This window comes from Gadus morhua, chromosome 19, assembly GCF_902167405.1.
Source record: "Gadus morhua chromosome 19, gadMor3.0, whole genome shotgun sequence".
Lineage (NCBI taxonomy): Eukaryota > Metazoa > Chordata > Actinopteri > Gadiformes > Gadidae > Gadus > Gadus morhua.
In genome coordinates, this window is record NC_044066.1 from 14,626,470 (window position 1) to 14,687,417 (window position 60,948).

Consider the following 60,948-nt stretch of genomic DNA (forward strand, 5'->3'; position numbering starts at 1 on the left):
TCGTTCACCAAGAGACGTCGATTTGACCATGAACTTGAAGGGGAGGAGAATGGAGTCATCATGGGGGACCTGGTTAATGGTGACACGGCGGGCGGAGAGAGAATTGAGGGGAGCGTTTTAATTTCGGCACCGAAAGGAAAAAAAAACGATTGATATTATCTTTATTTTTTCCCGCCTCCGTATGAGTGAGTCTGGCAGCGAAGGCCAAACAAACCTAGCACACATTCAAAGCTGTGTGTGTGTGTGTGTGTGTGTGTGTGTGTGTGTGTGTGTGTGTGTGTGTGTGTGTGTGTGTGTGTGTGTGTGTGTGTGTGTGTGTGTGTGTGTGTGTGTGTGTGTGTGTGTGTTTCCTGTCCTGACCCTCGTTTTGTTGTTTGTTTCAGGCTGACTGAGAACATGAGGCGACTCAGTGAGTACACACACACACACACTTGTTTTTTAATGAACTGAACTATAGTATACATTAACTTCTACATTGCAAATAGTTATATTCCCATTGGCATTTATAAAGTTAATCTTATATTTTATCATGAATAATAAAAACGTCATGTGAATCTACTATGAATTCATTATGGTTAATTGATCCGTCATTAAAACAGCGGTTGGCTGTTGCTCGTGCGCTCCTATTCTGAAATGTCCCCTAAAATGTCCCTCTCAGAGCGCGGGGCGAGGCCGGTCACCAACTTCATGAGGAACCTGTCGGCGCTCTCCAACTGGCACTCCGTCTACACCTCGGGCATCGCCTTCATCGTGAGTGTGTGTGTGTGCGGGTGTGTGCGGGTGCGTTTGCATGTGTGTGTGTGAAAGAAAGTAAAACGCCACGTTCACCAAGATTTGAGCCAGTCTGGGTTCAGACTTTAAATTATTGACCAAAAGTCTGTCTGGAACGGTTTTATAAGGCGTCTGCAGGCGTCTTAACCTGAAGACCCCCTCTAGTGAGGCTAACCAGCTGTGTTGTTGTTGTCGTGTCCAGATCTACATGAACGCAGCGTGGCACGGCTGGGCCATGCCCATGTTCCTCTTCCTGGCCATCCTCCGCCTCTCCTTAAATTACCTCATCGCCAGGTAACGCACCCACACATACTGGACTCACACAGAAACCGGGCTCACGCAAAGCCTCTCTCACCAGCGCACGACGTGGCATTACTTCGTGGCATATGCTACGTAGCGTACGGCACGTAGCATACTGCACATAGCGTACAGCAGGTAGCCTTCGACAGGTAGCCTACACCGCGTAGCGTACGGCAACTAGCCTAAGGTAGGTAACCGTAGGCACATGCTACACGGCGCACGCTATTTGTCGTAGGCTACGTGCCGTAAAGGGGTAAGGGGAAGGGGTAAGGGGTAGAAATGGGATTGGGCCTTAGTGTCCTGGTGGCTCCTATGAAGGTTAGAAAAGAGGACAGAGTCTGTGTTCAGCAGAAAGTCATCAGGGTCTCAAATCAGGGCGGTTTCAGGGAAACGAGGGCAAGTGGAGCGATGTGTGGGATAGAGGTTGGTTTCATTGGGCTCTCTAGCTGTTTCGAGTTGTAGAGAGGGAACATTAAAGAGTAGAAGAGAGACGATTTTGAAAGTAAGGAGTGTTACACACACCTGTTAGTGGATGATGAGCTATGATACATTTTTGTTGCATGCATGTTTCTGACAGGAAAGAGGGATTCCTGGGCCAGGGAAGAGAGGCCTCGATTGGCCAGAATTTAGAATTTATCTACCATCAAAAATCTCACTTAGTCTCATTCAGAGGCACGTGCAGTTGACAAGAACAGATATCATCACAGACCATTTCACTCACTAATAGCTAGATGGCTAAGGCCTTTAGAACACATTCCACTCAAACAACGGCTATTAAGTCAAGCTCTCTAAGAAAACAAACAATGTGTGTTCTCTCTGCCCACAGAGGTTGGAGGATCCAGTGGAGCATTGTGCCTGAGGTCTCAGAATCTGTGGTAAGACTTCCTGTTTCCTGTTTGTTACTTCCTGTTTTACATGGGGTCGATGTCTGTCTTGCTGAACATGTCACAGTAAGCAGGCTAATGTGGGTCACCCAGCATTATACATTTACATTCAGGGCATTTAGCAGACGCTTTTATCCAAAGCAAAGTACATTCGTCCGAAGTGAGAGAAACAATCAGAGGTCATAGTGAGGGGACAATGATGGCATGACGATGAAGTCATAATGAGGGGACGATGATGTCATGATGATGTTATAATGAGGGGACGATGATGTCATGATGATGTTATAATGAGGGGACGATGATGTCATAATGAGGGGACGATGATGTCATAATGAGGGGACGATGATGTCATGATGATGATGTCATAATGAGGGGACGATGATGTCATGGCGTTCAAATGTGTCGGTGACGTCATAATGCTTTCATTATTTGTGGATTGCAGGATCCTCCAAAAGAAGACTTGACTGTTTCTGAGAAATTCCAGCTAGTTCTCGATGTTGCTCAGAAAGCACAGGTACACCCACGCAAGCACACACTGGCACGTACACACAGGCAGGCACGCACACACTCACATACACACGGGCATACACGCACGCATTCACGCATACGACAGCACAAAGGCACTCAAACACTCAGACACAGGAACACACGCACGCACACACACCGACAAAGGCCCACACACACACACAGAAAGACACGCACGCATGCACACACACATCGTGCACAGTATGTTTTTTTATATTTTGTGTTTCAACAGTAATGTGTCTTAACTGACATCAAAACAACATGTACACCAGACGACGCTGATCCAGCTTAAACTAGATCTCTCTCTCTCTCTCTCTCTCTCTCTCTCTCTCTCTCTCTCTCTCTCTCTCTCTCTCTCTCTCTCTCTCTCTCTCTCTCTCTCTCTCTCTCTCTTTCACTCTTCTTCTCTCTCCCTCTTTCTCTCCCTCCCTCTCTCCTTCCAGAACCTCTTTGGAAAAATGTCAGATGTTTTGGAGAAAATAAAAAAGTAAGTCAAATACAATGTCGGATTTAAATGATCAGTGTGTTGTTTTTCTGTATATATATATGTATACAAAAACACAGATGCATCTCAATTTATTAGAATATTTTTGAAAAGTTGATTAATTTCAATAATTAAATGAAGGAAGTGAAACTAATACATAAATTCATTGCACCAAAAGTGAAATATTTCAAGCCTTTATTTGATTGAATCTTGATGATTATGGCTTACAGCTCAAGAAAACCCAAAATTCAGTATCTCAGAAAATCTGAATATTACATAAGAACAGTGCAAATATGATTCTTTATATGGAAATGTTGGCCCTCTGAGAAGCACGTTCTTGTATATGAATCCAGTACTAGGTTTGGGGTCCGTCTGAATTACTGCATTAACTTGGCCAGGCACGGAGTTGATCAGTCGCCCGCTGGTCTCTGTATATATATATTTTCCTGTGTATATATGTGTTTATATATGTATAATCCTGTGTCTGTCCTGCAGTCTGTTCATGTGGGTGCAGCCTGAGAGCACCCAGAAGCTCTACGTGGGTCTGTGGGTGGCCTTCATCACCTCCTGCCTGCTGCCCTACAAACTGATGGGCTTCATGATGGGTGAGATGACGCACGCACACACACACACACACACACGCACATACACACGCACGCACGCACACACACGCACACCTCTTTTATTACTGGTATACCTTCTTCATTCGGTCATTCATTACCAACAAACACTTTCTTTGGAGAGGAAGACTGATCACTCACACACAGTCTCTCACACAGTCTCTCACTCTCATCATCTCCTGCTCCCTCCCTCCCCCTCTTTATCCCCCTCTCTGTCTCCCCCCCCCCCCCAGGCCTGTACGCTGGTATTAAGTTCTTCATCATTGACTTCATCTTCAAGAGCTGTCCCAAGCTGCGGGACAAATACGACACGCCCCGCATCATCTGGAACAGCCTGCCCACCGACCCCCAGCTCAAGGAGAGGACCAACGCCACCGTGTCTAGACGGGTACGCACACACACAAACAGGCAAACACACACACACTCACAAACCAACACAGGGACAGACGCATACACCCATGAAGGAACACATACACACACATGCTCACACGCGCATATACACGCACACACACACTTATTCACGGGCACACACACATATAATGTACACGTATACACACACATGCGCACACACACACGCCCGCACACACACAAGCATATACACACACAGATAAAATACACACACATTAATATACACACAAACATACTCACATTCAACCCTACACTAATTTTTCATGCACACAGACAGACAAGAAAAGCACAAACAGACACACACACATACACCTTGATCATTTGACCTTGTCCTGGCCAGGTCAAAGGTCAGCTCATCAGTGGTTTAATCCGATGGTGTATGTGTGTGTGTGCATGTATCGGTATGTGTGTGTATCTGCGTATTTGTATCTGTGTCTGCATCTTTGTGAATGTGTATAAACATATGTGTGTGTGTTATAGCTACATTGTGTGTCATTTCTTTTCCTCTCAGCTCTCTGGTACTGAGAAGGTAGGGCTTCTGACCACGCCCCCCCCCCCCCCCCCCCCAAGTCCTCACTAGTGCTGAGTGCCCCCACAAGTCGTGTGTGCGTGTGTGTGTGTGTGTGTGTGTGTCTGAGATGGATCAAAATGTCAGAATTGGCCTTGTTCCCGAACAACGAACTAATTCTCGAAGGGAGTATGGATGACATTTTGAATCCAGTGTTGCTAGAGCTAGAGCACCTGTGGTGATAGCTTTGTTTAAAGCCCACATATTCATGTAGTAGGAGAACCACTCATGTAGTTCCTAGTATCCCATTCTCGTATTTTTCTGTTATTATTTGAAACCCTTTTTCCTATTTCATAAGTTGACCTCCATTGAACAACAGACAATAAGACTCCCTTTTTTATTTTAAGTGTTTAAAACTTTATTTCAATCTTATAAGTGTCAGGTGCCTTCACTGACGATTTTATATATATATTTTTTTTAAAGAATTTTAATTGACAATTCAGAGCATATTTAGAGAGCTTCTATAGGCTGTTTTAAGTAAACAAAGGGATAACCTGAAAACTGTTCAGTTTTTATCAAACTTCTCAAACATGATAACGTGCTCAGTGGTAAATTAACGATCACAAATCAACACACATTCAGGGCTTGACTTGGACACCGCTATAAGGTTTTTGTTCTGAACTTGAAGTTTGTTTTGCCTGAGCATGGGCGTTGTGATGCTCGTCGGCATGGAAACGGACTCAACTACCAGCACTTCAGGCGATGCTAACATGCTAAACATTAGCCACCAAGTAAACGCATATTCCGGTCTCACGGTTGACCGTTTTAAACCCAACTCTGTTTTAAACAATGATGCAATTTTATCATGTTTGGAAGCCAATTTAATACTTAAATGTTTAAATGTTTAAAAAACAATGTGTGTAATGTAATAACTATCATATCAGGGCCGATGTGTTTGATAACAAACTTAAATATTATTCTTTACATTTGATTAATCACGTAAATGGCTTTGATCTAGCTTGATTTACATCTTCCCTCCAAGCGAGCACACAGTTTGCGAACACGTGGTAGCTAATATTCGCTATTTCAAGCAAAAGCTTGGACTCTGGCCTGGCTCTTGGCTTTGCACGAAGACCTCCCCCCTCCTGCATCAAAGCACTCGGCACGGACAGGAGACCTGTTGATCTGATTGAAGAGGTTGTGAGCGGCCGTCTGTTAGCTGTTAGCTCCCCTCGGCCCTGCTAGCCAGCTAGCTAGCTAGCGCGCTGGCCTGCTAGCTAGACGCAGCCTGATGATGTCACGCACATGGCTAGCAGTCACTGGTAGGATGTTTGCGTCGACGCCCTGTTAACATTGCTGTTCTCTCTCCCTTTCTTCCCCTTTCCATCCCTCCTATCTCTGCTCGACTCCGTATCCAAACGCATCTGTCTGCTGGTTTCTCTCTGCTCCTTCTGTCTTGGACCCTGCCCTCCCGCCTCCTTTTCCTGTCTCTCTTCTTTATCACCCCTCCATCTCCCTCCTTCCTGTACACCACACTTCCTTTTCTTCCCCTCCTCTCCCCCTTTGACCCTCCTCCTCCTCCTCCTCCCCCCCTCCTCCTCCCCCATGCTCCCCCCTCCCTCATCCTCCCCCCTCCCCCTCACCCCCTCCTCCTCCCCATGCTCTCCTCCTCCTCCTCCTCGTCCTTCTCCTCTTCCCCCTCCCCCATGCTCCCCCCCTCCTCCTCCTCCCCCCCTCCTCCTCCTCCCCTCCTCCTCCTCCTCCTTCCCCTCCTCCCCCATGCTCTCCCCCCCTCCTCCTCCTCCCCCTCCTCCTCCTCCTTCTCCTCCTCCCCCTCCTCCTCCTCCCCCCCCTCCTCCTCCTTCTCCTCCTCCCCTCCTCCTCCTCCCCCTCCTCCTCCTCCTTCCCCTCCTCCCCCATGCTCCCCCATGCTCTCCCCCCCTCCTCCTCCTCCCCCTCCTCCTCCTCCTTCTCCTCCTCCCCTTCCTCCTCCTCCTTCCCCTCCTCCCCTATGCTCCCCCATGCTCCCCCCCTCCTCCTCTCTCCTCCTCCTCCTCCTCCTCCTCCTCCTCCTCCTCCTCCTCCTCCTCCTCCTCCTCCTCTCCCTAGGTCCAGCCCGTGGTCTCTCGTGGCAGCATCGCCACCATCCCGTGCGGCGTGGCGCGGGACGAGGAGGCAGGCCGCTCCCACAGCACCAAGAAGGGCGCCTTCCACGAGATCTTCAACCTGGCGGAGCTGGAGCGCCCTCTAGCGGGTGAGAAGAGGCACTGCGGCATGAAAACAATTTTACATCACATTACATTTAGTGTTTTTTTTTATCCACAGCATGGATCCACACCCTAGCTTGGTGAAGCATAAAATCAAAGTAGAGCAGCTGAAACTTTAATTTTAAAAACATATAGGAATCAGGATAATGTATATTTATTTAAAGCCACACAACTAAAGAAAGGTTTAATACTATTTGCGATGCTTTGATTGGTCCTTTTATGTATCCATGCTTTTTGATTGGTCATTTTATACATCGAAGCTTTCAGATTTGTATGTTTCTGTATCATAAGGATTGGCCCTGGTCTTTTTCTAAGCTTTGTGATTGGTCCATGTATGTGACTAAGCTCTTTGATTGGTCCATGTATGTTTCTAAGCTTTGTGATTGGTCAATGTATGTTTCTAAGCTCTGTGATTGGTCCATGTATGTGTCTAAGCTCTGTGATTTGTTGCTCTGGCAGTGTGTGAGAACGGCTGGAGGTGCTGCCTGATCAACAGAGACCGCAAGATGCCGACGGACTACATCAGGAACGGAGTGCTGTACGTCACGGAGAAGTACGTGGACACCCCTCCTTTTTATACTGAAATATATAAATATCTCGCAATGCCTCAACTGGTCTCTCTCTCTCTCTCTCTCTCTCTCTCTCTCTCTCTCTCTCTCTCTCTCTCTCTCTCTCTCTCTCTCTCTCTCTCTCTCTCTCTCTCTCTCTCTCTCTCTCTCTCTCTCTCTCTCTCTCTCTCTCTCTCTCTCTCTCTCTCTCTCTCTCTCTCTCTCTCTCTCTCTCCCCCTCCGTGTTAGTTACCTATGCTTTGAGAGCTCCAGTTCCCGCTCAAGTTCCTCCAAGAAGAATAAAGTCATCAAGTTGGTCGACATCACAGACATCCAGAAGGTACCCTGACCTTTGACCTACTCCATGGTCAACCCTGACCTTTAACCTGTCATGCATTCTAGAGCAGGGGTTTTCAAAGTTTGAGAGAGTACCTTTTTTTTTCACGTGCGCCCCCCCCTGAAGAACTCTGGCGCCCCCTAGGGGAGGCGCACCTCACAGTTTGAAACTCCGTTCTCGAGGTTAGAGGTCAACCCTGATCCATAACCTCTCTTACCTTCCAGAGCTCAGAGGTGATCCCTGATCTTTAACCTCTCACCTTCTAGAGCTCAGAGGTCAACCCTGACCTTTAACTAGAGATGAGGTGATTCAACTTTTTCTCAGAAGCACAAGTCCTTACATTGGGTACTTGCTGATACTGAGTACCGATACGAGTACTTATTAATGCCGCTTTTCCACTGCATGGTACCAGCTTGACACGACTCGACTCGACTCAGCTCGCATTTTTTGCGTTTCCACCGCAAAATCATTGTATCTGGTACCTGAAGTGGCTGCTTTTTTTAGTACCGCCTCGCTCTAGGTACCAAGCGAGCTTAGCCGATGCTAAAAGGTGACGTCGGCAGACGGCCGGCCACTGATTGGCCAGAGAGTGTGACGAAGTCACAAGAGCGACATGGCAACCATGCTGGTAACAGCCATAGCAGCGCCGCAGCCAACATATTCCACTTCTTCAACTTCTTCAACATGCCAGCTAATAATAGTAATGTTATCGATGTCCTCCATTGTTGTTATGTGGGTTCTGTCCATGTGTGGGTTGCGTAGGTGTTGTTTGCGTCGCGTACAAAAATACGTCACGGCCCTTTCGCGCAGCCGACCCCGCCCACGTCCAGGAGGTACTATTTGCGGTGGAAAACGACCCGTGCTGCTACCGTGTCGAGTCGTGTCGAGTCGAGTCGAGCTACATGTGCGGTGGAAAAGCGGCATAATACCTTAATTAAAGAGCCAGTGAAATTAGCGATGTTGTGTATGACATGACAGTTGACCTCTAACCTCGAGACGGTACCACAGGTTACAGTTCAGGTCCCGTGTCTAATCTATATCACGACTTGGTTGGTTGCCCTCTCATTGGCTGTGGATAACGTGCAGGAGTGTGATTGGTCCAGCCTTGGTTGAACGCCAAAACAAATGATACACATTATACCCAAATAATTCATCCTAAGTTATCGGCCTGGCTGACCTGATGCGAATGCGCACAGAGGGAATATTTGTGGATAATGTGAAACATGATCAACAGTTCAACATTGTACGACGTGTCTGCCTTCTCCAGTACAAGGTCCTCTCCGTCCTACCAGGAAGTGGAATGGGCATCTCCATAGCAACCCCCGCCACTCAGAAGGTACAGTGCTACAGAGAGGGCGATCATGTTTCGTGTGTGATGCATCGTGTTTCCATGTTATCCACTAAACCAAACTAACCCGAGTCGCCCTTCTCGTCCGGTCCAGCCGCTGGTGTTTGGCGCCATGATCCACCGGGACGAGGCGTTCGAGGCCATCTTCACCCAGTACATGAAGATCATGACCACCCCCAAACCTCCAGGCAACCCCGAGCTCTAGCCCGGCACGGCCCCAGCCACAGAGCCCCTGGCTGGGCTCCACGGCGGGGCCCGGGGGGGGGGGTCCACTCTGGAAGAGGAGGAGGAGGAGACGCCCTGCAGAGGGGTCGGACGTCCGACGGTCACATGGTCCTGCTCAGAGGAGGAGGGGGCTGGGTGTAGGGTTTGGGGGAATGTTCAGACATGAATGGGATCGGTTTAACAATGGGGGGGTGGGGTGGGGTGGGGGGGGGGGGGAGAGCTATAAGACAGGTGAGACTGTGGTTCTGACTAATCAGGAAAGAGAGGGAGCTGGCTCTCCCGCTCTAGCGTCTGAATGGCCGAGCGGCGGAGTGGTGGACACGAGGATACACTGGACCAGCGTGTCGCTTGGCCATGTTTTTTTTTCTTCCTGTGCGATAGTGTGTGTCGGGTGATTTCTGATTGGTTCGCTTAAAATCTGCCGTTTTGTGTTTGACGCAGAATAATTGTGTTTGACGCAGTGGCCGTTGTTTCAAGAACCACTTTGCCCGACCACGTAACTCACAACTCTCCAGTTTAATGTGGAAAAATACAGTATTTCAGTTTAGATTCATATGGACGACAAAACATCATCTTCTGGCAGTTAAAAACGCGTCATTACGCGACTTTGAAATAGCTTGACGCTATTGTGGAAGTGTTGGTACTTTGAGCTGTGGTCGATTTCTTTTGTGTTTATTAAGCTTAGTGCTTGAACAGGATTCTCTTTCCGAGGGTTCCCTGTCGTCTCATGATTACTATTTCTTTCTTCATCACATGTGAAAACAGAGTTCGGTGGTGTGGTTGTCCGTGGAACTCAAAAGCTAAAACAAATGCTCCTTTATGCATCTCTATGGTGTTTGTTAATTTATGATGCTGAAATACGTCTGTTTTTCGAAATGCCTTTCTATTGTAAACTTTTTTTTTTGGGGGGGGGGGGGGGGGGGGGGGGGGGGTTCTAACAAGCTTTTGAGTTCGGCAGTCTTAACTTACTGCTGCCTCGTCTGTTTTCTGAAGTTCTTCCCAAGAACACGTGGAATGGATCACTGGAATACCGACGGCTCCGTCCACGAGTCGCACTCAAAGCTTTTCTTCTGTCCGATGCGTCTCGTCGAGATCTGGTTGTGAATAATTTCATGTGACTGTAAATCAAATGCATCCGCGTTCGTTTTTGATATCGTTTCGTAATTATTCACGACGGAGGACGGAGCGTTTGTGTGCAAAATTTGTAAGCGGTGTCAAAGTGACGTGTTGAACGAGTCTCTGTTGATCCTAAAGTATGGCCTAGCCTCCGTTCTTCAAAGCCCACCAAACTACGGAACATACCGGACATTTCAAAGGCACTTTACCATGAGCAGCCATTCAGGGGAGCAGAAGCTGGTCTTCTGGCTGACCGGAGAATGGTTTTCATATGCCAACCTGTACGACCACTGACTGGATCACTGGAAGTTCTGCTTCTATGTGTTCAGACCGTCACAAATCTATAACAGTATACTAGACCCGAGATGGAATCAGCTTTTCACATGTTTTGGTTTGTGTTTCGAGTTATTTCAGGCCGTCACCGCTTGTGGTTCTAGAGCAAATAGATAAATAGACAAAAAACTTTAAATGACACCCGTCAAGGTTGTGAACTGGGTATGAAGTTGCCTTCGCTGCAACAGACCGGTTTCCACGGGCCAAATAGATATTAATGTAACTCTGTAAAAAACCTATAACCAAGTTCTGGTAATACGGACCGTTCTCGTAATACAGAATGTGCGATTATGATGACGTAATACGTTTCACATAATCTCGGAATACGTTTTTCACCCTGGCCTGTGTCGAATGGGCTGCCTTGAAAACTGGAGGATCCACAAGTATTTTTTCGTTTAGGGAATAAATTAGAAACATTTATGGGAGCCCTGCTTGACAGGGGAAGGTTATCATATCTAGCTCACTGTGTGTTGACTGGGTGGCAGAATCAGAATGAATTCATAGCTCAAATCAAGGCTGAATTTGGAATCTGTTGAATCAATGTGTTTATTTATAGTCTCATTCAACAGCCAGAACCTATAGTTTGATTATTTAGTGTCATTCTATATAGGCTGAATTTATAGTTGGAATCTATAGACTGAATCTACAGGTTCAATCTAGTTTGAACTATAGGTTGAATGTATAGTCTCTGAATCAACGGGTTGAATCTATTGTCTTATTCTATAGACTTAAGCTATAGGTTGATTCTATAGGCGGAATCTATGGTTGGAACTGTCTCATTCTTCAGTCAGAATCTGTAGCTTAAATCTATAGGCTGAATCTATAGTTTAATTCTATAGTCTTAAAGCCTTCATCCGAAGCCTTTTCGTGTCTCTGAACTTATCTCTGAGTGGAGTAGAGTTTGGCTTTATGAAACTCCGAGGAAGCACAGAATGTAACATGTTACATATTAAATGTAATGCACCACATTACATGTAACCTGTAATGTTTGTGAATGTCTTTTTCTTCTTCTTGCCAAATCTTTAATTTCCTGTCATCGCCTGCCATGCTCTACCCGTGGTTACGGGAAGGAAGAGTTTGAACGTCGTAGCGTTTGAGCTGTCAAGCGGAACTCTCAGTTTGAACGTTGACGTCATGACAACTGGACCCCCGCTGGGCTCTTGCTCCTAGTCTCATTTAAGTCTGCGCTCTCACCGGCCTGTCAGGTGACTAGCTCTGCTACCGTTACACACACTCAGAAGCTAGCGTACATCAGCCGGTCACATCCTGTACTCCTCGCAGTACACATTTCTGAGATTAAAATCAGAATTACTTTAATCTCAGAATTCTAAATTTAATTTTAGATTTCTGACTTTAAACTCCAAAAAAATAAAAGTCCATTATGGCCCTTCTCCTCTTCCGTACAATGTTACCATCAGGTGTTTCAGAGTCGACTCTATGGTTACGTCACAGGGTCGGCTAGGGTGATTCAGACGTCATACAGCTGGGTGCCCACTACCACTTGTGGTCCATTTTGGAACATCTTGTAACGACCAACACCCCACCTGGTGGTAAAACAGGCCCTATAAAGAGACACAAAACTGTTTTTGACATGGATCATTTGGTACTCGACCACCAACAACTTGAGTTAAAATTTTGAATGAATCAATTTGGAGCTTGACAAATTAAAATAATCTTAAATGCTCAAAATAGTGTATGAGAATACTTGTATTTTATACATACTATATACATATTTGAAATAAAGATGAGGCCAGAAAATATAGTGTGGTGAATTTATTACCATAACTTATGATTAATTAATCAATCACAGCGCAAAGAGACTGGTCAATGGAGAATGATTATGATTCATATAATTGTTCATATGTGGATTATGGAGGGGATGTCCAAAAAGAGGTGTTTTCTTTTTTTAATGTTCCCAAAATGAAGGCCTGGGGAGCTTCTCAACGGTAGCTCTTTGTTTCAATGTGCAACAGTTGATGTTATTGTATGTGCTCACCCACAGACATACTATCCACACACGCTGGGCGAATCCTAGACTATTAGGTATTGGGGTCTTTTTCAAAAGAGTACAACTATAAGTAGAATATCAGTAAAAATAAAACGCTGCAGTTGTACTGGAAGTAATACTGCAGTACTCCAGAGTGAGTCAGAGTTATATGTTCGTTGAGATGATTTTTGGTTTGGTATTTCCCGCAGACTTTAAATTTGTATAGAAGATGATGTAATGTACAATGACGTTTCTTTTTTAAAGAAACATGCCTATTGTAAAAAAAATGTTTTTTTTATTTAAGTAAATGAATTTAAGATATGCACTGTTGTCATTGTGGTCTCTGCGAACTGACTCTGTTAACACACCTTCTCATACTTTGTTCGACATACTTTAAGGACATACACAACTACAGAGCTGGTACATCACAATGCATCATGGGAATACAGAGCTGGTACATCGCGATGCATCATGGGAACACAGAGCTGGTACATCACAATGCATCATGGGACCACAGAGCTGGTACATCACAATGCATCATGGGAACACAGAGCTGGTACATCACAATGCATCATGGGACCACAGAGCTGGTACATCACAATGCATCATGGGAACACAGAGCTGGTACATCACAATGCATCATGAATACAGAGCAAAAACCAGAGCTAATTAGGTTAGCTCTCTCTAAAAGGCTCTGCTAAAATCCTAAATAAACGTGTATATGCCGTAATCTAATCAAAATAATGTTCTGCCATGTCCCGCATGAGAGATGCTGTGGCCATTTTCAATCGTAACAACGTCTCCCCGTAATGAGACCATTTCAAGATTAATTACTGAACAATGACAAACACAATTAACGTTTCCTCCTACTTCCAAAATGGAGGCGGTCATTTTGATGTGATGCTTTACTCTTTCTAGCCCTATACTCTTATCTGAGGCTTCCTCAGGACAAACAGGTCTCATAACACTATGTATCAGTGCTCATTTAATGTCCAAAGGCACGGGTAATAGACTTACTCACAAAGTAGTTTAGTCTACTGACTACACTAGTTTAGTCTACTAAACTAGTGCAGCTGAAACAGGAGGTTCACCTGCACTTAATGGGCTTACTTGTTGGCTACGACCAATAGTTTTACAGAACAAATAGCTAAATGATCTATGAATTTTAGTGAGCGAGGGAGATAAAGGGAGGTTGAGCAAGAGTGAGAGACACACACACACACACAGTGGCCAGTTGCCGCTGTATTTATGCCCCTGGAACTCCCCCTCCGTCAGCATATCTGGGTGGGGGGGGGGGACTTCTTGTACACAGGGCCCAGAGGTTAACCCCACACACACACACACACACATCTCCTCAGGAGGAGGGGATGGGAAGTAATCAGAGATGCCGGACGTGTGACCTGTCTATAGCCTCTAGCCACGCCTGCTCGGACGTGTTAACACGCCGGAGCGGTGTCGCGTTTGTTCTCAGCAGTATGTAGCAGGAGATGTCTGTTCTGTGTCTCGCCCTCGGCCTTTGGGCTATTTGGACCTGCGTTGCGTTGACCTGTGAGTGTCATGTTAATTAAGCTAACCCGTCTCCTCCGCTCCGCCCCCCGCTCGGATGGGTCAGGAGGGACTGTCTCTTTTTCAGTATTTGAAAGTATTTTGCAGGCAGGGAATTCAACTAAAATACAAAGAGGTCCTTCAAGATTTCTTTAAGAAAAGGTCCGGAAGATCCTAATGTCCAACTGTTTAGTGTGATATATATTTCAGTAGCCTAGTATTTGTATCAACATCTGAATGTAATCAATACCGGACTGTCAAGTCAAATGAATTCAGTACGATATAGAAACTAAAATAATAATAATGCATGTTAAAATAAAGTACGGCACTCATTCTTTCATGAAAACACCTATTTGATAACTCCTCCATCAGGAAATGGCTTTTTGAGTACCTAAAATCCAAGCCACTAAGAGAGGGACTGAGTGGCAGAGAGAGGGACTGAGTGGCAGAGAGAGGGACTGAGTGACTGAGTGGCAGAGAGAGGGACTGAGTGGCAGAGAGAGGGACTGAGTGACTGAGTGGCAGAGAGAGGGACTGAGGGACTGAGTGGCAGAGAGAGGGACTGAGTGACTGAGTGGCAGAGAGAGGGACTGAGGGACTGGCAGAGAGAGGGACTGAGTGACTGAGTGGCAGAGAGAGGGACTGAGTGACTGAGTGGCAGAGAGAGGGACTGAGTGACTGAGTGGCAGAGAGAGGGACTGAGTGACTGAGGGACTGAGTGGCTGAGGGACTGAGTGGCAGAGAGAGGGACTGAGGGACTGAGTGGCAGAGAGAGGGACTGAGTGACTGAGTGGCAGAGAGAGGGACTGAGTGACTGAGGGACTGAGTGGCTGAGGGACTGAGGAACTGAGTGGCAGAGAAAGGGACTGAGGGACTGAGTGGCAGAGAGAGGGACTGAGGGACTGAGGGACTGAGTGGCTGAGGGACTGAGGAACTGAGTGGCAGAGAGAGGGACTGAGGGACTGAGTGGCAGAGAGAGGGACTAAGGGACTGAGTGGCAGAGAGAGGGACTGAGGGACTGAGTGGCAGAGAAAGGGACTGAGGGACTGAGGGACTGAGGGACTGAGGGACTGAGGGACTGAGGGACTGAGGGACTGAGTGTGTCACGCCCAGCTTTGCCGTGCTAGATGTGCCTCTCTACCTGCCTTGCTTGGCGTGTCATGATTATCCGTGTTCCGTGTCCGTGTTCCTTCTATCGCCACTAGGGGTAGCTGTCGGACAGGAAAAAGGACGAGGGAGCAGGAAAGGACAGAGAAAACTGAGAGGACTGAGGGAACTGTACTGTTTGAGGACGAGAAGGTTTGACGGATAAATACTTTATTATCACTTGAACGGAAGTAATAGCCAAACCTGAGTTGGTTTGACAAAGATTTGTTGCAAGCAACTTGGTCCCCCACACCCCATTTTCTACCGACTGATCACAGACCTGCGTGTAGCCACGCCAATACACGCTGCTGTGCTTTATAAGAGCTCTCTGGCAGAGCGCTGTCGGGTGCCCCTTTCTCAGCTGTAGTGTGTCGCTGGAGATGTCTGCGGCGTGTTTCCCCCTCGGCCTGTGTGCTCTGTTAACCTGGGTTTTGATCACCTGTGAGTATCATTTTAATAAGTTAACATCTAGTTTGCTCTATTAACCGCGTTTGTGTTGTGTATCCTCGGACGGGTCCGAACTGTCTCTTTTTTTAAGTAGGCCTAGTATTTCAAACCCTATCCAGTGTCTAATCTGTTATGGAATAGTCTGAATGAAAAACGGACCGATAGGCCTACTCTGTTGAAAGGCTGCAGAACAAACTTTTAAATTCACGTGTTCTGCCCTGCAAGTGGGAGGCAAACAACCGACGAGGTACCTGTGAGAGCCGACCAGTACAGTACTGGTCTGGAATGGGGAAAGCAACTGGCTTAAAGGCTGCAGGACTGCAACTTCTTGTCAGGAAAATGAGAAGATGTTCATATTGTCCATGATTTTTTTAGTTAATATAATTTGTGTTTGAAATTGTAAATAATTATACTTGAAGAAAATACTTTTGTTTTGAGTGGCAGAGAGCCACAGCCGACCTACAGTACAGGTGAGAGCCGACCAGTACAGTACAGGTGAGAGCCGACCTACTGTACTGGTTTGAGCCGAGTAGTCTGAATGAAAAACGGACAGGCTACTCATTAGAACTCGTGGAGCACTGTGGTAGGCTACAGTGTACATTGAGGTCTTACTGTTGTGACCCCGGGAAGAGAGGGACAAACCTCCCAAAGGTCTTTATTGGGATCTAAGATGCAGGGTGCTTCAACTTCTGTGGTCACGACATGGCCTGGTGATGTTGTGGATTAAACCCCACACTTTAACACGTAAACAAAATACGGTTGAAAGGTAAAGACTTTATTATCACTCACACAGTATTAACCAAACATGAGTTCGGTTTGACAAAGCCATTTTATCAGCAACTTGGTCTGCCACAGGGCGTTATGTTGTGTGCGCTATGTGCAACTTGTCCTCAGGTGGCAAGCCGCCCCTTCCTCCTGTTTAGTCCACTGTCTACCGCCGCCGGAGTCACTATTCAGAAAACTCGGTGGCCAAGCCCACTAGCGCACTATATAAATTAACCCCCAGAGTCGGGAGGGAAAACAGTCGACGCGTGCTTTAGAGCTGTATCACTGAAAGATGTCAGTTGCGTGTCTCGCCCTCGGACTGCTGTGTGCTATTTGGACCTGCGTTGTGTTGACCTGTGAGTATAATGTTTATTAAGTTAACATCTAGTTTGTGTTGCGTCTCCTCCGCTCCGACCGCCGCTCGGACGGGTCCGAACTGTCTCTTTTTAAGTCTTTCAAACCCTTTCCAGTGTCGATCTGTTATGGAATTGTCTGACAGACAGACAGACAGACAGACAGGGAGAGAGGGAGAGAGAGAGACAGAGAGAGAGAGAGACACACAAAGAGAGACAGAGACAGACAGAGAGACAGCGAGAGAGGGAGAGAGAGACACAGAGAGACAGCGAGAGAGGGAGAGAGAGAGAGACAGAGAGAGAGACAGACAGTGTGTCGCTGGAGATGTCTACGGCCTGTTTCCCCCTCGGCCTGTGTGCTCTGTTAACCTGGGTTTTGTTGATCTGTGAGTATATCAGACATAGCTGATAGCGGCTCCGCTCTGTCCGTCCCCCTCTCGGACGGGTCCGAACTGTCTTTCTTTTTAAGTATTTTAAAACCTTTCCAGTGTCGAATCTGTTATGGAATAGTCGGAATGAAAAACGGGCAAATACTCTGTTGAAAGGCTGCAAAACAAACTTTTAAATCCACTGGTGCTCTCTCTTCAGCGGATTCTCAAAGATTCAATGTGTTTTTCCATGCGGACTCGTGTGAGTATAAGCCTACAGTGAGTTCTTTATAAACCCGTTGCGATCCCGGAATGTGATAGACAAACCTCCACCCAAAGGTTTTTATTGGGATCACCGTCATGAATTAAGACGCATGATGGTTCTGTGGTCACGGACTGGTGGTGTTATGGATTTAAACAACACATTCTAACACTTTGTCAATATACGAGAGGTCGCGAAGGTTTGAAAGATAAAGACTTTATTATCATTTGCACGGAAGTAATAGCCAAACCTGAGTTGGTTTGATAAAGATTTGTTGTAAGCAACTTGGTCCCCCACACAGAGCATGTGCACTCTCTCCCGGGCTGCGTCTAGCCGCGCCCTCAGCAGTTCCCCGTCAGAGCGTTGTTGCGCCTCGTTCTCAGCTGTAGTGTGTGGCTGTATATGTCTGCGGCGCGGTATGTTTCCCTCTCGGCCTGTTTACTCTGTTAACCTGGGTTTTGTTGATCTGTGAGTATCATTTTAATAAGTTAACGCCTAGTTAACGGGGGACGGGGCCGAACTGTCTCTCTTTTTAAGTTACAAACCTGCTCCACCCAAAGTTTTTTATTTGGTTCGCTGTCGCTTTGTCCACTAAACTATGTTTTTCTTAAAACGAGGTTGATACCATGCCAACTTTGTCATGTACAGGGCCTTATATCAAGTCGTGTAAGTCTCCCTTGGATGGTGATGAAATTAGGGCTATAATGTTTTATGATGGCTATGCTATGGAGAAAACGAATGTTTTTTTTTACTTCCGGTTATGTAAATTATGTGATGACGTCATCTAGCGACTTCTAGCGCCGGGGAGCCAATAGCTACTTTTCTTACTAAAGAGTTGGAAACACTGAAAGGTAGACGAGGAGGCTAGGCTAACTGCACCGGAGCAAATGTGTATCAAGCTCAGGTTTATCAAGCTAACGTTTATCTGGGACGAGGAGAAGCTGAGATATTGTATATTCATGACATGATGGAAAGTTTAATCAGGCTGAACCCCGAGCGCAAGAACACTCGGGAGTATCAACTTCAGGTAAGACCACTTTTGAAATGCACATTAGCCTAGTAGCTGTTGGTTTAATGGTCATGCCCTTGCTTTGCCTTTGAATACGAACTCTGTCGGTGGTCGATGCTCTTATCATGAAGTTATTTAATACATCTGGCTTTCATAACTATGGGTGTATGGACACGCGCTATACAAGTGGATTCGAGTTCCGAGTTAATCAAGTGTGCAACTTGTTTTTTAAAGGCAACAATCATGGCAGAAAACAAACTAATCCAATGTACATTTTTCAGCATAATGTATACGTATCTTTTTCATATTGCTGGGGATGACGTAAAATGTTCAGATCTGCACATTTTGCGTGATTTCTCTCTCCCCCCTCCCCCCCCCCCCCCCACGCCGTGTGTGTGTGTGTGTGTGTGTGTGTGTGTGTGTGTGTGTGTGTGTGTGTGTGTGTGTGTGTGTGTGTGTGTGTGTGTGTGTGTGTGTGTGTGTGTGTGTGTGTGTGTGTGTGTGTGTGTGTGTGTGTGTGTGTGTGTGTGTGGTGGGTCTGGGTATGCGCGCGCGCGTTGAGTGAGTGTGCCGACTACGGTCTGAGTCAAAGAACAGGAAAGGTTAACGCTAATTTTTTTTTTACAAGAAAGTCCTCTTTTACTTCGTATAACCTGATTTATGCAAAAATAAAGACGGATGAGATTAAATAACAAACATGTAAAACAACAACAAAACAATGAGAAATCTCAAAAACAAAAGGGACACATAAAAGTTACCCCAGCTTCCAAGGAAACCCCAGACATGGGAACGCAGCTGTATACTGACACCTGCTGCCATAGATATGTATTTAACCAAGACCTCAGAATTTCTTCCAAGTCTGACCCAGAAAGAAGGAATTGAACAGAAGGTAATAGTGTGTCATACTCTTTAATTAGTTCAGTAATTTGGTTATTGGTTGATAGCCTAGGCTACATAAGACGCCTTGTAATTTTGTTTGAGGATGGCTTCCAAACCATGAGAAAACCTTTAGGGTCTATATCGCGGGAATAGCTTACTTGGACCCTGCTTAATGCCAAATGTGATTTTATTTGGCCTAATGACAGATATTAAAGTAACAACGATATTAACGACTCAGTAATGAAATACTTTAAACTGTAACATAGCCTATGGATTATGTAGCCTATAAGCCAAGAGATTCAGTAAATTGATATTGACTGGTTCTTGCCGTGCTTAGCTCGAAAGGCACTTGTAATATAAATCAAATATAGGTTAAGCAAAACCAAACTAACTAAGTTCTAGTTGGATTCCAACAAGGTCCACAGTCCACACAGAGAGGCAGAGAGACGGTAGACATGGAAGGAGGGAGAGAGACTAGAAGAGTTTCTGGAAAGGATCATGGAAGAGAGAAGTTCTCTGAAAAGCTCGTTGAGGTATCTTTCCGCCATCTTTCTCCTTGTTCAGATGTTGAAAATCCCATACAAATGCACATTAGATGTTCTCGTTCATTTTGATACCCTGGCCGTAATTTTAGGTTAAGTATTGAGCAGTCTAATAAGCCAATGAAACTAAATAGCGGAGTATCTGCATTAATTGCGTTAAAAAAACAGTAATAAAACAAACGTAACGTTATTTTAAAATGACAGCACTAGTTTGAGGTATTTATTTGCTTTGTCAGACCTTAACCAAAACTTTATTTTCCTAAATATTTATAGTTTTCTTTTATCACAGACACATATATTGGTAGATGTTATTTTATTTACCTTGACATTTTTCGACGCGTTCTTATCAGCTGATGTGAAGACGGAAATGTATCCGTCGAAACATGTCAAGGTTAGTTAGCTAGTTTTGATAGGGCAATATGTAAAGCGTCTTAGAGTACCATAATAAGCCCTATATAAATTTTATTTATTATTATTAAGGTAAAGAAAATAACATCTACCAATATATGTGTCTGTGATAAAAGAAAACTCTAAATATTTATCTCGTGTAGACACAAAGAATGCATTGCAACCACTTCATTTTCCTCTTCCCAAACACGTGCATTTCACTAAACTTTTCACGCCCAACTAAAAGACGCAAGGGAGCAGCGATCAACAGAGAACGGTGCACGGAGGATGTTGTTGATCATGCTGCACTACAGTCAATGCGGTTGGTCCGAATCGATAGATAGGGAGATAGATCTAACATGCATGTTTTCTGTATATTCTGTGGTTTAGTTGTGAGTGATTTGGCAAACAAAAGTTGATTAATATCATCTTTAAAAAGATGGGCTATTTGGCGTGATATTTCTACCATGAGAGTGTGAGATTGATGCTGAAAGCGTTAGTGTCACGCCAGATGAATGAGAGTTGGCAACCCTTGTTTGAGACCAATACTTAGACATGTGTCTCACTCTTACTGGTTTAAAGTCGTAGTGGATGATTTTTGAATACATTGTTGGGTTAACTCCATTTTCGTAGGTTCACCTGCTGCTGTTTTGACATACTTTCGTCTTGCTTATTTTTTGTTTGTGATTACAATATTTTGGGTTTATTGAACCAACTGGGGGTTAAATGTTTGATACTGTATTAGTTCCTTTGAGCTGGGCCAAACTGTAGGGGCTAGGAGAGAGAGAGAGAGAGAGAGAGAGAGAGAGAGAGAGAGAGAGAGAGAGAGAGAGAGAGAGAGAGAGAGAGAGAGAGAGAGAGAGAGAGAGAGAGAGAGAGAGAGAGAGAGAGAGAGAGAGAGAGAGAGAGAGAGAGAGAGAGAGAGAGAGAGAGAGAGAGAGAGAGAGAGAGAGAGAGAGAGAGAGAGAGAGAGAGAGAGAGAGAGAGAGAGAGAGAGAGAGAGGTGAGGGTGTGGTAGCAAAGAGTGTGGTATGTTTGTGTGAGTGAGGGCGCGGGAACTGGAGGACTGAGAGGGGAGTGTCCAGAGGGCATACATAAGCAGTAGTTCCTGTGGATTTCAACTAAAACCACGACAATGGTCTACTCTACTAAACTCACTCTTGTCCTTTTGGCTTTTCGTTCCTCTGTTATGCTGACCTGCGAGTATCATATTAATCAAGTTTACAGCATGCTCTATATCAGGGGTATTCAACTAAAATAGAAAGAGGTCCTTCAAAATTTCTTTAAAGGGTAATTCCGGTGTGAAATGGTTTTGGGATATGTTTTGTATGATAAAGAGATGAAATGTTGTTGTCGTCCATTATGTGGAGAAGCTATTCATAACTGTTATTAGCTTGAAACATGTCATCAGATGTAGCATAGACTAAAATAATTTACATCACTGCCTTCCATCTCTGCCTACTCAGAGATGGAAGTCAACTTTTTTTGCCCACCAGCCACTCATCTTTTTTACCAGCCACTTTTTATGCGCTATATTTTTTTTATTAATATATGCGTACATTTTAAACAATATAATAGTAACAATAGATAAGAAAAGTGTTTTTTATACACATAACTTTTTCCATCAGAAGTGAATCTTACTGTAAGGAGGTGCTACCAAGGAACTGAGTTGAAAATGTTACACTCTTACCGCATATGATAAACAATACACAGGTATCTGCCATGTTAATGTCAAAGGTGTTACGATGACAAGTTTGGGGATAATGCATCTATACAAAGTATTTTCAATAAAAAACAAATTTACATATTAACAATAAAACAACATGCATGGCTACACCCTCATAAGTCGATCTAATTAGTGCCTGAATACAAATGTGTCCACAGACATGGTAACTAACGTATGATAGTAAGCATTATTGGCCCTTAACACTAATATTCAGAAAAAACACTGCCTCAAAAGGCTATTGGCTTAAGCAATACAAGTAGAGGCATATACTTGAACTTTATACCCTGAACTTTTAAACGCTTCAAACGTGCAAAAACATAATTATATATTTATGTGGCATTCAGTCCATGCTGGAAATATATCTGTGGCATTCAGTAGGCCAATGCTGTGGTTAAATGTGTAAAGTATGACCAAGTGTTTCTTTCTGTTCAATAGATAGAAAGTTATCAATCCCCTGTGGGAGAAATTTGTTAATGTTTGTCCCTAGAAAACAATAATGGTAAAAAAATAAATACACAACGCTAACTGCGTAAGTCAAACCGTCCAATCTGAAGGCTCTACTTAACCACGACCCCTACTCACTTACACCAATGCAAATCGAACAGAACTGAGTAGGGGAGGACGTAGCCTAACTAGTTTGCGAACGACCCAAAGAAACGCAACGCAAATTCAATGTGAACATGTATGAGACTTTAATGAAATCCCGGACGATTTTTAAATTCCGCCACACATTTTTTTAAAAGTGTCTCAAAAAGAGGGCATGTCCGGGCAAAAGACGACGTCTGGTTACCCTATGTACGGGAAACCCATTTGATTCCTACCTGTAACACTGTTTAATAGCGGCCCAAATTGGTGGGCGCTATCCTGGTAATTTCTCTGCGTGAGAAATACGAAGTGTGGCGTGTGTGCATGGGTTGAATTGCGTGTGTCAAACGCCGAATGCGTGAGACTTGAGAGCCCTGTTACTGGTATATTATGCCGGACAGTTGCAGTTCAGCAAAAGCGGCGTAGAAGAAGAAGGGGGCCGGATGTTGACAGTAATGGTTGTGGAACTGCACAGCGCCGTATAACGAATGTATTAAATATGCAAATTTGATCTGACCTTACTGGAAAGTATTACCCGACACAGTGGCGGGTGAAGTGACACAATTCACCCGCCACCATACAAATCCACCCGCAAATGGCGGGTGGCGGGTGTTAATTTCCATCCCTGGTCCATCTACATGTCTGTCTATCCAGCTACTCTGTGTCTGTCCAGTGTTCATTTCCATACCTACACACGTGTATCTGTAGTGCGTACTATACCAAGTAGTCTTGTTTTGTTGGTCCTTTTTGTAACATCGTAACCAGATCAAAGACGGTACGATAATGAACTGTTCTTAATGTTATCACCGGCCTCAGAAACGACTGCTGAATCGAAAAGTGCCCAGATGGTGTTCCCTGAGCCTAAATACAGAGGTGTATTGAGACACTTGTTGCATTAATTGTGTTTTCAAGCAGGTGCTGGCATCCCTGAGGTGGTCACCAATCTGGAGGACACTGACACTGAGGTGTTCACCAGAGAAGGAGAAGATGCCATCTTACCGTGTCGTCTGGGTTCCCCGGTGAACCTGAAGGATGAGGTGTTTGACTGGAAGAAGGAGAAGCAGGAGGTGTTCTTCTATGAAAAGGGCAAGCATTACGACAACGGCAAGCGTGGACAAGACCCCCAGTTCGGGGGCAGAGTGCACCTTCTCCCAGGGGGGCTGCAGGCCGGTAACGCCTCTGTGATCCTGTCCAGTGTGACCCAGGCAGACGGCGGAGTGTATTCTTGCTACTTCCCACGTCGGAAACTGACGAGATTGATCCGGCTGACTGTAGGTGAGTGAATGGTTCCGGTTCGTTCAAGTCTCTCGCTCTCAGCTCTCACCTTTAAGTTTAATTTGACCGTATGGGTTCTTTGTCAAAAAGATTATAAAAAGGAAACTGACCTTTTTATCTTTTTAGAGCGCGTCCCCGATCACACTCCCCCAAAAATCAGGAATGCGGGTGAGATAGATTTCTGCTGATTACCGCACCCCTCCCTCTGTGTACCATGAGGTCGAGGGCTGGGTCTAGGGTGTAGGGTTAGACTGAGGGGTAAGGGTCTAGGGCAGGGCTATTCAACCTCCTTAACAAGTGGGCCGAAAAGGAAAACCACTGGGGGTTCATGGGCCACACAGAGTAAAACTACGTGAATGAATCGCTACAAATAAATCGTACTTAAAGTAGTGTTAACTTAATATGTATAGTACTACTACATGGAATAAACTTGTCAGTCGCATTCCTTCCTTCTTCACTTTTAATCGTATCATTATAAACGATTTTGTTCTCACATATTTTGGACACGTATTTAGAATTCAACAATGTTTGAATCATCACAAAACAGAATTAGTGTACATATGAGACATTTTGAGCCAGTGAGAAAGATTGCACTGCCTTGTTTGCCTAGTTTGGCTCATCCTGAGACACTCATGCAGCTTCTCATAGGTCATGGAGCGGCGTGCCCTTGTTCTGATGGCATTCACATGAGAAAAGCTGGACTCACACGTATCGGTTGAGCCAAACATTGTCAGAATAAGTGATGCCAGTTCCTGATTGTGGGGTACTGATACTTGCTAATATCACCGGCTACACACAGAAACCTGATTTGCATGCAACTATGTTTCTCCTTTATTTTATTTATTTTTTGCATGCAACCTCTTGCGGGCCAGAAAAAAATTAAGAGGGGCCGCATTTGGCCCACGGGCCGCTAGTTGAATAGGCCTGGTCTAGGGGTAGGGTGTAGGGTTAGACTGAGGGGTAAGGGTCTAGGGGTAGGGTGTAGGGTTAGACTGAGGGGTAAGGGTCTAGGGGTAGGGTGTAGGGTTAGACTGAGGGGTAAGGGTCTAGGGGTAGGGTGTATGGTTAGACTGAGGGGTAAGGGTCTAGGGGTAGGGTGTAGGGTTAGACTGAGGGGTAAGGGTCTAGGGGTAGGGTGTAGGGTTAGACTGAGGGGTAAGGGTCTAGGGGTAGGGTGTAGAGTTAGACTGAGGGGTAAGGGTCTAGGGGTAGGGTCCAGGTGGGTCGAATAGTAAGCTGGGCATCAGAAAACGTTGGGTTAATACAGTATGTTGCACATGTTTGCTCACTTATTGTATGTTGTATGTCATGTCACCATCCGAGTGTTTAGTGAGTCTTTCCAGTCAGCTGTTTTGATAGGACTGTTGAGCACAGAAACATGTTAATGGTCCTGAGAATAACACTCTCCTCTCTCCCCTCTCCTATGGTTCAGGCCATTGGTTGACCGGCGATCGTGAAGAGGTCTTCGGGAATGGTCCATGGAAGGCCATAGGTGTTTCTTTCATTGTTCTCTTTATGTTATCATTTGGAGTTAATATTTACCAATTTACCAAAACTAATAACTGTAGGAAAGGTCATGGTCCACAAGCAGTCCCTGATTCTGATAGTTCTGATTGAAGCGGTGCCTATTGGTCCTGTCCCCGTCGTGATGCCGCTGTACAGCTGAACGTACCGTCTTTCGGTTGAGCGATGGACACTTTTGGTCATCTGAAGGTGTGCATTTGTATCTCAACAGTTTACTTTTGATACAACATTTCTACGAGAGAGCAGATATTTATGTTAGTTATGGAACATGGAAACAACCTCAAATGGCTGTTTCAGGTTATGGGTTCCTCAGGAGCATCATTTGAATTTGGCCCCATATGTCTTCAGTGTGTGTGTGTGTGTGTGTGTGTGTGTGTGTGTGTGTGTGTCAGTCACACTTCTTTGTTATTTGGATAGCCGTACTGCTGTTGGTGTTATGGTGCAAAACCCGTCTGGTTCTCTGACATCTCTGGTATTTCCACAAAGAAAATCGTAGTGGGGGTTATCTCATCCTTGGTTGAGAAAGATTTGGGGGAGAGGAACTTTGGCTTTGACTCCCTGAAGTAGCCTACATGAACCGCGACATGGAGGAGAAGTGGATTGTTGACCGCGATTGTCTCCGGCCGGGGCCCCGCCCCCCCCGCCGAGAGGCACCAACCCCGCCGAGAGGCACCACCACCGCGAGGCAGCGCCTCGGCAGCGGTGCTCCGACGGGAGCCTCACCCCCACCCTCCCCCTTGACCCGCCTCTAAGAAGCGGCACGCTTGTGTAAAGCCCATTGCGGGACTGACTCGTAGTGGCTGTAATTCTGCACCAAGCCTGAATTTCTTGAACGTCTTCCAGTACTGTATTAGGGGCCCACTAACGGCTACATAAAACCATCAATAAAGTAGCATGCGAACTTTAAGAGAAACCTTAAAACATAACTAGTTCGGCATTCTCTTATTCTATTTTATTTATTTATTTATATTGTATTGTTAAGCACCACACAATCTCCAGGGGCTGCTGGAGACCATATAGGCGGGGGAGGATCACCCCTTAGACGGGGGGGTGCTGACTGAGTGAGAGACTGCGTACAAAGAAGTTTATCATGATGATTGAGTTGTGTTTTTCGATTCGTTAATTTAACTGACAAGTCGTTTGTTTGCCATATCTTTCTCGTTTTGTTTCCATGTTAATGAGATTTGGTCAATTCAATTAATAAAAGAGTTCTATTCAATCGTTGTCGGTTATTTTCATATGAAAATTATACTTTGATTTCAGTCCATGGTTAAGGTTCCAGATGTTCAGTCTGCTCTCACGTCAATCACCAAAGGTCCACAGCAACACGTTCGGTCCACCCACATTGTGTCAACAGGCACGCGACAGAAATGGCCGAAAACGGATTCCGGATTTCATGATGAACCCGTTAATTAAATGGAGCAGAATTTAACCGTTGAAATGCACATTAGCCTACTAGTAGCTGTTGGTTTGATGGTCATGCGGCATGCCCTTGCTTTGCCTTTGAATACGAACCATGTCGGTGGTCGATTCTCTTATGAAGATATTTAGTTAATCTGGCTGTCATAACTGGGTAACAGGGGGAGCGTTCACCGACTGGGTGACCGACTCTTCCTCCGCCCCGCCTACTCCAAGTGGGAGATTAGCAGCGGTGCTGAATAAATAGGGCACAGGTTTCACGGGAGGCACTCTCCTATCTTGCTGGGACCACTCGTGGGGATTTCTTGTCTCTTGTCCCTCGTCCCTCCTGCACCGTGTTGCAGAACGTTACAGGTATGCGCTCTGATTCCTCTACTAACGCTGTTGGTTCTCTGAGTTGGAGAAGTTAGAATGTTCTGTTTATCTTCTAGCCGGTGGCGTACTGCTCTTCCGGGATTGTAACACAGCCGTGTAGTTGTTGGCTCCTCAACATTGTGAGCGTGTACTTGTTGACCTCGCATTCAGGTAGGCTGTTGATGCCTTTCGTTTGATCAGGATATGGATTAATTAGCAAGGTTGCTTAGTGTAGAATTACGTTGCTGCGTTTATAGTATTCGGACGCGGTGGTCCTCTGTCTGGGTCCTGGCTCTCTGTCTTCCGGCTCTCTATCTCTATCAGCTATACGGTCGGTGTTCTGTCCACTGGTCAATTATATAAATTTACAGTGTAATCTTATTGTAATGACTATGCACTCCTCTCAGGGTCTGTGGCGTTTCGTGGGGTTGCTGTTCTGTTCCCCTTGCCTGTGCGGCCCAATATCCCAGCTGTCGTGAGCTTCTCTCCTCGTCTCCCCGGCCTGCTCGTCCAATCTCTGCTAGCTGTCAAGTTGGACTACTTGCTCGAGGCTTCTGCTCGGGGTGCCTGCGTGTGTATTTGAATGCTAGTGCATGTCGTGGTGTTTGGGTGCTTCTCGTTGTTTTGTCGTTTTGTTTGTATGTTTGTATGCTAGAATAAGCGTTGGTGGCTCTGTCGCTTGCTGGCTTCCTCCCCTGCTTGTGGCTGCATGTATCCCGCTCTAGTTGTGTACTTCCCTTTTTCTTTTCTTTTTTTTTTTTACATTTTTTAATTTAGTTTGGTTAAGTTTATATCTTATGATTTGCAGTGAAAAGCATGTTTTGTTTTTGCACAGGGATTTATCACCAAGGAAGTAGGGCATTCGTCGGGGTAAGCAAGGTAGCTTGAATAGGAAGTCACCTTGCATACTTGTGGATCCATGAATTGCTAAACTCTGTGTATTTGAAGATAGACAAATAAATTATCTTTTGTATCAGATAAACCTTGCGTCTCTCCTCCATTCTTCAGACTATTAAGTATAACTTGGCTATTTCACATGTGGGTGTGTGGACAGTACGCGCTATATGCACGTGGATTCGAGTTCCGAGTTCATCAAATATGCAGCTTGTTTTTTAAGGCAACAATCATGGCAGAAAACAAGCACATCCAATGTAAAATGTTCAGCATAATTTGTACGTATCTTTTTCATTTTGCTGGGGATGACGTAAAATGTTCGTATCGGCACATTTGGCGTGATCTCCCGCCCCACCGTGTGTGTGTGTGTGTGTGTGTGTGTGTGTGTGTGTGTGTGTGTGTGTGTGTGTGTGTGTGTGTGTGTGTGTGTGTGTGTGTGTGTGTGTGTGTGTGTGTGTGTGTGTGTGTGTGTGTGTGTGTGTGTGTGTGTGTGTGTGTGTGAGTGAGCCGACTACGGTCTGAGAACAAAGGTGTAACAAAACAGTCCTTTGACTTAGTATAACCTGATATATGCAAAAATAAGGCGATTGAAAAAAAAAAAAATGAGGCGATTAAATAACAAACGTGTAGAACAACAACATCAAAACAATGAGAAATCTCAAGCAAAAGGGACGCATAAAAGTTACCCCAGCACCCTAGGCATGGGAACACAGCTGTATACTGTCTGCTGCCATAGTGCGTTATGGTGTGTGCGCTATGTGCAACTTGTCGTCAGGTGGCAAGCCGCCCCTTCCTCCTGTTTAGGCCACTGTCTACCGCCGCCGGATTCAGAAAACTCGGCAGAAAACTCGTGGCCACGCCCACAGCGCACTATATAAAAAGACACAGAGTCGCGAAGGAAAACAATTGACCGCGGGCTTTAGAGCTGTATCACTGAAAGATGTCAGTTGCGTGTCTCGCCCTCGGACTGCTGTGTGCTATTTGGCCCTGCGTTGCTTTGACCTGTGAGTATAATGTTTTTGTAGAGGGCGTTCCCTGAGCCTAAATACAGCAGAGTATTGAGACACTTGTTGCATCAATTGTGTTTTCTAGCAGGTGCTGACATCACTGAGGTGTTCACCAGAGAGGGAGACGATGCCATCCTACCGTGTGCTCTGGGTTCCCCGGTGGACCTGACAGATGAGGCGTTTGACTGGAAGAAAGGGAAGCAGGAGGTGTTCTTCTATATACAGGGCAAGGACTACAACAACGGCCGGGAGGGACAAGACCCCCATTATGTGGGCAGGGTGCACCTTCTCCCAGGGGGGCTTCAGGCCGGTAACGCCTCTGTGGTCCTGTCCGGTGTGACCCAGGCGGACAGTGGAGTGTATGAGTGCGTAATTCTTACGAGACAGACAAACAGACGGATCTGGCTGACTGTAGGTGAGTGATTGGTCCGGATTCTATGAACATCCCTACTGTACCACCGATAGATTGTTGTTTCTCTTTATCCTGACACAATGACTTGCTGTATGTCGCTTTGGATAAAAGCGTCTGCTAAAGAGAATAACACTCTCCTCTCTCCCCTCTCCTTTGGTTCAGGCCATTGGCTGACCGGCGATCATGAAGAGGTCCTCGGGAATGGTCCATGGAAGGCCATAGGTGTTTCTTTTATTGTTCTCTTTATTTTATCAGTTGTAGTTAATATTTACCAATTTACCAAAAATAATAACTGTAAGAAAGGTCATGGTCAACAAGCAGAACCTGATTCTGATAGTTTGGAAACGAAGCAGTGCCTATTTGTCCTGTCCCCATCGTGATGCCGCTGTACTGCTGAACGTACCGTCTTTCGGTTAAGCGACGGACACTTTGGTCATCTGAAGGTGTGCATTTGTATCGCAACAGTTTACTTTTGATACAACATTTCTACGAGAGAGCAGTTATTTATGTTGGTTATGGAACATGGAAACAACCTCAAATGGCTGTTTCAGGTTATATGTTCCTCAGGAGCATCTCTTCATGGTGCTCCACCTAGATCACTCAGGTCCTCTGGCACTGGCCTCTTAGTTACCTATGCCCCCCCCCCCCTCTGGAACAGCCTGCCAGAGGAGCTGAGGACGTCACAATCTGTTTACACATTTAAAGGTCCCATGGCATGAACATTTTTCTAACATTAACATGAGTTCCCCTAGGTTGCCTATGGTGCCCCAGTATCTAGAAATGACGTTGGGTGTAAAACGAGCACTATGTATTCTGCTCCGCCTATTGAAAAATGAAAGCTCAGACGCTCAGATTTTGGCCCCATATGTCTTCATAAGGGGCCAAGTTACCTCCCCTTTCTCTGCCTTGCCCAACCCGAGAATTTGGCCCGTCAATGAGAGCTACGACCGACACAATAATTGCACTATTGCACACATCCTCCATAATGTAAACACTGTGTATTTAGAGTGTCTGTAATTGAAGTTTATACATGATACTTTGATTTTTGTAATTTTTATAATAGTGCACATTTTACTTTTTATAGTACTTTTATCGTCTAACATTTGATATGTATAGATATTTTGTATTTAAAGTTGTATACTTATTATATTATATATTATACTATATACCTGACCTTTTTACTTACTTAAGAATGCTGTTTACTTTATTGTTCACCTGCTTTTGCAATGCAAATGTTTATTTCTCATGCCAATAAAGCTTTTTTTTTATTGGAATTTGAGAGAGAGACGAGTCTTACATTCCTGCAACCACAGATCGTCACTCGCTGTTATAACATCATCACTGCCACACAAGTTATGGTAGACAGACAGCTGAGCGTTGGAAGTCGCACTTTATTACTGCGCTGAAACACCTCCGGCTCTCCGCAGGCAGACACACACACACACACACACACGCACACGCACATGCACAAGCAAACGCACGCACACTGATCACTGCAGTGAGGAAGAGGAGGAATGCAGCGACACCTTAACGAGATATGAGAATTTCTATTAAGAACCCAAAATGCCACAAAACAAGCACATAGTTCGGGCTGTGGCAGAGCGGCGAGTTACACACACACACACACACACACACACACACACACACACACACACACACACACACACACACACACACACACACGTGGAAGCTTATTAAACCCCATCTTAAGCGTTACAATACACAGATCACCGACAAAGAAACCCTAGGAACTTAATTAATTAAGAAATACACTTGCACATTCACTCCCATAGATTTTCGTTTTTACTTATACTTTCTTGTGTTTGGCTCAGTCTGTCTGTCCGTCAATCTTTCTGATGCGAGAGTGAGAGTGAGCGAGGGAGATAAAGAGAGGTTGAGCAAGAGTGAGAGACACACAGACACAGACACACACACACACACACACACACACACACACACACACACATACACTCGTCAGAGAGGTGTCAGGAGGAGGGGATGGGAGGTGAATCAGAGAACAAGGACTGATCAGCCCCCTGGTTCTGTTCCAAAGACTCTCAGTGTTCTGCTAGGACCTTGTGACGCTCCTAACACCTGCACCTGTCAGCCAATCAGAGAGGAGGGATGCGCTGCCTGGATGAGGGAGAGGGAGAGCGCACACACACCACCACACAGGCCTTCCAGCACAGTGGTACCAAATACCCTTTGTGACCCCCGGAAGTAAGAGACAAACCTCCACCCAAAGGTTTTTATTGGGATCACTGTCATGAATTAAGACGCATGATAGTTCTGTGGTCACGACATGGCCTGGTGGTGTTGTGGATTAAACCCCCCACTCTAAGACTTTAACAAAATACGTTTGAAAGGTGAAGACTTTATTATCACTGGCACAGAAGTTAAAACCAAACCTGAGTTGGTTTGACAAATAAATGTTGTCAGCAACCTGGTCCCCCACAGAGCGTTATGTGTGCAACCTGTTGTCAGGTTGCAAGTCGCCCCATCCTAGACCTGTTGGGTCCCGGGATTCAACATTCGGAAGCCCCGGTGACTCACGCCCGCTCCGCCTCTAGCCACGCCCATTGGGAGACACTGTAGTGTAGAGCGTTGTCGAGTGTGTTAGAACTTTATCAATGAACTCTATCACTGAAATATATCTGTTGCGTGTCTCCCCCTCGGCCTGTGGGCTCTTTGGACCTGCGTTGTGTTGACCTGTGAGTATCCTTTTAATTTAACATATAGTTTGCTTTGCGTCTCCTCCGCTCCGTCCCCCGCTCGGATGGGTCGGAATTCTCTCTCAGTTGGTGTCGGCGCAGCTCAGGAGGTAGAGCGGGTTGGCTGGTAACGACGAGGTTGCTAGCTCGATCCCCGGCTCCTCCTAACTGAGTGTTGAGGTGTCCTTGAGCAAGACTCCTCACCCCGAATGCTCACGATGAGCTGGCCGTCACCTTGCATGTGTAGCAGCCTAGAAACCCTAGTCAAGCGTGGTACTCTTGAATGTAGCCCGAGATTGGTCCAGTCCCCTAATTAAGGCCTTATTTAAGGCAGCTGTGTGCAATTGCGCCATGGTATAGCTCGTGTCCCTGCTGTGGCTGGTGTAGCGTCAACCAGGTGAGTAGCATTTTGATGGATGGATGGACGGAGTGTACTTTTGTACGGGCTGCCCATTCATTTGATTAGTTTTATCTAGCTTTTGGATAGCCCCCTGTGGTTGAGTGACTTTGGCTTCATTCCCTCAAACCCATGTTGTTGAGTAGTGTGGGCCACACCAAGTTTTGTTAGTGTGCAGCATGGTGAGCTGGGTTAACTCCATTCTCGTTCATTTTCGTAGGTTCACCTGCTGCTGTTTTGCCATACTTTCGTCTTGCTTATCGTTTGTTCGTGATTACAATATTTTGGGTTTATTGAACTAACTAGGGGTTAAATGTTTGCCTTGATACTGTATTAGTTCCTGAGAGAGAGAGAGAGAGAGAGAGAGAGAGAGAGAGAGAGAGAGAGAGAGAGAGAGAGAGAGAGAGAGAGAGAGAGAGAGAGAGAGAGAGAGAGAGAGAGAGAGAGAGAGAGAGAGAGAGAGAGAGAGAGAGAGAGAGAGAGAGAGAGAGAGAGAGAGAGAGAGAGAGAGAGAGAGAGAGAGAGAGAGAGAGAGAGAGAGAGAGAGAGAGAGAGAGAGAGAGAGAGAGCTTTCGAAAAGAGGAAGGAGAGAGAGCTTTCGAAAAGAGGAAGAAGACGGCAGAGAGAAAGAGGAGCGGGCGAAAAGAGGAGCGGAGCAGAGGGCGAAAAGAGGAGCGGAGCAGAGGGCGAAAAGAGGAGCGGAGCAGAGAGAGAGAGAGAGAGAGAGAGAGAGAGACTTTGCGCGCGAGGTTTTCAAAAAAAAGAAAATTGCAATTTTGTTATTACCTTCAATCTTGTCACATGTGTGCGAGAGCGCGCGAGAGACGCACAGAGCAGAGTGACAGCGAACACAGTGACGTGGGCCGTCAGAGCTGGAGGAGGGGCCTGTCGCTGGCCCCATATATATGAGCAGTAGGTTGTGGAGTTGAACATAAAACATGACAATGGTCTACTCTACCAAACTCACTCTTGTCATGTTGGCTTTTCGTTCCTCTGTTATGCTGACCTGTGAGTATCATATTAATTAAGTTTACGGCATGCTCTATATCAGGGGTATTCAACTACAATAGAAAGAGGTCCTTCAAGATTTCTTTAAAGGGTAATTCTGGTGTGAAATGGATTTGGGATATGTTTTGTATGATAAAGAGATGAAATGTGAGATGAATTCCTGCAACCTTTATATGTTGTCCATTATGTGGAGAAGCTATTCATAACTGTTATTAGCTTGAAACATGTCATGCTATGATTCAAGCTAAGTCTATGCTGACAAGTAGCATAGACTAAAATAATTTACATCACTGCCTTCCAAGGTCCATCTACATGTACGCATATACATGTCTGTCTATCCAGCTACTCTGTGTCTGTCCAGTGTTTCCATACCATCACGTGTATCTATAGTGCGTACTATACCAAGTAGGCTTGTTTTCCTTGTAAGGTTTTGTTGGTCCTTTTTATTACATTTTAACTAGATCAAAGACTGTACGATAATGAACTGTGTTCTTAATGTTATCACCAGCCTCAGAAACGACCGCTGAATCGAACAGTGCCCAGATGTCGTTCCCTGAGCCTAAATACAGCGGTGTATTGAGACACTTGTTGCATCAATTGTGTTTTCAAGCAGGTGCTGGCATCCCTGAGGTGGTCACCAATCTGGGGGACACTGACACTGAGGTGTTCACCAGAGAAGGAGAAGATGCCATCTTACCGTGTGGTCTGGGTTCCCCGGTGAACCTGAAGGATGAGGTGGTTGACTGGAAGAAGAAGCAGCAGGAGGTGTTCTTTTATGAAAAGGGCAAGCATTACAACAACGGCAAGCGTGGACAAGACCCCCAGTTCGGGGGCAGGGTGCACCTTCTCCCAGGGGGGCTGCAGGCCGGTGACGCCTCTGTGATCCTGTCCAGTGCGACCCAGGCTGACGGCGGAGTGTATTCTTGCTTCTTCCCACCTTTGGGACCGACGAGATTGATCCGGCTGACTGTAGGTGAGTGAATGGTTCCGGTTCGTTCAAGTCTCTCGCTCTCAGCTCTCACCTACAGCACCTTCAAGTTTAATTTGACCGTATGGGTTCTTTGTCAAAAAGATTATAAAAAGTAAACTGACCTGTTTATCTTTTTAGAGCGCGTCCCCGATGACACTCCCCCAAAAATCAGGAAGGCGGGTGAGTTCGATTTCTGCTGATTACCGCACCCCTCCCTCTGTGTACCACGAGGTCGAGGGCTGGGTCTAGGGGTAGGGTGTAGGGTTAGACTGAGGGGTAAAGGTCTAGGGGTAGAGTTAGACTGAGGGGTAAGGGTCTAGGGGTAGGGTCCAGGTGGGTCGAATAGTAAGCTGGGCATCAGAAAACGTTGGGTTAATACAGTATGTTACACATGTTTGCTCACTTATTGTATGTTGTATGTCATGTCACCATCCGAGTGTTTAGTGAGTATTTCCTGTCAGCTGTTTTGATGCACAGAAACATGTTAATGGTCCTGAGAATAACACTCTCCTCTCTCCCCTCTCCTATGGTTCAGGCCATTGGTTGACCGGCGATCATGAAGAGGTCCTCGGCAATGGTCCATGGAAGGCCATAGATGTTTCTTTCATTGTTCTCTTTATTTTATCATTTGGAGTTAATATTTACCAATTTACCAAAACTAATAACTGTAGGAAAGGTCATGGTCAACAAGCAGTCCCTGATTCTGATAGTTCTGATTGAAGCGGTGCCTATTGGTCCTGTCCCCGTCGTGATGCCGCTGTACAGCTGAACGTACCGTCTTTCGGTTGAGCGATGGACACTTTTGTTCATCTGAAGGTGTGCATTTGTATCTCAACAGTTTACTTTTGATACAACATTTCTACGAGAGAGCAGATATTTATGTTAGTTATGGAACATGGAAACGACCTCAAATGGCTGTTTCAGGTTATGGGTTCCTCAGGAGCATCTCTTCATGGTGCTCCACCTAGATCACTCAGGTCCTGTGGCACTGGCCTCTTAGTTACCTATGCCCCCCCCCCCCCCCCTCTGGAACAGCCTGCCAGAGGAGCTGAGGACATCACAATCTGTGGACATCACAATCTGTGAACACATTTAAAGGTCCCATGGCATGAAAATCACTTCACTTCATGAGGTTTTCTAACATTAACATGAGTTCCCCTAGCCTGCCTATGGTCCCCCAGTATCTAGAAATGGCGTTTGGTGTAAAACGAGCACTAGTTATCCTGCTCCGCCTTTGATTAATGAAAGCTCAGACGCTCAGATTTTGAATTTGGCCCCATATGTCTTCATAAGGTGCCAAGTTACCTCCTCTGCCTTGCCCGCCCAGAGAATTTGGCCCGCCAATGAGGTGTGTGTGTCTGTGTCTGTGTGTGTGTGTGTGTGTGTGTGTGTGTGTAATTTCTTGAACGTCTTCCAGTACTGTATTAGGGCCCCACTAACGGCTACATAAAACCATCAATAAAGTAGCATGCCATAGTTTCTTTAAAATAAACCTTAAAACATAACTAGTTCGGCATTCTCTTATTCTATTTTATTTAGTTTTGTTTATTTCTACTTTATTGTTAAGCACCACACAATAGCCAGGGGCTGCTGGAGGCCATAGAGGCGGGGGAGGTTCACCCCTTAGACGGGGGGGGGGGCTGACTGAGTGAGAGACTGTGTAGGCTACAAAGAAGTTTATCATGTTGATGAGTTTTTCGATTCGTTTATTTATTTGACAAGTCGTTTGCTTGCCATAACTTTCTCGTTGTGTTTCAATGTTATTGAGATTTGGTCAATTCAATTAATAAAGTTGTATTCAATCGTTGCTTTGATTTCAGTCCATGGTTAAAAGTGGAACTTAAGGTTCAAGATGTTCAGTCTCCCCTCACGTCAATCACCACAGGTCCACAGCACCACGTTCAGTGTGGCCAACTTAGCGATTTTGTCGCTATATTTAGCGACTTTTCAGACGCCTTTTTTTTTTTTTTAAAGCGACAAGCGACAAATCTAGCTTATTTTTCTGTTATTGGTGACTTTTGGCGACTTTTTGAGGTGAAAGCACGTAGGCCTATCGCTATTATCTCTTTACAACGAGCAGCGGGTGCTGGCGCGGCCCCTCCCCCGTCTCAAAGCACTTACAGGCGGCCCAGTCCTCGCGCAGCAGTCCCTCCCAGCTGCTCTGTTAGCAGGAGCTAACAGGAGACGTTCACGCCTCGGCATCCGGGCTGCAAATGAATCCGAGTCCCGGCCAGCAAGCCGCCGCCGATTGATCCCGCCCCCTGATGTACAGTCAGGGCGGGATAATGTAATATTTTCTTTGTTTAAATAAAATACTGAATCACTGCACTTAATAAATCACTGTTACAGTTTGACTCACACTGCCTCAGGCTCAGTCACTTACTCACCTCACCTCGTCCTCGGTGCGTGTTTGCCTTTCAGTGACAAATAGGCTACACAAACTGTCTTTAACATGTCGCAGTCAAAACTGTACCAACACAAATATGAAAGAGTGGGAAGCAAACACTGCTTTTAAGGGCTGGATAAAGCCGTTTATTGGAGACGATACACGAGCATACTGTCACTATTGCAAGGTAGTTTTCTGTGCCATAAACTATGTTCTATGGCAAGCCGAATTGTCATTTATTAACTCAGTTGGACTATCCGGAATTTACATTGCAGATATCTGCAATTCAGTTTCGCCTAGTCAAAACTAACATTTCGGATATCCGCAACTACATTCCTCCTATCCGCAATTGTCATTTCAGATATCCACAAAGACATTCCTCCTAGGCGAAATGACGTCATTTTCGCCATTAATGTCTATGGGGTTTCTCATTGCGGATATCTACAATTCAGTTGCGGATATCCACTTTGTGAATTACGGATATCTGCAACTGAATTGTAGATATCTGTAATTCCAGTTTGAGATATCTACAATTTGATTCTGACTAGTCATAATTCCAGTTCAAGATATCTTTAATTCACCTCAATTCAAGATATCTACATGTCCCTTTTCAGATATCTTAAATTAAGTTTTGACTAGGCGAAATGAAGTTGTAGATATCTCTAACTGGAGTTACGACTAGTCAAAATGACGTTGTAGATATCTCTAACTGGAGTTACGACTAGGCGAAATGACGTTGTAGATATCTAATATCAAGTTATAGATATCTTGAAAGGAATTTTGATTAGAGATATCTACAATTGTAGATATCTTTAACTTTCATTCTGCCTAGGCGAAACTGAATTAAAGATATCTTGAATTCGAGTTTTGACTAGGCGAAATGACGTTTCAGATATCTGTAATGACGTTTCAGATATCTGTAATGACAAATTATAGGACCGTTTACTTTAGGCGGGAGCGGAGCAGCTCTCTCTCCACACATCCCCTGTGTGTGGGCTTGTTCAATTTCATGGCATTTTCTCGTGATCTTTTCGATCACAGCCAACGCCATGACTGCTCCTTTCTTATTCCATTCGGAAATGAACCCACTTCTTCTTTGATTATGGCGGCAAGGGGAAATGACGTATTTCTGGATATCTAAAACGTAATGCCCAACACTCAAATGACGTTTGAGATATCTTTAACTTTCATTCTGCCTAGGCAAAACTGAATTACAGATATCTGCAATTGTCATTCAAGATGTGTGACGAGTTGAATGTCGTTTTCCGTGAAGTCATTGCAGATATCTGTAATTCAGTTTCGCCTAGTCAAAACTGAATTACAGATATCTCTAACTATCGTTTCGACTAGTCAAAACTACGTCACAGATATCTCTAACTGTCGTTTCGACTAGTCACAACTACGTAACAGATATCTTGAATGAAGTTGTTGATATCTACAATGTAAATTCCGGATAGTCAAACTTAGTTAATAAATGTCAATTCGGCTTGCCATAATGTTCTTCTTAAAACGAGGTTGATACCATGCAAACTGTCATGTACAGGGCCTTATATCAAGTCGTATAAGTCTCCCTTGGATGGTGATGAAATTAGGGCTAATATGTTTTATAATGGCTATGCTATGGAGAAAACGAAGGGAATTTTTACTTCCTGTTATGCAAATTATGCAATGACGTCATCTAGCGACTTCTAGCGGGAGAGCCAATAGCTACTGTTGTTACTGAAGAGTTGGCAACACTGAAAGGTAGACGAGGACAGGAGACGAGGAGGCTAGGTTTATCTGCAACCAAGCAAATGTGTATCAAGCAAACGTTTATCTGGGAAGAGGAGACGCTGAGATATTGTATATTCACGACATGATGAAAAGTTTAATCAGGCTAAACCCCGAGCGCAAGAACACTCGGGAGTATCAACTTGAGGTAAGACCACTTTTGAAATGCACATTAGCCTACTAGTAGCTGTTTTGTTTGATGGTCATGCCCTTGCTTTGCGTTTGAATACGAACTATGTCGCTGGTCGATGCTCTTATCATGAAGATATTTAGTAAATCTGGCTTTCATAACTGGGTGTACTGTGGACACGCGCTATACACGTGGATTCGAGTTCCGAGTTCATCGAGTGTGCAACTTGTTTTTTAAAGGCAACAATCATGGCAGAAAACGAACACATCCAATGTACATTTATGGCTGTCCGTTCAGTAAAACGAATCTGCTTGCCTCCTCAGTATTGTCAATAACATTCAACACAAAAGTAACATACCATATAGTGGTGGGTAGTAACGGATTACAAGTAACGCAAATGAGTAAGAAAGTACATTTTTCGGCTGACGAGTACTTTTCACGTTCCTTTTTTAAGTCTGTAATTTTACTCTTACTCGAGTAAATATTTGATTTAGAATTCTACTCTTTACTCAATTACATTTTCCATTGTGCTTTCATTAAAATGAGTATTTTGATAAAAACATTATCTTTGTTGACTGTAATACAAGCGTACACGTTAGCGACGCGCTTTTCCTAGGTTGCAACGTGAGTCGACCGTTACGTTGGGACTGAGGACTAGAAACGCATGGATGCAGACGCGCAGGAAGATATTTTCGCCAGGGGGTGCGGAGTTACGGTCCACGTAGGCTATAGTTTAGATAATTCTAAAGAAACTATGTTACACTGTATTCTGCAGACCACTCACAAACTTGTTCGTCATTGTCGTGTCTGGCTCTGTGAGTGTGCGTGCGTGCATGCTATGTGCGTAGGCTGGATAAATCTGATTGCCCAATCAGCCAACCAAGTCAGTCTCTTTTGTGTTTAATTGGTTGTGTTCCTAAAGCTCTTGCCTTTTGTCACATGCACAGAGCTTAATGCAATTGCTTTTGTTGTACAACTTGTGAAGAAATGTTTTAGGAGTGCATCTCTTTCTCTCCCTCCCTCACTCACTCACGCATTTAAACCAGCCGCGTGCCGTCCATATGAGTAACCCCTGACTGCAGCTCGCAGATCGAGGAGGAGCTAAATGTGGGCGGGCTTAAACGTTTAACTCCGCCCACATTTAAGGAACATTCCGCACAGTATCATACGTTCTCCCGCTTTCGAGCGGAGGAGCTAAATGTGGGCGGGCTTAAACCTTTAAGCCCGCCCACATTTAAGGGAAATTCCGCGCAGTATCATGGACCAGACGGAAATACGTTCTCCCGCTTCTGTCTTTGGTTTATTTGACTTAGCTAATATAATTGTGTACGAGTGGAAATAATGTGTCTATACTAAAAAAGACATTTGAAATGACAAGTTAAAAGTAGGAATGTCTAAGTCTATCAAATGCATGAACCCTTTGTGCTGTGCTGTATTGATGTTTGAGAATGTGCTGCCGGATCTCCGCCACCAGATGGCGCCCGAGAGGATAAAACCATGGGTTAAACGTTTAGACCCGCCCACATTTAGCTCCTCCGCTCGAAAGCGGGAGAACGTATGATACTGCGCGGAATTTTCCTTAAATGTGGGCGGAGTTAAACGTTTAAGCCCGCCCACATTTAGCTCCTCCTCGATCTGCGGGCTGCAGTCAGGGGCACTTGGTCCATATGGGCAGGTGGGGCGGCGAACTCCCTGCAAAAGCATGCTCCCAAAAAAAATTGTTCCTCAGTAAATTATTGCTCCAACTTTATTGTTAATAATGTGATTGTCACATTAACTATCTATAGTTTCTGTAGGCTTTCCGACAATTTTTGGTCTGTTGATATCAAATAGATGGTGGTGATTCTAGTTGAGTTTAACGTGTCATGCAATGTGGGGCGGCGGAGCTCAACGACCGCGTCCCTCCGTATGTTTCTCGCATAACCCTGCAGGCTGCAATAAGAATTGCAATCAGCGCTATAAGACGCCCATATGGTCGTAAAGTAGTCTGCCCCATGGTCATATTCTAGGACTGTTGTTGTTTAAAATCGAATTACTCCGCCTGTATCTTTCAGCATTGAAGACTATTTATTTATTTCAACAGGTATTCAAATTGCATACCCGATTTCATACCTGATTTAAACAGCTGTTATTGAGAAATATCTGATTTCAAAAGTGTTGTTATTGAGAGATTCGCACACATCGTCGGGCCGAGTTCCAAATCGAAGGTCTGCTTGATTGATGACTTGTATTTCTACTTTTCATGTATTTGCAATGCACTCGCTAAGCCTGTTGTTATAATAAAATATGGAAGAAATAACTTCCCTATAAGGGACATCATATGACGAGTGTTGCGGATGGCACTTCAAAAGCGTGCAGTAACATTAGGCTCTTAGTTTATTTCTTACTCACAATTAGTTTAGTTAACATGTTTTAATGTAAATGTAAAGTAACTTGTAATTTGAGTAACTTTAAAACAAAGTACTTTTTTACTCTTACTCAAGTAGGTTTTCAAATTGGAATATTTACTTTTACTTAAGTAGATTTTGAAGGAGGTAATTTTACTTTTACTTGAGTATAGATTTTCAGTACTCTACCCACCAATACTGATTTCCAGGGGTGTAATTCCTCTGGTTTTGGCGTTGTCGGTTTGGATAAAAGCGTCTGCTAAACGTCTCTTTAAGTCTTTTAAAACCCTTTCCGGTGTCGAATCTGAATGTGTTTTTGTTTTTTTTGAGAGAGAGAGAGAGAGGGAGGGGGAGGGGGGGGGAGGGAGGGAGGGAGGGACGGACAACAGAGGGAGAGAGGGACAGACAACAGAGGGAGAGAGGGACAGGCAACAGAGGGAGGGACGAGAGAGGCAACAGAGGGAGAGAGAGAGAGGCAACAGAGGGAGGGACAACAGACAACAGAGAGAGGGACGAGAGAGAGGCAACAGAGGGAGGGACAACAGACAACAGAGAGAGAGACGAGAGAGAGGCAACAGAGGGAGGGACAACAGACAACAGAGAGAGAGACGAGAGAGAGGCAACAGAGGGAGGGACAACAGACAACAGAGAGAGAGACGAGAGAGAGGCAACAGAGGGAGGGACAACAGACAACAGAGAGAGAGACGAGAGAGAGGCAACAGAGGGAGGGACAACAGAGGCAACAGAGAGAGAGACGAGAGAGAGGCAACAGAGGGAGGGACAACAGAGGCAACAGAGGGAGGGACAACAGACAACAGAGAGAGAGACGAGAGAGAGGCAACAGAGGGAGGGACAACAGAGGCAACAGAGGGAGGGACAACAGAGGCAACAGAGGCAGTGATGTTGCTAGGTACGCGTCCTGCGTCCCTGACGCATTAAAATCTGAAAGGACGCACTAAACTCACTATCCATGCGTCCCGGGGACGCATCTCATTTTCCCCATGAAAAACGATACATTGTGAACATTAAACAACTCGTGTTTAATCACAGTAACTGGCCAAAGAAACCTTCTTGTGAGCAGATCGGACAAGCGCTGTTTCAACCCTCTGCGCATGTACTCGGCGCAGATGTGATCCCCTGTACAAGGTATCGCGACATGCTAATTTAGCCGCTACCAAAACAACTAGCTCGTCACCGCTGATTTCATTTCAACAATTAAAAATACGAACTTCATAGTAAATAAACCCACGTTTCCACTGCTCGATGCTGTGCTCATTCGTGTCGAATGAGCAAATCAAACAGGATTTTTTTGCAATCCTTCTGATTGAATATATGTACATTTATGACAAAATCGTGAGGACTAGGCTTGTGACACACACACACACGCACACAAATGTGGCGCTCGCGCGGTAATAGCTCATTGGCGCCACCTAGTGATCATTATGTGCAAATGCACAGCCTCTCATTAAAATGACTTAGGGGTCATTTGACCCCTCTTGCGGCGCTAGGAGTAAGTAAAAATGGCCCGGCGTTTCTAGTGTTAAACATGAACGGTTGAGTACTCCAGCTCTAACCATATCATACCACCATCAAGGAGTTTAACACTATTAATTTAATTTAAGAAATAGAATAATAATAAAAAAGAAACACATTTTTTAAACTGGGGAGTCGGGACCCATTGAATTTCTCAGGGACCCACCCAACTCGCCACCTGTGGGTCCCGGGGACTCACTACATTGAAAACCTATCAACATCACTGCAGAGGCAACAGAGGGAGGGACAACAGAGGCAACAGAGGGAGGGACAACAGAGGGAGGGATAACAGAGGGACGGTAGTATATATGAGCAGTAGGTTGTGGAGTTGAACATAAAACATGACAATGGTCTACTCTACCAAACTCACTCTTGTCCTGTTGGCTTTTCGTTCCTCTGTTATGCTGACCTGTGAGTATCATATTAATTAAGTTTACGGCATGCTCTATATCAGGGGTATTCAACTACAATAGAAAGGTCCTTCAAGATTTCTTTAAAGGGTAATTCTGGTGTGATATATATATATTAGAGCTGTCAGTTAAACGCGTTATTAACGGCGTTAACGCAAACCAAATTTAACGGCGTTAAAATTTTTATCGCGCGATTAACGTAATTATTTTATAAAAAAAAAAAAAAAACTTTTTTTTTTTTTTGGCCTCAAAACAAAGAAGCAGTAGCCTGACTGCTATGTTCAAATGACATTTGTTCAAAGCAGTCGTTTAATTGCACTATAGGCTCTTTTTTTGTATCGTCCTGTTTTGATCAGTGTAAATGCCAATGTTGTTATCAATAAAAAATCATTTGCACAAGGCAAGCCGATGCACTTCACCATGTTGATAAGAGAATTGATGACTTGTATTTCTACTTCTCATGTATTTGCAATGCACTCGCTTGTTAAGGCGGCCGCCTTAACAAGACTAGGGCCCCGCCTTGACTACCAATGTATTGAAGAAAAAAAAAAAAAGTTGAAAAAGAAAAAAAACAAGAAGTGTGCATTTCGCCGGCACAACGCGACAAGAAATGTGCGTTTCGCCGGCACAACGCGAAGCATGTGTTCAAAACGCTACCCTGAACCTGTGGATACAAAGGATTTGACTGTGGTAGGAGTAGCGAGAAGTCAGTGTAGCGTTTTCGCGGCGAAATTTTGTAGAAGATATACAATTTCCTCGTTTATGGCGCCCCCTAATGGCGAAATTTTCCGAAATTTTTATCGTACGACAGTAAGGTTAGCACCAACATGTGTGTAAAATTTGGAGTCGATCCGATGTGTAATTTTGATTTTTTTGGGATTTTGGATTTTCCACGTCTAATTTAGCTAATAAACCAAAATTCAAAACGCAACCGTTTCGTCGTCGAAGGTCGGATCAAAAAAGTAATGCAGGAATTCTTTTCGTGTAGGTCTGAAGATGCCGTGTGTAAAGTTTTGTGTCAATTGGTCGGGAAATGTGGGAGGAGTAGCGAAAAATTTTTTTTGCGGTTTTCGCGATTTAGCGAAAAATATTCATGGACGCAAATGGGCGTGGCCTAGGTCAAAAGATGCAGCAGACTCCAGTGCATCTGTGGGTACAAGTTTTTGGACTCTGGAAGGTTCGGTGTGGGAGTTATAGCCCCGAACGTGTTTTCCTAGGTATAGCGCCACCTAGTGGCCGGCATGTCTGGATTTTGGCGTCTGCGTAGTCCCCACGGATCTGGATCTAGTCATGCAATTGGCGTGTCGGCACCATTTACGGTTTGGGCTGCGGTACCACTTTCAAGGAGGTAAGTATAATAATAAACACTACAAAAACAATAGGGATCCAACCTGTTGGCTTGGACCCCTAAAAATGGCATTCGTAATACTCAGGTAATACTGTTTACAACATTAGTCGTGCCAATAAAGTTTTTTGAGTGTAATTGAGACGGCGACATCTGGTGGTTGAATATATTGTTGCATAGTCTATCATAGTCACCTGTCGATCTACCGCCAGTGACGTGCGGTGAGGTCAGTGAGTGGGTAGGCACTGAGTTCTGAAAGCCAGATTTCTCTAAACCTATATATTGTTAAATCAAAAACAATAAACAAACAGGCACGCACAGCCGATTTCAAATAAGTTCCTCCCTTACACACACACACACACACACACACACACACACACACACACACACACACACACACACACACACACACACACACACACACACACACACACACACACACACACACACACACACACACACAGAGACGGGACGTATATGAAATGTCACAATGGTGACTTCAGGTTTGCCCGTAGCCTACTGTAGTTTGGACTAAATGATTAAACATCGCATCCATCGACTTAACGGACCCCTCCCTCACACCGAGGGCCGAAAAAACGTAAGGCAACAAGTCAAACCTTTGCCGATTCAAACTACCGGTACTACTTCTATTCAACTTAAAAATAAAAGACAGCATTCATCATTATGTAGGACTACAGCATAACTGATGGCAACTCCACTCCATAAACTTTATCTTAATAGATAAAGTACCAGTAGCATATGCCCCATGGACCTGTCCAGCATCAGAATGTAACCATTTATCCACATTGCAGAGCTTAGGTTTGTCCGTCAGTAACAATGAAAACACAACTGCTCAATTGAATATAAAATGCAGAATTGTTTATTTACATGGAAATAAACAGTCGTTTATTTCATTCATGCGTACTGGCATCTTTGAGCAAAATACCCCCAAATTTTTTCGGTGCGGGGCTTTGCGCCGCGCCAACAACACCACCAACTGCTTACCACCTTGACTGAGACATTTACTGGGGGAAACACTGGGATGGCACTTCAAAAGCGTGCAGTAACATTAGGCTATTAGTTTATTTCTTACTCACAATTAGTTTAGTTAACATGTTTTAATGTAGCTCAAAATATATATGTAAAAAATATAAATTGTGGGTGTGGTCATACGCAGTAGTTTCTGCCACACCGAAATGAAGGAGCACCGCACGTTACTGATTCCAACACGTTATGTATTTTTCACTGATCCAAGCACTCAATACAAAAATGTAAAGTAACTTGTAATTTGAGTAACTTTAAAACAAAGTACTTTTTTACTCTTACTCAAGTAGGTTTTCAAATTGGAATATTTACTTTTACTTAAGTAGATTATGAAGGAGGTCATTTTACTTTTACTTGAGTATAGATTTTCAGTACTCTACCTACCAATACTGATTTCCAGGGGTGTAATTCCTCTGGTTTTGGCGTTGTCGGTTTGGATAAAAGCGTCTGCTAAACGTCTCTTTAAGTCTTTTAAAACCCTTTCCGGTTTCGAATCTGAATGTGTTTTTTTTTGAGAGAGAGAGAGAGAGAGAGAGAGAGAGAGAGAGAGAGAGAGAGAGAGAGAGAGAGAGAGAGAGAGAGAGAGAGAGAGAGAGAGAGAGAGAGAGAGAGAGAGAGAGAGAGAGAGAGAGAGAGAGAGAGAGAGAGAGAGAGAGAGAGAGAGAGAGAGAGAGAGAGAGAGAGAGAGAGCGCGCAACAGTATATATGAGCAGTTTTAGGGGAGGAGACTGCAAGAGTGTATATATGAGCAGTAGGTTGTGGAGTTGAACATAAATCATGACAATGGTCTACTCTACCAAACTCACTCTTGTCCTGTTGGCTTTTCGTTCCTCTGTTATGCTGACCTGTGAGTATCATATTAATTAAGTTTACGGCATGCTCTATATCAGGGGTATTCAACTACAATAGAAAGGTCCTTCAAGATTTCTTTAAAGGGTAATTCTGGTGTGATATATATATATATATATATATTTTTTTTTTATAACGCGATTTGGAAATCTAAAAATCGTTCCGTCCATTCATCTCTGCATAGCACTACGGAGTGATAATAACAAAGACGTGAATCAGGCAATAAATCCAATTTCCTTGACAGCGGTAAAGTTCGGTGTGCATTAAAGTACAGACGGAGTGGACCAATTGCGAACTGCTGCTCCAAGTTAAACCCCAAACCCCCCCCCCCCCCCCCCCCCCCCCCCCCCCCCCGCGCACCACACATTGGTCCTTGGTCTGTGGGAAACACTGACCGAGTAGGCTTGTTTTCCTTGTAAGGTTTTGTTGGTCCTTTTTTAAAACATTTTAACCAGATCAAAGACGGTACAATAATGAACTGTGTTCTTAATGTTATCACCGGCCTCAGAAACGACCGCTGAATCGAAAAGTGCCCAGATGGTGTTCCCTGAGCCTAAATACAGAGGTGTATTGAGACACTTGTTGCATCACTTGTGTTTTCAAGCAGGTGCTGGCATCCCTGAGGTGGTCACCAATCTGGGGGACACTGACACTGAGGTGTTCACCAGAGAAGGAGAAGATGCCATCTTACCGTGTGGCCTGGATTCCCCGGTGAACCTGGAAGATGAGGTTTTTGACTGGATGAAGGAGCAGCAGGAGGTGTTCTACTATGAACAGGGCAAGGACTACAAGAACCACGGTCGGAAGGGACAGGACCCCCAGTTCGTGGGCAGGGTGGGCCTTCTCCCAGGGGGGCTGCAGGCCGGTAACGCCTCTGTGGTCCTGTCTAGTGTGACCGAGGCCGACGGCGGAGCGTACAAGTGCATCTTCTCACGTGTGGGACTGACGAGACTGATCCGGCTGACTGTAGGTGAGTGAATGGTTCCGGTTCGTTCAAGTCTCTCGCTCTCAGCTCTCACCTACAGCACCTTTTAGTTTAATTTGACCCCAAGGGTTCTTTGTCAAAAAGATTATAAAAAGGAAACTGACCATTTTATCTTTTTGGAGCGCGTCCCCGACCACGTTGCCCCAAAAATCAGGAAGGCGGGTGAGTTCGATTTCTGCTAGTTACCACACCCCGCCCCCCCTCTGTGTACCACATGGAGGTGGGCTGGGTCTAGGGGTAGGGTATAGGGTTAAGGATAGGGGTCTAGGGGTAGGGTGTAGGGTTAGACTGAGGGGCAGGGCCGGATTAACAATTTCCTGTGCCCTGGGTAACCAGACTCAAGGGCCCTAACCCCTGCACCCAATCAACAAACGCATAGTTGCTATCATTAAGAGCATATAGCCTATACTTCTATTCTATCAGGCTTCTGCATGGCTCAGTGGAGATGTATGTATGTACAATAGCCTCAGCATAAAGTGCATTCAAGAGACAAAACAGATGCACAAATGTTTAACATAACTTTTTACACTGAATCTTTCACAGAACTTGGTGGCTACAGTGTAATTATTAAATGTTCCAATACGTAGCCAATCAATTATCTTCTGACTGCATCAGTAATATAAAGAAGACAGCTATGGAAGCCTTAATTTTAAAACCAGAGATTATTTTTTGAATGCTAAAATGTGTAATTATCACCAGCCATGAAGCAGGCAATTCGTGTGTATTGAGTAAGAGTAAACCATTGGCTACACTTTTGCATGTACCGTAGTTCAAAGTCAAGATCATGTTTATTGTTTTACAATTCAACATTTCATGACAAATAACAACTGGCCTTCTTTCAAGACTGAACTCATGAATACATAAACTATTGAATTATTAGGCCTAATGGCCTATCTTTGCTTTTAAAGGTGAGCCTAACGACACACTGGCATTCCATACTATATGTGAATAACTCATACACAGCATTTCATATCAGGCCTAATACATGTCTATTGTCTATTTATTAAGTCTTATATATTTTCCTTTTGTTTGGCGACCCTGTTGTAGCTTAAAGGGGCCCCTTATGCTTTACCGTTTTTTCCTTCTCCTATTGCGCTTTACATACGTTTTTGTCTATGTAAATGGTTGGCAAAGCAACTTTACCTCAAAGTGGCCACAAAAGGGAATAAATGAATACCGCAAATCAGTTACTGCGCTGCCTAGAAACGGCTCCGTTTCTCATTTGCGGTACATTTACTCCCCCTTGTGGCAATTTTGTGGTATTGTAGCTTTGCCAACCATACATACACAAAAAAATATGTAAAGCGCAATAGGAGAAGGAAAAAACGGAAAAGTATAATAGGGCCCCTTTAAATCCATGTACAACATCTGACATTAACACACATCCATTAGGCCTAATTATTTGATTATTTTCTCTTCTTTTAACAGGTGATCTTGACACACTAGCCTTCTTGACTTTACGTAAACCCATGCTCAGCATCTCACATTAACACTATGAATTCTTATTATCTTTTCTGTTTTAACAGGTGAGCCTAATTCACTGGCTTTCTTGACTTTAATATAGGCCTACATTCATACCACAACTAATAACCCTTATTATCTTCCCTAAGACACTGGCCTTCTTGACTTCAATTGTGTAAAATGAAACAAAACCTTCAATGCTATCAAAGATTCAAGTAATTTCTAATAGCAGATTTCTCAGTGGCCTTCCCTCTAGACTTTAAATATGCAAACTGGTGCACAATAATTCTATCATCAAAATCCAAACCATCAACAACTTCATGTTCTATGGCCAGCAAAGAAAGTACAGACAGTCTTGTCTCTGACATTCACTGCTGTTCCCCACTCTCCTCCAGTGTGTCAAGTCACGTGACTCTCGCCCTCGCTCACTGTGTCCGCGTAGAGCCGACGGCAGGCGGCATTTTTCCAGGCTGCTACAAACGCTCTTTTTGACTTGATGTAACATAATACTTTGATCGAACTGGTTGCAAAGAAGTGCATGCAGGACCAGTTGCCCTACAGCTTTCACTGTTTTCTTGCAGCATTTCTCAGAGACGCGCCCCCTTTTTGTCTGGTGTGTTCCTGAATCCTCGGACGCCAGCCTTCCGGGTTGCACGTTTGATATCACTTCCGGTCTCGGAGCATTCATAGCGTCCCTGTTCGTCTTTGTGATAGTGGCATGAAATTGGCTAGTCGTTGTTTATTGTTAGCTACATTAGCCTCTTTAGCAAACCAGCCCGAAAACCAACAGCACAACTTTACATTGTATTGCACGCACAGCCAGACCATGCAATGTATAAATTGGTGTCCGGAATAAAGTAGCAATGTAATGAAGTCTGTAAGAGCATTAAAAATCGACGTTAAAATGACAAATACAAATACAAAAAAACAACTCTTCACGGGCGCAGCCATTTTGTTGAGAGCGTCATCACTGACGTCATGACGCTCAGAAGGCTGGTGTCCGAGAGGCATCTGTATCACACCATAACTGTACCGACGTTAATATATTGTTTATCTTTCTTCTAACAAATATACTTACTGTAAGTCGCTTTGGATAAAAGCGTCTGCTAAACGCCCTGAATGTAAACGACTTAATGCCCACAGTGGTGGAGCCGCGGTTGAGGCTGGAGGTGGTCGAGGTTCCCCCGTCCTCCGGCTCGGTGCGGCTGTCCTGCGTCTCCAGAGGAGGCCAGCCCCAGCCCAGCGGTCTGGAGTGGCAGACCCCCAACGGAACTGTGATCCCTGCAGAAGAAGCACCGCCGGCCGCCTCCTCAGACAGCGACGGCCGCGACTCCATCAGTCAGACGGTGAAGGTGACCGAGCCAGGCAGCTACACCTGTCTGGCCCGGCAGCAAGGCGTCCACCCTGCGGTCAGAGACACCATCCGAGTGTTTGGTGAGTGTTTCCAGTCAGCTGTTTTGATGGGACTGTTGAATCAGAATCTGAATCATACTGAGAATAACACTCCTCTCTCCTTTGGTTCAGTCAATTGGCAGTCGTTGACCGGCGATCATGAAGAGGTCTTCTGGAATGGTACCCGGAACGCCCTTTGTGTTTTGTCTATTCTCTCTATTATGTTATCATTTGGAGCTAAAATGTACAAATGTTGTGCCAAAAAGAAAAACAGTGAGGAAGGTATAGTGCAAAATACAACCAACAAAGGGCCTCCAAGGGAATTCCCTGTGTTGCTCATGACACCTCCTGATAGCGCTCTGGCAGGTGCCCCTAACCTTCTGATTGAGATCAGAGCCGGTCCTAGGGTGACCCCTGAGGAAGTTATCTCTCTGGAGTCAATAAGTGGATGACAATACATTTTGCGAATGACAATATATTTTGTCATTCTGATTGCTGTAGTAGTTGCCAATGGTGGGCTGTACTTACTACAGGTGATTATTTGCTGATAATTTTGCATTATAGCGAATCGGGATGCAATTAATAGTTTGAAATATTCACCAAAAATCAAAAATATTTTCATTCGGATGGCTGTAGTATACCCTATATGAATATATGAATATAATTAATTTTGAGGCCCTCGTGTTGGTTTAGCTGGTTTGACAGCTTTGCAGACATAACTGTTATGTTTTGTATTTGAATAAATTATAATTCAACAAATACTTGTTGGTTTTATACATTTTCTTAATAGGCCTGCATTTTCCATTTTGTGCAAGTATGTTTTGCTATTGAGCAAATGTGTTTTGCTATTGGGCAAGTAAAACATAACAGCCACTTGCCCTTTTCGGCAAGCTTAATGTCAAGGCCTGAATATGAGGCATCTTGAAATGTAGGGAATATTTAAGGCATGTACACGCTGTACCTCTACATCATAATATTAATTCAAACAGTGGTGTAATTGTCAAATACATTTGTCTTGATAAATTTATGCAGTTGCCTATGAGTGAATTTTTTTTCTGAACAAAAAACATCAGAATTTCATTGCCGACTCATTTTAAGTCACATTTCTAAAGGCCTCGCGTATAGATCAAACTCAGATTCTAACACAAGTGCAGGTTGGTCTCAGCTTTTCACAAAATAACAAATCCAGGGCTTTTGTTCGGCTTGACTTTACATTTAAAACTCCTAGATTGCTGAGTCGAACATCATCCATGGTAGATTTAAGGTAGGTCTTGGCCAGTTTGAGTGTGGAAATGCTTCGTTCACAGGTAGCTGTACTCACAGGTATGGCAATGGTCCCTTTGCATAAACCTCTTTGAATGGTTCAATGATCTTTGAGTTCCGCAATATCAGAGGGCATCTGTTTACCAGATGTGGACATAAGAGCCAGACAAAGTCTCTGAAAAAAAATGGAAATACGACAAGGGTGGCCAATGGGGTGGTCGGGATTCAGTCTAGGGTGGCCCACAGACACACAAACACACAGTGACGGAGCCACTGTGTGTTTGTGTGTGTTTTATTTCTTTTTCCCGCGTGTAGCTTTCAAAATTTTTTAGGGCCGCCCCCATGAAATGACCACGTACCCGAGGTGGCCAATCCCATTTCATGGGGGCGGCGGCCGGCCTTACAAATATGGGGACATCTGAGCCAAGTAAGACACATCCATGAGCACGTGAACCGCAAGGCGGACTGGGGCATTGTCGGTGTCAGACTCGGTCTACGAGGTGAGTATTGTGGTCACACATCATTCTCTGAAAGATTAAACTAGTTTCTCGATTTTGACAGCGATTGGATACCAAGCCAACATGATTGACTGCCTATGTAATAGATAGATTTTTTACTTTTATAAGAAATCTATTATATACTTACCTGCCAGAAAAGATTAGATCTCTGATCGACTCGTTAATCCATTTTGATTAGCCTACCTTTGATTGGTTAGCTTTGCCTACCCAGCCCTGAACGGGAAGCTATCGGCCACGATGCTTCATTCTTGTCGAAGCCACGACGGAGAGAGTGCCGCGTCGAGCTTGTTTTTAATGAGTGGAATGACTACAACCGTAAAATATTTAATTTCAGTTTACTTAATAACTGAGAAAATATTAATGTAAAGAAGACAACCAGACTGCGAAGTTAGTAGGCTATTTGAATGTGAAGAAATATATTTACTGCCTTTAATACTTTTATTTTGAAGAACATTATAGGCCTACCTAGGTAAATACTTTTGAAATAGTAATTCATTCTTGTTGAAGCCACGACAGAGAGCACCGTGTCGAGCGTGATTATTTACTTCTCCCCTTTTCAGTATTATACACACCTTTACCCAAGCCTTTGAGATTGAAATAATACTATTCGTAATGAGTTCACTGTAGTGTTTTCTGTCCAGCCTTAGGTTTGATGGAAGGGATTGTGGATTCCAAGGTGATCCCCAAGTGTTACAGGAGTTCAAATACCTTCTGCCACCTACAAACAAGTTTGTGTGGAGATGTTAATCTCCAAGAATATTTTGCCAACTTGGAGAGACAGAGCCAGCTTGCTCCACCCATCAACTGACCAGCTGCTGTTGACAATTACATAACACTTAAGGTGATGGCTGGACTTTAGAATATAACCTATTCTTTCTTCAAATCATTACCACCAATGGCCCCGTATCCCTCCGCCACCCAGAACAGGAAGTTGAATACAATGGGAGGGGCTACTGATGACTGCGAAAAAACCACTACAAGTTTATCCAAATAAATTTTTCCATTGAAGGTTTGTTGTTTGTTTAAGGTTTCTCATTGTCATTATCATAGTTTATATATATATATATATATATATATATATATATATATATATATATATATATATATATATATATATATATATATATATATATATATATATATATATATATATATATATATATATATATATATATATATATATATATATATACAGGGTGCGATTTGTGAAAAAACCAGAGGGGGGGGATAATTTTGAGAGACATTTTATTCAGGAAAAATAACCACACAGTGTGAAAACTTATGAAAACAGTTGATCTTGTGACCTTGTGTATCTAAACCTTACACTAGGCTTCATAACGTAGGCGGTAGGCCTATTTTGAACGTGAACTTAAACACTGCATTTGCAGAAATATTTTCTCATAGCTAATATTGTTTTTAAATGTGCCAAATAAAAAGAATATATATTTTTTTCCCGATATCAGTTCAACAGAAAATATGAAATACCACAATGTGCTGTCAAGACGTTTTTTTTTTTTTTTTATGGGTTAATCGGGTAGACTATAGGTCAGACTACGAAAACAGTCCGCTCTGATGACGCACTTCAGCCTCTGTTTTTTGCTTTCCTGTTGGCGGATCGATAGCAGCGTGGTGACCCTGCTTCAACCACATCTCTGCAAATCTGCGGGCCGGGAAGGAGGCAACATCTGGTGCATTTACAGAGATGAAAAGCAGATTGTGCTGTGCGGACACATTCATTCTGTTTCTGCCATCTGTAAGAATGTGGTTCATGGCGCTGAAACCTCTTTCACACTCGGCTGTGGACACTAGGAGCGTGGAGACAGCGGTGAGAACTTTGCGCATGCTCTCTCCTGTGACACCGTGACATTTAAACTCATGGAACTCCTTCAGGAGTATGGGACTGGTTGCGGCCTCAACAGCAAGAGTTTTGTGTATGGCGAGCAGTTTTTCATCGCCGTAGAGGATGCGCTCGTCTTCATCAGATGGCCAGTTTGATGGATTTAGAGCGGCGGCGGCAGAGATTATCCCGTTGTCATCCAGCCTGCGCTCACGCGCGACGCCTCTGACTCGCTCCCGGTAGATAAAAATCACAGCACAATCAAAATGAAGACGGACCCTGTGTATTTTGGTTGTTAATTATTACGATGTAATGGTGAAAATACTTGGGGGGGGGGGGGGATAATTTTTATCCCCACCGAGGATAAAAATAATTCAGCAGAGGGTAGGACGTGTAAACCAGCACGCATCATTTACAGACATTTGCATATATATATATATATATATATATATATATATGTGTATATATATATATGTATGTATGTATGTATATATATATATATATATATATATATGTAGCCCTGTGCTATATTTTCCTTTAATTTTCTTTAAGTTAAAAGGTGTTAATAAATGTTTAATGATTTTGAATGCATTATGCAGAATGTTTCATTTTCCTATGGCCTGTATTTTATTTTCATTTGAGTATGTACGTTTTGGTTGTTTTCTTAATGTGACCTTTGAACCGGAGGGTTAAAAGGTTGGAAGCTCGGCAGCTGAGGAAGGGTGAACCAGGAAGAGGACGGACGGCTAGTGCGAACTCGTGAACCATTTATACCGGCTTAGATCTATGCATGCAATAATACTCTGTCTAGGATATAGACTAGAGGTATACTGTTTAGGTTGTCGGATAGATAACCACCACATCAGTGATCGTGTGTATTGATGTTCTTTCTGAGGTATACAGGAGATGCTGAACCTGCATCCAGACGTGGACGCGGCGAAGCCTGAGTGCGGTTAAGTGGGATGTGTGCCCAAATAAGGATCTTGCCGGTCGTTTGGATAAGACGCCAGCATAAGGATCTTGCCGGTCGTTTTGGATAAAACGACAGCGTGGACCAATCGGCACGAGGACCGCGACTTTCCGCTCGCTTCCACACGCACGCACACACACTCCGCCAAGTGAGGTGAAAGGTACATTTGATTGTTTGTTTGTTTGCTCCTGTGAGTGAAGCGGCCGTTCTGTTTTTGGCCTCCACGTACCCAAGCGACGACACAGGCCTGCAACGTGGGGATAAATAGTTCGTGCCGGCATAGGACTGCATTTTGATTTCAACATTTCCAAAATGCATGTGATTTCATCTGTCAATTGATTTACCTGTTTCTTGTGTGAATTGATTTACCTGTGGGTCGATGCACTGAATGATTCTTGTTAACGTGTTAATCGAATGAAACCATCTTTCATAGTAACTTATGTGTTTTTATTGTCATTACCATGCAGTGATTCCGATACATTAGGGGTTTATTTCTACAAGACACTACAATACAACTAAACATAAAATCGGGTAGATTACCACATATAGCGCAGTGATGTTGCTAGGTACGCGTCCTGCGTCCCTGACGCATTAAAATCTGAAAGGACGCACTAAACTCACTATCCATGCGTCCCGGGGACGCATCTCATTTTCCCCATGAAAAACGATACATTGTGAACATTAAACAACTCGTGTTTAATCACAGTAACTGGCCAAAGAAACCTTCTTGTGAGCAGATCGGACAAGCGCTGTTTCAACCCTCTGCGCATCTACTCGTCGCAGACGTGATCCCCTGTACAAAGTATCGCGACATGCTAATTTAGCCGCTACCAAAACAACTAGCTCGTCACCGCTGATTTCATTTCAACAATTAAAAATACGGACTTCATAGTAAATAAACCCACGTTTCCACTGCTCGATGCTGTGCTCATTCGTGTCGAATGAGCAAATCAAACAGGATTTTTTTGCAATCCTTCTGATTGAATATATGTACATTTATGACAAAATCGTGAGGACTAGGCTTGTGACACACACACACACACACACACACACACACACACACACACACACACACACACACACACACACACACACACACACACACACACACACACACACACGGCGCTCGCGTGGTAATAGCTCATTGGCGCTACCTAGTGATCATTATGTGCAAATGCACAGCCTCTCATTAAAATGACTTAGGGGTCATTTGACCCCTCTTGCGGCGCTAGGAGTAAGTAAAAATGGCCCGGCGTTTCTAGTGTTAAACATGAACGGTTGAGTACTCCAGCTCTAACCATATCATACCACCATCAAGGAGTTTAACACTATTAATTTAATTTAAGAAATAGAATAATAATAAAAAAGAAACACATTTTTTAAACTGGGGAGTCGGGACCCATTGAATTTCTCAGGGACCCACCCAACTCGCCACCTGTGGGTCCCGGGGACTCACTACATTGAAAACCTATCAACATCACTGTAGCGTGTGGTCAGTTTAGTGTGAACTTGGGAGCGTCCCAATTAACTTTTGGGTTAATTAGAATATCATGTTCATAGCCATGGCATGGGGGCGATACATAAAATGGAGGCTCTGCTGGGATTGTTGTGTTTGTATTGTTTTGGAATCCTTTTTGTTGTCGTAGTCTTATTGTCTTATTGTTAGGTAAGCACGTCGTTTGCGCTTAAAGAAGATTGTAATTTAGCTATGGAGGATCCATCAAATTATAAAGCCTGGCAGCAAACAGAGCTTCTGAAGTGGTGCAGTAGTGAGGGCATTAACCCTAAGCATGCCATATTGGTTATCGGTGTACGTGAAGATCTTGAAGTGGGCCAAATTGAAGATGTCCTACATACTGTGCGATGTTGGGGACGTGTCCGAGTACGGGGGAGGAAATTCAGCAGTGACGCTGGTGGCCTTTTAGTTCTTTGTGAATGCAAAGAAGAGGTTGTTTCAAGTTGGGTTCCCCCGGAGGTGAGGCCTGCTGATGGTGACGATGTATGGAAGATTGTGAATGCTAATGGAACTCCTGCTGCTCCTGATGATTTTTCAGAGAAGTTGAAAATCTTCTTAGCAACTGAGGGGAAATCAGTAGCTGATTTAGAAGGTTTTTGCACTCCGTCAGTTCCCCCTGGCGGGACTTCAGATGCAGTTCTCCAGTCTTTAGCTGATGCTATCAGTCGAGCTAATAAAGGCCAGACTGAGAGTCATAGTTATCGCCGGCTTAGGATTTTCTCCGGTAGCATTCCCACCCCGGCTGGGGAGGAATCATTGGATTACTGGTTAGAACAGGCGACACTGATGGTCCAAGAAAGCGAATGGCCTGAGCAGGAAAAGAAACGCAGAATCATTGAGAGTTTGAGGGGTCTTGCTGTAGAGGTAGTGAAGTCCTTGCGCCTTAGTAGGCTCTGCTGGGATGAATACTGCTGAGCGTGGGTCTTCTGCACGACCGCAGAGGTTTAGGAGTGATGGTGACCGTTTCTGTTACCGGTGTGGGGAGGACGGTCATATCGCCACTAAGTGCTCGTCTCCTGAAAATGAGAAAAGAGTTATTAGGAGGCTTATTGCTTCACTTAATAAAGCCAAAAGAAACTGCTTTCCTGACAGTGATTTTAAGGATGACACAACGCACGCTTCAGTCAGAAAACAAGCTGTGCAATCCAAGACAACTGCTACGTTTCCTAAGGGGCTGATTGGTCCGTCGTCTACTATGCAGGTGAAGGTGAATGGGCACCCCTGTACAGCGATTCTGGATAGCGGGTCACAAGTGACGATCATTTTTGAGAAATGGTATGAGGAACACTTGTGGGATGTAACCATCCAACCAGTGTCGGGGTTGGCCATTTGGGGCCTTAGTGATAACAGCTACCCATACTTAGGATATGTTGTAGTCGATATGCAGTTCCCTAAAGAGCTTGATGGGAAACAAGAAACACTGTCAGTGTTGGCTTTGATTTGTCCTGGACCTAGCACGCCAGATCAGGTCCCTATGATTTTAGGCACCAACGCTAGCTTGTTTCACCGACTTGCTGCTGTGTGCGGCCATCAAAAGAGTGAAACTCTGACTAATACTTTTAACATCAGGGGGTTTGGGCTTGAGAAAGGGATGGTTTCACAGAGTGTTAGCGAAGGGGACCCAGATGAAACTGTCGGTTTGATCAGCTGGATGGGCCCTGGGCAGCTAACCATACCCCCTCTAGAGAGCTGTTGTGTGCCGTGTCAAGTGGACTTATTTCAGTCAGAGCTTGAAGGCATAGTTGTGGTGGAGGCGAGTGATTCCACGCCATTGCCTCAAGGTGTGATGTTGCAGCCTGTGGTAGCCCTAGCTAAGGCTATTAATCCTAAATGTTTCTCTCTGCTACTGCAGAATGAGTCCAAGAAAGAGGTGAGGATACCTTCAGGCACACCGCTAGGGAAAGTGCAGGTGGCTGATTTGGCGATTTCGCCAGGGACTGGTGAGATATCAAGAGAGATGGACCCCAGTCAGATTGATTTTGGTGATTCTCCTATTCCTAGGGAATGGAGAGAGAGACTTACCCAGAAGCTGTGCCGGCGGCGCAAAGTGTTTTCACTCCATGAATGGGAAGTTGGCTTGGCCAAAGGAGTGGAGCATCGCATTCGACTGTCTGACCCCCGACCTTTTCGGGAGAGGTCCAGACGTTTGACGCCTGCTGACATAGAGGATGTGCGTAAGCACCTTAGAGACTTGCTAGCTATAGGAGTGATCAAGGAGTCACGGAGTCCGTACGCATCACCGATAGTGATCGCCAGAAAGAAAAATGGTAGTGTGCGTATGTGCATCGATTACCGAACTCTGAATACTAAGACTATTCCTGATCAATACACCACCCCACGCATCGATGATGCACTGGACTGCTTAACTGGAAGCCGATGGTTCTCCGTTCTTGATCTTCGTAGCGGCTATTATCAAATAGCCATGGCCGAGGAAGACAAGGAGAAAACTGCGTTTATATGTCCTCTCGGCTTCTATCAGTTCGAGAGAATGCCGCAGGGAGTAATGGGGGCTCCTGCGACATTTCAACGTTTAATGGAGAAGGCCGTAGGGGACATGAACTTGTTACAAGTCCTTGTCTACCTAGATGATTTAATTGTTTTCGGTGCGACTTTGGAGGAGCATGAGGAGAGGTTGATGAAGGTGTTAGACCGTCTCGAGGAAGTGGGTCTTAAGCTTTCAATGGATAAGTGCCAGTTCTGCCAGCCTAGAGTAAAATATGTGGGGCATATTGTGTCGGCTGACGGGATTGCCACCGACCCAGCTAAGGTGGAGGCTGTCACCAAGTGGCCGAAGCCTACTGACTTGAAGTCCCTGAGATCTTTTCTCGGTTTCTGCGGCTATTATCGCAGATTTGTAGCACACTACTCCTCCACAGTTAAGCCATTGACAGACCTGACCAAGGGTTATCCTCCAGTGAGGAAAGGAAAGAAAGTGAGTGTTAAAGACCAACAGCAGTACTTTAAAGAGTCTCAACCGTTTGGCTCAAGATGGACTAATGAGTGTACCAAGGCTTTCCATGAGATCATTGAGTGCCTCACCAACGCGCCTGTATTAGCTTTTGCGGACCCGAACAAGACCTATGTTTTGCACATTGATGCTAGCCTTAAAGGGTTAGGGGCTGTCTTAAATCAGGTGCATGATGAAGGCCTTAGGCCTATCGCGTTCGCCAGTAGAGGTTTGAGTGCTGCAGAGAAGAGGTATCATATTCATCAGCTTGAGTTTTTAGCCCTTAAATGGGCAGTGGTGGATAAGTTCCATGACTATTTATATGGGGTGAGATTCACTGTGATGACGGACAACAATCCGCTCACCTACGTATTGACAACTGGGAAGCTAAATGCGACAGGGCATAGGTGGCTTGCGGCCCTAGCTACATATGATTTTGAGATCAAATATCGCCCTGGTAAAACTAATGTTGACGCCGATTTGCTTTCCCGGATTTGGATTGACGAGGACACTGAGCCCTGGAAAAAGCTGTCACAGGGTGACGTGAGGGCCATCTGTGGTTATGCACACGTACTGGAGTCACCTGACGGGGAGGTGCGTGTAGCAGATAGACTAGGTATCCCTGCAGAAGGTGTTCCTGAGTTGCATGCTTTTGCAACTCATCTCAATCTGGGTAGTCTGGAACAGTTCACCCGAGAAGAATTGCGAAAAGCGCAACTGGAGGACAGTGTACTCAAGGTGGTTAGAGAGGCCCTGAACACTGGCCAGTGGCCAGCTAATTTAAGCCAGACTGACCCTGAAGTAGGTTTGCTGAAACGTGAGAGTCCGAAATTCAGTGTTGAAGACGGACTAGTGTACAGAATTACAAACAAAGCCTCCGGAAAAGAAAGACGTCAGTTGCTACTGCCCAAGGAGTTCAGATTGCCTGTGATTCGTGCTTTACATGATGATATGGGACACTTGGGGGTAGAGAGAACTGTAGACCTGGTAAGGGAATGGTTTTACTGGCCGAAAATGTCTCAGGCTGTTGAGAGATACATAGGTAACTGTGGGAGGTGTGTAACGTGGAAGAGCCCTTGTTCCCGAGCTGCTCCGTTACATCAAATTACCTCTAATGGACCTATGGAGCTGGTTTGTATCGATTTCTTGTCTTTGGAACCAGACTCAAGTGGATATGGTAACATACTCGTCGTTACAGATAATTTCAGTCGCTACGCGCAAGCATACCCGACTAAAGATCAAAGAGCAATAACAGTGGCCAAAGTCTTGGTTGAAAGGTTCTTTGTGCATTATGGCCTCCCGGCTCGAATTCACTCGGATCAGGGCCGTGATTTTGAAAGCCGATTGATCAGAGAACTTTTGAGGACGTTGGGGATCCGAAAGTCCAGAACGACTCCCTATCATCCCCAGGGGGACCCCCAGCCTGAACGGTTTAACAGAACGCTGCTTTCCATGCTGGGGACTTTGAGGGACACACATAAGAGACAGTGGAGCCGTCATGTGAGTCAACTAGTGCATGCATACAATGGCACTAAGAGCGATGCCACAGGGTTTTCTCC

The 60,948-nt window shown here is 44.7% G+C and overlaps 3 protein-coding genes and 2 long non-coding RNA genes across 11 annotated transcripts in view; all 5 read left to right on the forward strand.

Moving 5' to 3' along the window:
- Positions 1–10,145, forward strand: part of gramd4a (GRAM domain containing 4a) — a 37,815-nt gene extending 27,670 nt beyond the window's left edge. For all 5 annotated transcript variants that reach the window (XM_030342460.1, XM_030342459.1, XM_030342461.1 and 2 more), the window contains 13 exons: positions 384–409; positions 659–750; positions 974–1,065; positions 1,898–1,946; positions 2,398–2,469; positions 2,924–2,967; positions 3,460–3,569; positions 3,818–3,972; positions 6,610–6,754; positions 7,227–7,320; positions 7,565–7,655; positions 8,920–8,988; positions 9,095–10,145. In XM_030342460.1, the coding sequence (XP_030198320.1) occupies positions 384–409; positions 659–750; positions 974–1,065; positions 1,898–1,946; positions 2,398–2,469; positions 2,924–2,967; positions 3,460–3,569; positions 3,818–3,972; positions 6,610–6,754; positions 7,227–7,320; positions 7,565–7,655; positions 8,920–8,988; positions 9,095–9,205 (1,150 nt within the window). In that variant the 3' untranslated portion in view covers positions 9,206–10,145. The remainder of the gene's footprint in view (positions 1–383; positions 410–658; positions 751–973; positions 1,066–1,897; positions 1,947–2,397; positions 2,470–2,923; positions 2,968–3,459; positions 3,570–3,817; positions 3,973–6,609; positions 6,755–7,226; positions 7,321–7,564; positions 7,656–8,919; positions 8,989–9,094) is intronic.
- Positions 10,146–20,875: 10,730 nt separating this feature from the next.
- LOC115532650 (butyrophilin subfamily 1 member A1) lies at positions 20,876–50,714 on the forward strand. The gene is made up of 4 exons (XM_030342522.1): positions 20,876–20,885; positions 23,591–23,950; positions 50,090–50,414; positions 50,705–50,714. Exons 1-4 carry the CDS (start codon positions 20,876–20,878, stop codon positions 50,712–50,714), a joined length of 705 nt encoding a protein of 234 aa, XP_030198382.1.
- On the forward strand, positions 25,575–36,947 carry LOC115532477 (uncharacterized). Its single transcript, XR_003974052.1, has 2 exons — positions 25,575–25,771; positions 35,571–36,947. It is a non-coding gene; the product is annotated as an uncharacterized LOC115532477 (long non-coding RNA).
- Positions 26,176–28,229, forward strand: LOC115532475 (uncharacterized). 3 transcript variants are annotated; one of them, XR_003974047.1, is made up of 3 exons: positions 26,176–27,418; positions 27,505–27,578; positions 27,655–28,229. It is a non-coding gene; the product is annotated as an uncharacterized LOC115532475 (long non-coding RNA). The 3 variants fall into 3 exon arrangements; XR_003974046.1 differs by having other exon boundaries at positions 28,083–28,229; XR_003974048.1 differs by lacking the exon at positions 27,505–27,578 and having other exon boundaries at positions 26,805–27,418; positions 28,083–28,229.
- LOC115532473 (uncharacterized) lies at positions 33,528–35,564 on the forward strand. The gene is made up of 4 exons (XM_030342264.1): positions 33,528–33,676; positions 34,287–34,649; positions 34,785–34,826; positions 35,182–35,564. Exons 1-4 carry the CDS (start codon positions 33,607–33,609, stop codon positions 35,364–35,366), a joined length of 660 nt encoding a protein of 219 aa, XP_030198124.1. The 5' UTR covers positions 33,528–33,606; the 3' UTR covers positions 35,367–35,564.
- Positions 50,715–60,948: the final 10,234 nt, after the last annotated feature.

Excerpts from the sequence above, each read along its gene's own strand:
- LOC115532650 (XM_030342522.1), top strand. Across the intron at positions 23,951-50,089 it reads ATTGATCCGGCTGACTGTAG|TGGTGGAGCCGCGGTTGAGG; the intron begins GTGAGTGAATGG and ends TAATGCCCACAG.
- LOC115532473 (XM_030342264.1), top strand. The coding sequence starts at position 33,607 with ATGACAATGGTCTACTCTACCAAACTCACTCTTGTCATGTTGGCTTTT. Across the intron at positions 33,677-34,286 it reads TTCCTCTGTTATGCTGACCT|CAGGTGCTGGCATCCCTGAG; the intron begins GTGAGTATCATA and ends TGTGTTTTCAAG. Across the intron at positions 34,827-35,181 it reads CCCAAAAATCAGGAAGGCGG|GCCATTGGTTGACCGGCGAT; the intron begins GTGAGTTCGATT and ends CCTATGGTTCAG.